At 56.4% G+C, this 68,828-nt stretch overlaps 2 protein-coding genes across 4 annotated transcripts; one reads left to right on the top strand and one right to left on the bottom strand.

Moving 5' to 3' along the window:
- Positions 1–8,915: 8,915 nt before the first annotated feature.
- LOC136557731 (uncharacterized) lies at positions 8,916–13,749 on the bottom strand. Its single transcript, XM_066551855.1, has one exon. It carries the CDS (start codon positions 10,845–10,847, stop codon positions 9,798–9,800), a length of 1,050 nt encoding a protein of 349 aa, XP_066407952.1. The 5' UTR covers positions 10,848–13,749; the 3' UTR covers positions 8,916–9,797.
- A 786-nt stretch (positions 13,750–14,535) lies between these two features.
- On the top strand, positions 14,536–61,611 carry LRFN5 (leucine rich repeat and fibronectin type III domain containing 5). 3 transcript variants are annotated; one of them, XM_066551963.1, is made up of 4 exons: positions 14,536–14,642; positions 50,487–51,894; positions 52,833–53,536; positions 61,207–61,611. In XM_066551963.1, the coding sequence occupies exons 2-4, from the start codon at positions 50,507–50,509 to the stop codon at positions 61,314–61,316; spliced, it is 2,202 nt and encodes a 733-aa protein (XP_066408060.1). In that variant the 5' UTR covers positions 14,536–14,642; positions 50,487–50,506; the 3' UTR covers positions 61,317–61,611. The 3 variants fall into 3 exon arrangements, with proteins under 3 accessions (XP_066408060.1, XP_066408058.1, XP_066408059.1); XM_066551961.1 differs by lacking the exon at positions 61,207–61,611 and having other exon boundaries at positions 52,833–53,774; XM_066551962.1 differs by lacking the exons at positions 14,536–14,642; positions 61,207–61,611 and adding an exon at positions 14,943–15,000 and having other exon boundaries at positions 52,833–53,774.
- The last annotated feature ends 7,217 nt before the right edge of the window (positions 61,612–68,828 follow it).

The following is a 68,828-nucleotide window of genomic DNA, read 5'->3' as shown; positions in this document are numbered from 1 at the left end:
ATTTTTAATAGAAATATGGTAGGTGAAGTCTCAGATGTGAAGTGCTCTGGTTTTCGAATGACTGTCTGTTTTCCTCCATTGGGTGTTGAGGTGAAGGATCATCTTCTCTGCCATAAATCTCCCTTGCTCATACCCTCAGTGCCTCGTGGCTGCAGCACCACCCCACCCTGTGAGAGATAAGTGACATAATTCCTGTCTTTGAGGGAAAACATGGCAGGCTTGGAGTCCCCCCAAGCAGCAGGTTTAAAAATAGCGTCACTAAGCTGCTTATGTAAAAGATAATTTGATAAAAAAATCCCCTATGAAATGGAGACTTCCCTTGGATTTCCATAGCAAAGCATCAGGAAGGAGCACACCTGATGCTGCACTGAGCTGTGGGAAATGCAGGCAAGCTAGACACATAGGAAGGATTACTCTGGCTACCCACGTGCTTCAGGCTGCTTTCAACTGCAAACAAGGATGAAACAATAAAATACCATAAATATAAAATATTTCAGGTATTTTTTACATTTTCTCCTCCATCTGCCTCTCAGAGGAAGAGTCCCTTCCTGCTAGGAGGTGTCAGAAATTACAGGAATGGGGAGCTTTGGGTGCAGCCTTGCCTGAAAACCTGCTGGGAGGAGCAGGGTGGGGCTCCAGTGCAGTTCCTGCAGCCTGGCCTGCAGGGTGGGGCTCCAGCTGCAGTTTATGCAGGCAGCACAGCCACAGCTGGGCTGGCACTGGGAGCAGCAGCAGCTGGAGCCTCTGGGGTCTGCAGGGAGAGGGGAAAGCCTGGGGGAGCTGGGCGGGTGCCTGCACTGGTGTTCCTGGCCCAGGCCACACCATCAGAGCCATGAGCACCATTGGCAGAGAAAGATGGCACAGGGCTGGAGCAGTGCCTGGACACATCCCTGTGGACAACAGCTAGAGCAGGACCTGGGCACATCCCTGTGGATAACAACTGAAGCAGGGCCTGGGCACATCCCTGGGGCACATCCCTGTGGATAACAGCTGGATCAGTTCCTGTGGCACATCCCTGTGGACAACAGCTGGAGCAGTGCCTGGGCACATCACAGGACACATCCCTGTGGCACATCCCTGTGGACAACAGCTGGAGCAGTGCCTGGGCACATCCCTGTGGCACCTCCCTGTGCCATATTGCACCAGCCCAGCACAGGCAGTCCTTGCCCTCCTCCTGGGCTGTGGGACAGGGCTGCTGTGGCTCTGCAGAGGTTTTCAAGGTAGTAGCAGGAATTATATATATAATACACCAGAGACAAGGAATATTGGCCAGGAGCTCATGCAGGAGAAGGCCCAGAATGGATGAACAGGCTGGGACTGGTGGGACCCGTGCCAGCCCCAAGGGGTGGCAGGACCATTCTGCTGGGACTGCCCAGGCCCCAGGTGCTGCAGATGGGGACCCCTTGCAGGGCCCCCTCACCTTCCAGAAAGCACCATTTGTCACATGCAATCACTATCTAAGTGTCTGGCTGAGGAGTGACATAATTAATGGCACACTGAGGAGCTGTGTGTCACCTGATAGATCACACACATGTGACACGTTGTCAGAGAAACCATTCCTCATTGCAAACCTGTCCTCTGCATTTTTGAGCCTCACAGCCCAGTTTACAAGCCCCAGTTCTGTCGGGTTTGGCTTGTTCAAGTATCCCCTTCAGGTTAAATGTATCTTTTTCCTGGGTTTTATGCATTTATTCAGTCTGTACTAAGTAGTGGTCATTATTTAGCACCGGATCACCTGGCAGTGAGCTCTGCCTGGAGTTTGGCTCTCTGGAGGTGCCTCATTTGTCTTGTGTTTGCCTTGAACATAAGTCATGAGCCACCAGGGCTGCTTGGAAACGCACCATTTTTCTGAAAGAAAAATCACTCTGCAAACCAAACACACAAACGAAGTGTAAATTGTATGGGGTTTTCATGGCCAGGCGTTGGTTGTGGGGGGAGTCACAAGGGTGGCTCCTGTGAGAAGCTGCCAGAAGCTCCCCCCTTTTCTGAAGGAAGCAGTGCCAGTGGCTCAGAGGGACTCCGTGGTGGCTCCTGCAGCTGACATCCACCCAGCCTCCTCAGCCCATCCTGCTGCTCCCCTCCCTGGGTGCTGTTATGGATAAGAAGCTTGACTAGGCCAATATTCAAGCAGCAATCAATTTATTAATTAATATGGTAAAGTATGAGCAATACAGTGCTGGGTACAGTGGGGGAAGTTTTCCCTCCAACTGCACACCAATAGTTGAGGGTTACAGGTATTTATAGGGGCATTCATCAGCTTTCTCAGCAGTTTCTATTCCAATTTTTACTTATCAGCAGTTTCTATTCCCAATTTTTATGTCACAATTCTACACACTATTGTGATTTAGTTTCTCAGGATGTATCTCAAAAGGAGTATCCCCAGTTTGTGCTGGTCCAGTTTCCGAAAGAAGAAAGACGAATCCCATCTGGTGGAGTCCAGCTCCCCAGATGTGGGTCCACCATTTAATTGCAGAGACTACAAATCTAACAACAGTGATGTCCAGCTTCCCTTTGGTTGAAACCATAAATCCTTGAGGTGGTGTTCATCTTCCTTTCTCAAGCTGTTTTTCTCTGCTTCCATAAATCGTGAGATAAGCATATTTCCTTTATATATATTCTAAAGCTATAGTTTCAAGGATACAAGCAATATTCTAAAATTATACTTCAAAAGGTTATTATTGCAGAAGTCTTTTAGGAGTAACTACAAGCAAAAAGCAACATCCTTAACACCTTAATTCCAATGCTCCTAAATCAACCAAGGTTAATTGCAAACAAAAGACAGGTTCAAAGGCCTTCTTCCATGCTTTACTTTCCTCAGTTATTATTAGAATTCACAGCTGTCCCATTGTTGGTCTCCACACACATCACAATCACAAATACACACATTGTCTGTATGTACCTGACACGAAACACGGCTTTGTATTTCACAGTGCTAATGGATGTATTCCCAAACTCATCACTGAACAGGGCAACAAGCAACTCTTAGGGAAGAAATGGCCATCTGCTGTGTGAAACAATGAGGGGAGAAAGTAAATAGGAGAGAAGAGAGAAGTACAACCTCAGGGCTGGATTTCTTTGTTGGTGTTAGGTTTTGGGAGAGTGGAATTGGAAAAAAATCCCTTAATTTAAATTTCATTCAATGTCAACCTTCTCACCATCAAAGAACAGTAACAATCATGGTGGGTTGTTTAAACAAACCACAAACTGCCCACAAACCTGCTCTGAGGAACTAATAGGGAGTCTGGGGTTCCAAGACACCGCTTGAGGAAAATAAAAAGCCAGACTGTAATGGTATTTGGAGTGCCATTTTCTTCAGAAATGTTGCCTTATTTGCTTCCACAAGATTCCCTTAGACATGTCTCCATCCTCATCATCTCAGCCATGGGACTGAACTGAAATCTCCCCACCCGTGAGAAGGCGCCGGTCGCTGAGTTTGACTTTGAGATTGAAATGCTGCCCCTGCTCAGATGCAAGCGGCAGGCCAGGGCACAGATTGGTTTTTGTAATGCAAACGAGATCCTCCCGAGCCCTCCACATGGAAGCCCTCCAGTCTTGTTACACAAGTCTTAAATTCATTATTAACAATGTAGCACTGCTAATTGTACAATTGTAATGTAGCATTTGGTAATTGCTCACTCTACAAACACTGTAAAGGCCTTAGAGAATGCATCTAATTATGGGCTTTTGACAGAAAGCAGGCTGGAAATCAGTCCAGGGCTGCAGCAGTGAGGGCTCGGCTTCCCCATCCTCACAGAGCACTGGCAGATGGAGTTACCCAGGACCTGAGAAACACAGGAAAAGCAGGAAAACATTCCTCTTTAGGGGCTGGACTTTAAAAAAAAGGAAAAGAACACCTGTGTGTGGAAGCTGCAGTGGGAAACTGAAGAGCAGAAGTGAAACAAGCATTTTTGTCGAGGACAGCAAGAGACTGGAGCAGCTTACCCAAGGGGCCAGTCGAGTTTTGCCTACTGAAGTTGTTTTTCTTCAGCCCAGCCAGGGTTCATTTCCAGAAGAATTTCAAGCAGCAGCAAACCCCATACCCAGGGGCTCCCAGTGTGTGCCCTGAGTCAGGCCAGACTGACAGGATGCAGCTCCCACTTCTCCTGAAGGGATGGAGCCCCAGGAGCCAGGACCCTGTCCCTGAGAGGGGATAATGGCACAGGAGCCAGGATCCTGTCCCTGAGAGGGGACAATGGCACAGGAGCTGAGGATCCTGTCCCTGAGAGGGGACAATGGCACAGGAGCTGAGGATCCTGTCCGTGAGAGGGGACAATGGCACAGGAGCTGAGGATCCTGTCCCTGAGAGGGGACAATGGCACAGGAGCCAGGATCCTGTCCTTGGGAGGGGACAATGGCACAGGAGCCAGGATCCTGTCCCTGAGAGGGGACAATGGCACAGGAGCCAGGATCCTGTCCCTGAGAGGGGACAATGGCACAGGAGCCAGGATCCTGTCCTTGGGAGGGGACAATGGCACAGGAGCCAGGATCCTGTCCCTGAGAGGGGACAATGGCACAGGAGCTGAGGATCCTGTCCCTGAGAGGGGACAATGGCACAGGAACTGAGGGTCCTGTCCTTGGGAGGGGACAATGGCACAGGAACTGAGGGTCCTGTCCCTGAGAGGGGACAATGGCACAGGAACTGAGGGTCCTGTCCTTGGGAGGGGACAATAGCACAGGAGCCAGGATGCTGTCCCTGAGAGGGGACAATGGCACAGGAGCTGAGGATCCTGTCCCTGAAGGGGACAATGGCACAGGAGCTGCAGAGAGCTCCTTGTGGCCACAGCAGTGAGGAGGTAATTAGCAGTGGGAGGGTAATTAGCAGTGGGAGGGTAATTAGCAGTGCCAGCTCCTGACCCAGGCGTTCTGATCTCCCTGACTCCTGTAAAGGAAGTTTTTAGTCAAGTACTGTGCCTTCAATTAGTGCTAATTACCGTGGAGTCGTGGCATCCCGAGATTTTAAACACAGTGAGGAAGTCGTGTGTGATTGGGGACCATCAGGCAACTGTCTGAGGGGTTTCCATGCAGCATATTCCTGACAAGATGCTTCATGCCAAACAGGTGACTTTCAATGGTGTTTAATCTGCACATAATAGTATTAAAATAAAGCAGGCTGGCAGACTGGGACACAACAGACAGCCCAAGTCCTCCTCTTGCAGCTCTCAAAAAGCAGAATCAAAGGGATGCCTGGAACCTTGTGAGTGTTCCTGTGACTCCTGATCAAATGTTTGGCTAACACAGCCATAGCCAGCAGCCTGGTGTGTGCTGGGAGAGCATCACTGGGTCAGAGTGAGAGGGGACAGAGGCAGGAGGTGGCCAGGAGAGCTGAGGGTCTGCAGGGCAGCCACTGCTCCCCGTCCCTGCAGCAGCATCTCCACATATCCCTGCAGGGAGGCTCAGCTGGGCCTGCTGGCTCTGGGAGCAGAGCACACCAAGCTGGGGGTAGAAAAGCCAGCTCACCCCAGCAGCCTTGCAGTGGGTCCCACAGCAGCGCCACGCTGAGCTTTCCCTGCCTCCTTTTGCCCTGCAGGGGATGCCCACACCATGGTGATTGAGGGGAGGAATGAGCACTCACCCCTGGGCTGGGGTCTCCTCTGCCCAGAGCTGTGGGATTCAGTCATGGCTCATGCATTATGGAATCTCATACGGCTTGAGGGGTGAATGGGTGAATTCATGGGAATCCCTTGGGCAGAGGGATTGAGCCCTTGCTGTTGTGCTTGGTTGTTGTATCTCCTAATGAGTTCATTAAAAAAGCCTAATTTACAGAGCACTTTGTCCTGTGAGAGACCCAAAGGAGGGTGGCTGTGACCGTGCTCACAGGGGTCCCAGGATGAGGGAAGAGACGAGGATCTGACTCCATGTTTCAGAAGGCTGATTATTATTTTATGATATATATTATATTAAAACTATACTAAAAGAATAGAAGAAAGGATTTCATCAGAAGGCCGGCTAAGAATAGAAAAAGAGAGAAGAATGATAACAAAGGTTTGTGGCTCGGACTCTCTGTCTGACCCAGCTGATTGTGATTGGCCATTAATTAGAAACAACCACATGAGCCCAATCCCAGCTGCACCTGTTGCATTCCACAGCAGCAGATAACCATTGGTTACATTTTGTTCCTGAGGCTTCTCAGCTTCTCAGGAGGAAAACTCCCAAGGAAAGGATTTCCCATAAAAGATGGGATTTAGGATCCTTAGGATTTTCCATAAAATATGTCTGTGACAGGTGGCAGCCCTCCTTTGGCTCCTCTGCCAGCTGTGAGGAGGGGTGGCTGTGCCAGGCAGGGCAGAGCAGGGGCTCAGGGGAGCAGGGGCTCTCTGTGCCACCGAGCCTGTTGGGACACTCAGGGTTTCCACCTGCTCAGAGACGTGTACCAGCAACACTGAGCCTACAAAAAGGAAAGGAGGGTGGGCACCAGGAGCAATGAAGTGGTTTTTAGCATCTTTGTGCCTCTAGAAGGGGTTAAATCCAAGCCTGACTCAGGACCTTGAACTTGGTTTGTGTTCTGAACATGTACAATTCCCTGGTAGTGAATGGCCAGACCAGAGAGAAGAGCAGGTCCTGGGCTGGAAACACCGTGTTGTGGTTCAGCTGAGGAATTCAGCACTTGGAAATTGCTCTGTCTCTGCCTTATTAGATTATATTGCTGCTCTTTCTTCCTCCTCTGTAGGGTTCTTTATTCAGAATTTGCTCAAATATTTTCCTTCAGAAGATTTAATATCTCAAAGTGCAAATATCCAAACCCCGTATCATTCTGTAATTTCATACTCTGTAGTTCTTTCATATGCATATCAATCATTTGCCATCCTTTTGAAGGATGCAGCTTGAGCATTGGTAGTGAAAGAGAACCCATTCAGCGTTGATTTTAATTGAACAAGCTCGGAAGCAGTGGGGATCCATGCCAGATGCCAGTTCTCTCTTTTTTGAAGAGTTATTACTAGAATTCTTTTGCTTCTGTGTCTCTATTTTTTTTTTCCAATTAGCAGCTTCTCAAAAATATTAGTTATCTTATTATTTCCCCAGTTCTGCTTGTTTGGGATGCTTATACATAATAATCACTAAATTCACTTTCTCCTCCCGTTCCAGTGGAATATTGTATTCCTTGTCTCTGCTGGAGCAACACTCCAGCCTGCATTCCAGAGCAATTTTTGAAGTGAAGATGAACTCATTTTTGGTGCAAGCTTTTCACTGTGGTTATGGCAGTGGTGAGCTCCTGCGTACTCTAAACTGCAACTATAGAGACTGTAAACATTATAAATTGAAGACTTCAAAGGCTGTAAATAAAAGTTTATTCTTTCTTCTGTGTACAAATGAGGTGTAGGGTAGCTCTTCATTCTCCCACCATGATGAGTTGAACATTAGCCCTCAGCTAATGCTGCTTGGATAGAAGAGAGGAGATGGAATATCCAGAAGAGTAATATTTTGAATTACTGGAGACACTTTTCCTTGCAAAATTTGGCTGAAGAAAAATACTTAAATCAGCAGCTGGTAGAACAACAGATTCCTGTCTATTCTGGAAAGGAGCTCTGCACATGGCTCTGACAGTGCTGGGGGAATCGGGGCAGGCTGCTGATGGAGACTTTGCTGTTTTCTACTGAGAAGTCATCTGAACAGAAAAGGAATAAATTGTGTAAGAAATAAATGTCAATAAAGAAGAACTTAAGAGATCGAGACCCAAAACTCCAGCGTGAAGAGAGTGCAGGTGTTAAGGGAGCATGCTATTGAAATCCCAGAATCAAGGAGGAGGAGACAGGCAATGCAGCACATCTTTGGGATTTGGCAGGCCAGGGCAGGGGCACTGAGCCCTGCTGGCACAGGGCTGGGTACCTGTGCTGCTTGTCAGGTGATGCCCATCCCATCTGCATGACACCAGCATTTCTGGCTGCTGAAATCATGGAACCACAGCATCATTTAGATTGGAAAAACCCCTCTGAGAGCATCGAGTCCACCCACCCTCCCAGTGCTTTCCAGCTGCCCAGCGATTGGAAGCTGCCCTCAGAGATGGGCAATCATTGTTCTTCCATCCAGCAGGCTGAATGTCACCTTCAGAAACCAACGTGGAGCTGTTTTCCCCCAGACCAGCTCATCAGAGCACAGCCCTGCTCACAGCCCTGGGTCCCTCCCTGCTCTACAGGCTGGCTTTGCCTTCCATGTCCAGCTGTGCTGGCCCCCTCAAAGCCACGAGAACTCAAAGCCACGAGTGTGTCTGTTTATAGAGGTGGAATGAGGGGCTGCCCACGGTGTCAGCAGCCCTCTCCTCATGTAAGCTCTGCCCCAGCTCCATCCCGCTCATCAGCACTGCCTGTCAGCCACAGTGGGCCCCTGGCAGTCCCCCACTGCTCTGACCCTGCCTGCCTTGGGAACCCCACGTCCCAGTGCCTGCAGGTGACAGCCACACCTGTCAGAAGGAAATGGCCTTTTGCAGGTAACAGGTTTTTTTGGGGACAGGCTACTTTTCTAATACATGACTGAGCTTAGTCTCTACTTTTATTCACAGCCCAGCAATATATCTGTTTCTTCCCATATTTCCTCCACCCGTTTCCAAATTGAACAAGCCATGCTCTGGGCGACCCCGTGTCACTGCCAGGCCACCATGGGGGTGAGAAAACCCATGGTGTGGGGCACAAAGCTGGCTGAAGAGAACCCTGAGCTGGTGTGCTGGCTCCAGGGTGGGCAGAGCCTGCCCACGGGGTGTGGGCTGAGGTGGACAAGGCTCCTTGCCAGCCCAGCAGACTTTTCCCAGTTGTGCCTCTGGACCTTCCCAGACCAAGCTGTGCCTGTGCAATGCGGAATTGAGGCAGGGGTGCCATCCCTGCAGGACACTTGGTGCTCATCTGTGCTCATCCACCACAGTTCAAGCACTTCTTAAATAAGCCAGGTACCAACAGCTAGAAGCCTTCAAATAATCATGCAAGAAATTAAAAAAAAAATCAGCACATTATTTTATTTCTCAAAAAACAAATCTGTTAAAAGGCTAAGTAAACAGACACTACAATTACTTTACTCATTACTTTAAATCTGTTTTTTGATTAAAAATGCAAAAAAAGAGTGCACTCCAGCTATTATCTCGGTTTGGTTCCATCAGATGAAGTGAGTCTGTTTGAGGCTAAGCCTGTCACCAGCCCGTGGTGGTTTTGGGTGTGGGGTCTGATTCACTGGCAGTGTGGGGCTGGCACACCAAGGCCAGGGCACCACCACCCACCAAGGCACCCCAGGAAGAATGCCACACCAGCTCACCTCAAATAAAACCAGAGGCAGTGCTGAGGGTCTGTGTGCCCTGGCCAGGTTCAGCACTGCCTGCCCTGAGCTTCCCCGGCTGTGAGGCTGAGAGCTGGGGCACCTCTGGCCTGGCAGCAAGGGGACAGAGGGCTCCGGGAGGAGCAGGATCGTTCCCTGCCGTTTTTGTACAATGCAACAGCTCCCCCATCTTACAGACTAAAGAACTCAAAATGGAAAAGCATCCCCATAGGAAAGGACGGCTGGGTTCACTCTGCACGCTTTCCCCGCTCTTCTGGAAGGAGAGGCTGGCAGTGCACTGGTACCTGAGGCGTGCTCGTCTCCAAGGTGCTCCAGGGAAGAGAAATGCACTTCACACAACGTGACATTTGACATTTCAGTGATTAGGGCAGCGAATTTCCTCCTTGTAAGGATGAACAAGCACTGCCGGCTGCAGACACTTTTGATGAGGTACCACGGTGTCTCTCAAGCAGTACCATGTACTGCCGCTTGCCTCGCTTCTCGCCGGGCTGTCGGGAGCGGCGGAGCGCGGCGCCGCTGCCCTGCAGTGCTGCTGCTCTCCTTTAGGGTGTACACGCGGCACGCGGTACCAGCGCTCCGAGCCTGGGCAAGGGCCGGGGAGAGCCGAGATCAGAGCCGAGATCAGTGCGGAGTGATGGAGAGGCGAGCTCAGAGCCGAGATCAGAGCGGAGTGATGGAGAGACGAGCTCAGAGCCGAGATCAGAGCCGAGATCAGAGCGGAGTGATGGAGAGACGAGCTCAGAGCCGAGATCAGAGCGGAGTGATGGAGAGACGAGATCAGAGCCGAGATCAGAGCCGAGATCAGAGCGGAGTGATGGAGAGACGAGATCAGAGCCGAGATCGGAGCGGAGTGATGGAGAGACGAGCTCAGAGCCGAGATCAGAGCGGAATGATGGAGAGCCGAGCTCAGAGCCGAGATCAGTGCGGAGTGATGGAGAGACGAGATCAGAGCCGAGATCAGAGCGGAGTGATGGAGAGACGAGCTCAGAGCCGAGATCAGAGCGGAGTGATGGAGAGACGAGCTCAGAGCCGAGATCAGTGCGGAGTGATGGAGAGACGAGATCAGAGCCGAGATCAGTGTGGAGTGATGGAGAGACGAGATCAGAGCCGAGATCAGAGCCGAGATCAGTGTGGAATGATGGAGAGCCGAGCTCAGAGCCGAGATCAGTGTGGAGTGATAGAGCCGTGCTCAGAGCTGGGCTCGGAGCCGGGCTCAGTGCACAGGGATGGAGAGCTGGGCTCAAAGCCGTGCTCAGTGCAGATGATGGAGCTGGGCTCAGAGCCGTGCTCAGCGCCGTGCTCAGTGCAGATGATGGAGCTGTGCTCAGAGCCGTGCTCAGAGCTGTGCTCAGAGCTGTGCTCAGAGCTGTGCTCAGTGCAGATGATGGAGCTGTGCTCAGAGCCGTGCTCAGAGCTGTGCTCAGAGCTGTGCTCAGTGCAGATGATGGAGCTGTGCTCAGAGCCGTGCTCAGAGCCGTGCTCAGAGCCGTGCTCAGTGCAGATGATGGAGCTGTGATCAGAGCTGGGCTCAGAGCTGGGCTCAGAGCTGTGCTCAGTGCAGATGATGGAGCTGGGCTCAGAGCCGTGCTCATAGCTGTGCTCAGAGCTGGGCTCAGAGCTGTGCTCAGTGCAGATGATGGAGCTGGGCTCAAAGCCGTGCTCAGTGCAGATGGTGGAGCTGTGCTCAGAGCCGTGCTCAGAGCTGTGCTCAGAGCTGGGCTCAGAGCTGTGCTCAGTGCAGATGATGGAGCTGGGCTCAGAGCCGTGCTCAGAGCTGTGCTCAGCGCTGGGCTCAGTGCACGGTGATGGAGCCGGGCTCAGTGCTCAGGGATAACAGTGACGTTATCCTCGAGCAGCTCCTGGCACGGTTCCTGGCACAGCTCCTGGCACAGCTGCCACCACCGCTGCCACGGGCACCCTGCCCCTCACCCTGCCCCTCCGGTGCCCCAGGTCCGGCAGCAGCTCCCAGGGACGCTGCTGGCTCTGGGCACAGCTCAGAGCACTGCTCGGGGCTGTGGCCTGGGGCTGGGGAGCAGCTCTGAGGGGATGAGGGAGGGCAGCCCCCTGTGGCACCGGGGTGCTGCAGACACCTTGTCGCCAGCAGCTGCAGCACGTTGGCACTGTGCCTGAGGCCCCAGATCCCTCCTTCCGGAGGTGACTGAGGGTTAGAAAGTGCATAAAAGAACTCTCTGTGTTATTTAAACAAAGCACTTTCCTCCAGGTCTCATTATTTCAGCAAGGAAAAAAAAAAAAGGAAATGATGAAATAATTTTAAAATGATACCTGTGAGGGAAAAAGATTTCAGGTTAAGGAGTTACCAGCTCTGCCAGTAAAAAAGCATTTTAACACTAGTTGGAGAGAGCAAGACAGAATCCCCAGCTTGTTCAGAAGGGTAATAGGGGAGGTGACTGAGCCCCAGCAGGGTGAGGGTGCCCAAGGCAGGGTGAATCCTGGCCAGAGCTGGGTGGGAGCTCACCTGAGTAATCCTGAGCGTCCCCAGTGCCAGGGCCATGCAGGACAGTGCTGTCCATGAGGTACACTGCCAGGCACGGGGAATAAGGATGCCAGGACACAGAGCTGGCCCTCCCCAGGACACTGAGGTTTGTCCCAGAACAGCCTGTCCCCTTGTCCCTGGGCATTGGAAGGAATGTTCAGGCACAGACACCCCCCCAGAGTCACTGAGGCAGCCAAGAGCACCCCAGGAGAGAGCCCAGGGGAGGCCCCAGCAGAGGGAAGAACAAGAGGGAGGGGAACAGTTTCAGGGTGAGACCTGCACGGCACAGCAGCCACACGCTGTCACTTAGGTCTGGGTCCAGGATCAGACAAGCGGGCTCTCCATCCCAGCCAGGAGCGAGCAAAGCTCCCCACACACCCACAGCTCCCACACTCCTGGATACCCCAGGAGGTGCCGTTCTCCCTCTGGGTACATTAACTAGGTGCTGGTGTCATCTCAGTCTCATGTCCAGGAGGGATTTCAGGCCAGAGAGCACAGGACATTGCTTTAGCTGCAAGGATGTGGAGCTCCTCCTGGGCTGGTACCAGTTCAGAGTGGTCCTGAACCAGCCCTCACAGTGTGTTTGTGCTGGATGGTGCAAACCAGTGCACCCCCAGTACACACCAGGCTCTGGGCACATGCTTCCACTGAGTTTCCACCGAGCTTCTCCATGTTCCTATGGCCAGGGAAGCTGCACCCCGGTGTTTGCCTCCTCTGCCAACACCAGCCACACTGCTGGCATCACTGGCATGCCAGCCCCCCTGCTTCTGGGGCAGCAGAGAACTGACAGAGCAGCAAATGCTCGAACCTGAAGCCCAAGAAGCTGGTGGATGCCAGCCAAGACCACGGATGTTTTACCAGGGAGCATCTTCTTGTCTCTCTCCTCTCTCCACAGGGGAGCACACTGTGAACGCCAAATCAGGGCTGAGCACGACAGTGCCTCCAGCTCCAAAGGAGATCAGTGCTAGGACTGAGTGTGGGGCAGAGACCGCCCCAGCAAAGCCAGCTGACATGAGTTCATTGAGGGAGAGAAGATTTAGACTCATTTCCTCCTGCCAGCCTCTCTCCCCTGTAACAGCTCGAACGAGCTCTGTGGAACAGCAGCTGGTACTTGGAGATAAACACTAACAGAGGCTCAGCCTGGCTGCCCAGCCCTGGACAGCTTCGGAGGCTGCCAGGAGGACAGAGGATGATGCAGCTCTGGCAGCTGTGTTCCTTGTGAGACCAGGGTCACGGGCTGCTGTGGAGACCACTTCCAAGTTCTCAGGTCACACGGACAGCCCTGAGCCCAGGAATACCGATGTGCTCCCTCTTCTCACCCTTACCGATGCCGGACGCTGCATCCCAAGGCACAAAAAACTTTGGCACGGTATCAGCAGAGGCATGAGGACTGCCACGGCTCCTTCCCGTTCCTGGAACGGGGCTCCCACCACGGGCATCCCCAGGCAGAAGATGTGTCCCGGCAGCATTGCTCCCGCTGCCTCCGAGCGTGCCGAGCACTCCGTGGCTCTTCTCCCGCACCCTTGGCGGCGGTGGCGGCTGCAGAGAGTCCCGGGGCAGCCCCGGAGGAGCCGGCAATGCCTCCCGTGCCAGGGGAAGGGTGTCGGGGGAGACGGGGCCGTTGCCCAGTGGTGGCAGGGCAGTGCCTGCACATCCCTCCACGTGTGGGGTCACTGGCCGCTGACGAGGTTTGTTAATTAGCTCCTCTTCCAGGCTCTGCAGGCAGCGCTCCTCTTCTTCGGGTCCTGCAACATCCCCGGCGTTTTCCCACAAAAAAGCACTAGGAAAGGGTGTCAGTGTTCCATAGCACGAAATGCACTCCTCCCTGTTAGAGATCCAGGAGGCAGGTAACGATACCGCAATCCCCAAAAGCGCTCCGATTTACTGCCCCCACAGATGACCCAGCGTTTCCTTCTCCTGCCAGGATCATCCCTCCTAGAAGTGCGGTGTTGCAGTCCGTGTCCGGGGACCGGCGGGGCACGGGCAGGATGCGGGCACTGCGTGCCCCGAGGGTGGAGCGGAGCGGAGCGGAGCTGCCGCCGCGCTCCCACCCCGCGGGACGGTTCCGCCGGTGCATCCACCGCACCGATCGCCGGCTCAAACTCCGCGCCCCGCCCGCAGCCGCGCCGCCCCCGCCCGCTCCGGCCCCGGGGTCCCGGGCGGCGGCTGGGGCAGGGCTGTGGCCCCGGGAGGGCTGCGGGGTGCCCCAGGGGCCGCGGCCGCTCCCGGCGCCCGTCGCCGCAGCCCGGCCCCGGCGTGGCGGGGCAGGCGTAGGCGTGTCCGTCTCCGCGCCGGTGCCCGCGCCTGGTCCCGCCCGGCGGCGCGCAGCCCCGAGCCCGGCGCGGCGGGGGGCGGCCCGGCCGCACGTCTGCGCGGCGGCGGCGGTCGGGCGGGCGGGCGGCTGCGGCTCAGCCGTGCGTGCGGCGGGGCGGGGAGGGCCCGGCTGCTCCAGCCCGCCCCGGCGCGGCGCGGCGCGGGGGAGGCGGCGGCTGCTCCATGCGGCAGCGAGCGGCGCGGCTGCCCGCGGCCGGGGCCGGGGCCGGGGCCGGGCGGAGGCCGGCGGCGCGGAGGATGGGCGCAGCTGCCGCCGCCGCGGAGGGCCGAGCCGCGGGCGCCGCGCTCCCCGCTCTGCCCCGCCGCAGCGCCCGCCGCCGCGGCTGCTCCGCCTGAGCGCGCCCGGCGCGGAGCGGCGCGGAGCCGCATGGCCCTGCCGCCGGCCGCCCCGCGCTAGCGGCACCCGCACCCGGGAGGCGCCGGCCCGGCGGCGGGGCTGCCCGCGCCTCGGCCGCGTCCGTCTGTCCATCCGTCCGTCCGTCCAGCGCAGCGCCCGGCGCGCAGGATCCCGCAGCGGGGTGCGGAGCGGCAGCGCTTGGCGAGGATTAACCTGGCGCAGGTACGCGACAAGGTCAGCGCCGGCGGGAGCAGAGCGGGGCGGGCTGCCCCGGTGCGGGGCGATGCGGGCGGGCTGATGCGGGCGGGTTGTCCCGCGCCTCCCGCCCCCGCCGCGCGTGTGTGCATGTGCCGCCGCCCGCCCCAGCCGCCGCGTGGGGCCGTCCCCGGGCCGCCGTGCCCGTCCCGGCCGCGGGCAGCTCCGCCGCGGAGCCGCGGTAGGATGCGGGGGGTGAGCGCCGGCTCGGGGCGGAGCGGCGGGCAGCCCGCCTGCCGCCAGCGCCCGCAGCCCGCCGGGGCCCGGCCGCGGCCGCACCCGCAGGGGACGCGCTCCGGCCGCCGCCCGTCCCCGGAGGCACCAGGTAACGCGAGGGGAGTCGCGCCCGGCACATCTGCATTGCACCGCGGTACCGGCCCAGGGGACGGGGCGGGAGGCGGGGGGGAGGGTGAGGGGCGGCCCGGCCGGTGCCGAACGTCCCGGTCAGGACGACCCCAGGGCGCGGCGGGGGCGCCGGGACGACGCCCTTCCCGGGAGGGCGGCGGCCGCGGGAAGCGCGGAGCGGCGGGGCGGGTGCCCCGCGGACGGGCCGGGCCGGGCCGGGCCTGGCCGCGCTGCCGCCGCTGCCCGCGGGACGGCGCCGGCGGCCGCCCGTGCTGGGCTGGGCTGGGCTGGGGATGCTGCGGGGCCGGAGATGCTGCCAGGCTGCGATGCTGCGGGGCCGCCCGTGCCGCGGCCGCCGCCCCCTCCGCGCCGCGCTGCCGCTGCCGCCGCCGCCCGGTTACCGGCACCGCTGGCGCTGCGGCGCTGCCCGAGCGGGCGGAGGCGCCGCTGTTCGCGGAGCCATCCCGGGGCGCTCTCGAGGGGTGCGGGGCTCTGCCGGCGGGCGCCGGAACCCCGCGGCTCCCCCGCCCCAGTCCTCCCGCCCCGTCCCACCGCCCCTGGCCGCCACACGCGCCCCGCTCTCCCCGTGGCTCTGTCCCCAGGGCCGCCGCGGTCCCCTGCGTCCCGGGATGCGGCTGCGCCCCACTCTTCTCCGTCCCCTCCGCCCCCTCCGTGGCGAACGCCGCCGTGTGCGGGAGAAGGAATGTAGGACAGAATGGCCCTTCCCCGCCGGAAGGTTCCCGTTGGGGAGATGGCAGAGCAGCGGCGGAGAAGCCGGCGGAGCCTCGCAGCCATGTTGGTGTCGGAGCATCAGCCCTCGCGGCTCCGGGAGCCCGGCTGCCGTGCGGGAACCGGCATGTCTGAGCCAGGTGCACTGGCCTCTTCCCGGGCTGCTCCTTCCCAGCATGGACCGGGGAACACCGGCTCTGCGGCTCCTCTGCATCCTGGGACAGCACCTCTTCCCTTCCTCCCTTCCAGTCTGTTGCATCTCCGGGGCACTCATTATGTTTGTGTGTGTGGAACGGAGGCATGTGTTGGTTCCAGCTGTGGTCATGAACTCGGCCTCAGCAGTCCTGCAGACCAGGGATGGGACAGCAGGCGCCCCCAGCCAAGCCCAGCCCCGTGTGGCCTTTGGCTGAGTGCCGTGGAACTGGCCAGGCTGGGTGTCCCTGCCCTTGGCCATCGCGCTGTCGTGCTGGTGATCCTCCCCACCCACGCTTCCATTTCGCATGTTCCTGAGTGACACGTGGCGTCAGCTCGTTCCTTCTGAGCATCCTCGGGCGAGCCTGCGTGTGCAGGGCTGCTCAGGCCGGCACAGCCAGCCAGCCCGCTGGCGAGGCGAGGTGGATCCATGCTGGAATTGAAGCCTCTTTGGTTCCAGCTGTGCCTCTGCAGATGGAGGGTCTGGGCTGGCCCTGGCAGCAGCGATCCCGGCCGTGGCTGTGTCCAGGAGCATGGGGCAGTGCTGCCCAGATGGACTGTGTGTGCTGGCTCTGGTCTGTCCTGGTGTGCAGGATTGCATCCCAGCTGCCTGGAGCTGGGTGCTCGGGGCTGTGTGTGCTGCCGAGGGCTCCAGGTGGGCACCCTGGTCCTGTGTACAGCCACCCCTTGGAGCTGGCCTGTGGGCTCTGTGGTATTCCAGAGTCAGTCCTGGCAGGGAGAGGTGTGCCAGGCCTGGCAATTCCACTGCTGATCTGGGAGTCAGGTTTGGTTTTGCACAAGCAGCCGTAGCAGAAACTGAGTGTTCTCAGTGCCCAACACCTTCCCAATCCACGCTGCTAAATATATACTGTACTCAAGGGATTATGCATTTGTTTAAATGCATAATAAATGTGTTTAAATGCGTAAGGCTGGATCATAATGCACACCAGAGCTTGCCAGTTTGGCCTCCAGTTACAATCCTCTCTAAGATACATCTCCTGGCATATTACCTCATCTTTCTGCTTTCAGAAAGAGCAGTTCTTGGTTTTATCATGGCAGGGCAGTCAGTGGAAGCAAATCCTGGATAAGTCAGGTACCCAGTGCAAGTTAAAGCTGAACTAGTTCTCCTGTTCAGCAGACACTTCCAGGTGCAGGAGGAGACTTGAGACTGACCCATTCCACCAAAGACATGTGGCTGCAGAAGTGGCCTCCAGATTGTCCTATCCCAGTGAGAGCCGGTGGGCTGAGTGCTCGTGTCATCCTTACAGCCAAGAGAGGCTGCACTCACTGCAGCTCTGCTCAGGATGGTGCCCCAGGGGCTTGGTTTGAATTTTTCATGCAGGTCTGTTGTCTGGAGAGGCTCCTGTTGGCCACTGAAGGTGTGAGTGGGGCCAGGGGGAGGAGGCTGAGAGGTGCCTCCCAGCCCAGGATCTGGGCTGGCTGGGAATGTGGGGAACCCAAGAAGAGATGTGGCTGAGCAGCATGGCAAGGAAAAAACAGATCTTCCTCGATTTTCTGAGAAAGATTGGAGGGGATGGGAAGGCGGGTGCATCGGGAAGGATGGCTGTGGCACACTGGGTAGGTGGAGCATCCCCAGGTGCCTGGAGGGCCTGTCCCTCCTCTGGGGCACGTGGGGGTAGTTCAGAGGCTGGAGAGCTAATGGCTTTGCACTGCTGATCGATCCTGCCTGTGCTTTCAGATGTGGTGAGGCTGGGTTTTATGGAGCAATCTTTGCATATTCCCTGCACAAGCAGCTGGGCCGAGCGCCGCTCTAATGGCCTCGCTATTAGCGGGCTCAGAACCCGAGCCAGACTGAAAAGGCTGTGTAAGTGCTGCTCAAGCGTTTTGGGCCAGGCATATTCCATGCATTAGGGAAGATTTGTACTCTTTGGACCAGACATCACTGACTGTTGTCTATTTATACGCATCTAAATATATCCTCTGCAGTCTTCAGACTTTTCTAGCTAGTAGTAAAATTACTTTTCAATATCATGCTATTAAACCATGCTTGCTGACACCATCTGATGAAGTTTGTGCTAGGAGAGGCTTATGTGCGTGTATTTGTTTTAAATAAAAACTATTCTTGAGGTAGTTACCTAAAATGCTTTGGAAACAAAAGCTTGTTGTCTGTGTGGCTGGGTAGCAGGGAGAAATGTGGTCAAACAGGAGCAGTGCTTGGAGACATGCTCAAGCCTGGGAAACCAAATCCAAACGTTATCCAAAATATAAGGTTTTGTTGCTGAAGAGTGAACCATTCTTTCTAGAAAGTTTGTATCAAATAATCATGCACTTTGCAGCAAAATAGAAACATTTGCTACAAATTAGTCAGATATACCTTCTGGTACTCCAGAGTTTGCGATGCCATTCTGAAAACAAAATGACAAATCTGGAAGCAAGGTAGGTTATGGAATTCCTCTGCAGTGCCCAGATCCAGGCTGTGGAGGGTTGGAGGGTGTTCCCTCGGAGCCCTGCTGCAGGCCTGGGTCTGTGTCCTGGGTGCAGATCTCTGGAGCTGCTGTGGGTCTCAGTGGGGCTCCCGGGGAGGGTGCAGACCCCGGCTGTGTCCCCAGTAGCCCATGGGCTTGCTGGCTGGGTGCTGGTGACAGGCGTGGCTGGCTGATGCCTGCAGCCTGACATGGAACAGTGATGGCCATCGTTTTGTTTTCTGTGGCAGCTCTTGCTGTCGGTTCTCTGAGAGCTAATAGGCTGCAGAGGAAGGGAAAGGGGTTGGTATTCACAGGGGAGCAGGTGAGATGAGGAGAGGGGACAGGCCTCTTGCAGAGGGCCCTGGCCCTGAGCCCCTGGAACCAAAGACAAGTTCTGGTCCCCCAGGCACCCCAGGTCCCTTGGCTGGGCCTCTGGGCTGCACGAGCCAGAGGTCTGTGGTGTGGTGACATGCTGTGGTGCCAGGAGCCATGTCCTGCCCTGTGGGTGAGGGTGTCTGAGGGCTCCCTGCCTGTGTGCCCCATCCTGCCTGTCTCACTGGCCACTGAGGCACAGGCTGGGCACACCATGAATGCTGCCTGAGGTGTCTGAGGGCTCCCTGCCCGCGTGCCCCATCTCACCTGGCCACTGAGGCACAGGCTGGGCACACCATGCCCTGAGCTGGGCAGCAGCTTCTGTGTTTCCATGGGATAAATGGCTGTACAAGTCCTATTTGTTTCGAGCAGGCTGGATGATGCAGAAGGTGGTTTGTCAAGCTGAGGCCATGATGGGAGCCTTGGTGGGTACCTCTAATTGTGTAGGACGTGGCCTCAGAGTATTTGAGCCAGTTCCCAATGCTGCAGAGCTCATGTCCAATGCTGTGGTTTTGAGTTTGCTCTTGTAGATGAAGCTTCTCCCCAGGAACTGTCTCCTGGCAAAACATTTCCATGAAAACATATGATTAGGTAGCTTTGCTTTAAAGTGGAATATCTTTTTTCCCTTGAAGTTTTTATTTAGGCTTCTCTGTCAAGATCGTGTTGGAATTCTTTTGGATTGCAGACAGATAAAACTCTTCAGTTTTTGTTGCCTCAGCATTGTTTCATTGCCAGAGAGCTGCTATTCCCTGCGTATTTATTTCCAATTATTTATGCTTCCTGGTCTCTGTAGTTGGCCATGGGGGATGGAGAAGCAGGAGCCCACCAGGGTGAGCTGTGACAGCTCTGTGAGTCCTGCAGCAGGACTCAGCAGCTGTGGGACAGCAGGTGTACAAGGAAAGCACAAACAAAGAGGAAAAGGCACGGTGGAGAAAGCCACACTGAGAGGAATCCCCAGGATGTGTTCTTAGTCCCCTAGTGCTGCTGATCCTGGGACTGGGATGGGATTGCCTTAGCACCACTGGGGAGTCACGCAGAGACGTTCTGCTGCACATGGGTGAGGTGCTAGTTCTCTGTGCTTAAGCCAGGCTTCAGAGTTTGCCTGGGATGGGAAATGCCCAGCACAGGCAGGCAGGTGCTGTGGGCACAGGCAGGCAGGTATCACTGGCCCAGCAGGCAGGTGCCATGGGCACAGGCAGGAAACACTGGCACAGGCAGGAATCACTGGCACAGGCAGGAACACTGGCACAGGCAGGAATCACTGGCACAGGCAGGTGCTGTGGGCACAGGCAGGAATCACTGGCACAGGCAGGAATCACTGGCACAGGCAGGAAACACTGGCACAGGCAGGAATCACTGGCACAGGCAGGAACACTGGCACAGGCAGGTGCCATGGGCACAGGCAGGTGCCATGGGCACAGGCAGGAATCACTGGCACAGGCAGGAATCACTGGCACAGGCAGGTGCCATGGGCACAGGCAGGAATCACTGGCACAGGCAGGAATCCCTGGCACAGGCAGGTGCCATGGGCACAGGCAGGAATCACTGGCACTGCAGGGGCTCTGGGAGCTGTGTCGTTGCCGTTTTCTCCAACGTGCTGTGCAAGCCCTGATGTAAGGCTCCTGATAGGGCCCGTGGGAGCGGGTCTGAGTAAGGCGAGCGGGATTTGTCGCCCTGTCAGCCGTGAGTCAGTGCTGCTGCTGCCGGTACGTGGTGTTTCACACACAGGAGCTCTGCTGCCGGCTGCGCTGCGTGAGCCGCTGCTGCTGCTGCTGCTGCCAGAGCCGTGCGCTGCCGTGGGCAGGCTGGGCAGGCTGGGTGTCACTGTGCTGTGGGCAGGCTGGGTGTCACTGTGCTGTGGGCACCATTGGTGTCACTGTGCCGTGGGCAGGCTGGGTGTCACTGTGCTGTGGGCACCATTGGTGTCACTGTGCCGTGGGCAGGCTGGGTGTCACTGTGCTGTGGGCTGGTTTGGTGTCACTGTGCCGTGGGCAGGCTGGGTGTCACTGTGCCGTGGGCAGGCTGGGCAGGCTGGGTGTCACTGTGCCGTGGGCAGGCTGGGTGTCACTGTGCTGTGGGCTGGTTTGGTGTCACTGTGCCGTGGGCAGGCTGGGTGTCACTGTGCCGTGGGCAGGCTGGGCAGGCTGGGTGTCACTGTGCCGTGGGCAGGCTGGGTGTCACTGTGCTGTGGGCAGGTTTGGTGTCACTGTGCTGTGGGCACCATTGGTGTCACTGTGCTGTGGGCAGGTTTGGTGTCACTGTGCTGTGGGCTGGTTTGGTGTCACTGTGCCGTGGGCAGGCTGGGCAGGCTGGGTGTCACTGTGCTGTGGGCACCTTTGGTGTCACTGTGCCATGGGCAGGCTGGGTGTCACTGTGCTGTGGGCAGGCTGGGTGTCACTGTGCCGGGGGCAGCTTTGGTGTCACTGTGCCGGGGGCAGCTTTGGTGTCACTGTGCCGTGGGCACCTTGGGTGTCACTGTGCTGTGGGCAGCTTTGGTGTCACTGTGCCATGGGCAGGCTGGGTGTCACTGTGCTGTGGGCACCATTGGTGTCACTGTGCTGTGGGCAGGCTGGGTGTCACTGTGCTGTGAGCACCATTGGTGTCACTGTGCTGTGGGCAGGCTGGGTGTCACTGTGCTGTGGGCACCATTGGTGTCACAGGCACAGGCAGGGAGGGCTCTGCACACCGACAGTACCATGGGCAGGAGAGCACCATGGCCCTGAATGCCACACCTGAGCCTGGGCGAGCTGAGCATCTTTCAGCTATGGTGTAAAGAACCAGGATAACAGCACCAGCCCCAGTCTAGGCTCCAGTGCTGCTATGGTGTAAAGAACCAGGATAACAGCACCAGCCCCAGTCTAGGCTCCAGTGCTGCTATGGTGTAAAGAACCAGGATAACAGCACCAGCCCCAGTCTAGGCTCCAGTGCTGCTATGGTGTAAAGAACCAGGATAAGAGCACCAGCCCCAGTCTAGGCTCCAGTGCTGCCCAGCCGCAGGGCGTCCCAGCAGGCCCTGTGCAGGGGTCCTTGGCATGGCTGTGCTGGGTTGGAGATGTGCTGCAAGTGCCTCCAGGTGACCCCCTGTCCTCATAGTGTGGGTCTGGTAATGTTCAGGCCCCATATGCTGTGCTGAGGACCAGGGATGGGGATGAATATGGAGACAATCGGCCACCCTGGTGACATGTGGCCTCACAGGCTCAGCCAGCAGAGCACCTGCATGGGGACTCTTTTGTGGGCTAGTTGTCCCTTGCTGCCCTGGCATGTTGGGCCACTGAACACAGATGTGTCCTTGTCCCCAAGCACATGGCAAGGATTGCATTTAAGTGTGCAGCCCCCCTTCTAGTACTCCACGTTCCTTGCACAGACCCCCCTGCTCATCTGCAGGTGGATCCTCCAGGTGTCCCACATGCACCCCCCTCTCTGCATTCCCCCTTTGGGGAGCAGTGAGGATCCCTCCATCAGGGTCTGAGTCCTGATGTGGCTGAAATGAGAGGTTGCCTCCCGAGGGCTGGCATTCCTGTTGTGTTCATTATTGCCCTGAGCTGGACACACCAAGCATGTGTTGTTTAAGAAGCCTTCTGCAAACGTGCAGCTTCTGTGGATTGAAGCAATCCCCTGTCCTTGCCTGCCCTAGAAGGGAAACATGATAAATGCTGTGGAAAAAGGCATGGTAGGTCAGGGTGGGTGGTGGCAGCTGCTGTTACTGCCAGATGAGGACTCTGTAATTTCTAAGGGAACAGGTGAGGACAGTGGTGTTTAAATGAGCATTGTGCTGTGTGTCCAGGTGGGTGCCAGCAGAGCTGCCCAGGTGAGTGCCCTGTGATTGTGGCACTGGGTGCTCCAGCAGCTCTGTTCAGCCCTGCCATGCTCCACCAGCTCTGCCAGGGCCTCCTGTGGTGTCACCAACAGGCACAAAGGGCTCACTGAGTGAGCTTCATTTCTTCTAAGGAGCATTAAAGAAGCCAATCAATGTACAGAGAGTGTGACTGCACTTAAATTCCATCCGGAAAGTTATAACAGTAAATAAAGAACAGTAACGAGGAGTGGAATTGTGTGGCCAGAAGGATGCGAGACTTGGAATGCTGGGGAGAGGCTGGACTTGCTCCTTGCCTTCTGGAATTTGGGTTTAGATGTTAATAAGATATCCAAATGGTTCCCCAGTGGTCAGTAATGCGTCCCTGGTTTGTACTGGGGATGTGAGGAGACGGGAAGGCTAAAGGAGGAGAGTGAAGGACAGCAGTATTACAGCTACCCCACACGGGTCAGAGGAATCAGTGCTACTCCAGGGGCACCACACGGTGATGCCAGGCACAGAAAATCTAACCCAAGCATCTGGGGAGCAGCACACACGTCTGGCAATCTGGGTGTCCCTGTAGGGACAGCGTAGAGCATGCGGGTCCCAGCTGCACTCCGTGCCCCATGCTCGGTGCCCTCCATGCTGCTGGTGTGGCCAGCAGTGCTGTGTCTCTGTGCCCTCCCCTGTGGCTGGCATGTGTCCGTGCCCTGTTCCATCCTTGCCCTGTGTCTCTGTGCCCTCCCCTGTGGCTGGCATGTGTCCGTGCCCTGTTCCATCCTTGCCCTGCCCTGTGTCTCTGTGCCCTCCCCTGTGGCCAGCATGTGTCTGTGCCCTGTTCCATCCTTGCCCTCAGCATGGCCAGCAGTGCCAGCTGGAGCAGCAGGGATGGTGGTTCTGGTGCTGGAGTGGATTTTGTACAGCAGAGGCTTGGTCCTGAGCAGGGGTGTGTGTCCATGAGGCCTCATGGAGCAGATACCTGTCTCCTGCAGAGTGTAGTTACCCTCTGCCAAGGCTTTTGAAGTGTGCTGACTGTCACAGATATGGTTTTGGTTTACATCTGCAGCAGTAAGTTGTGTGAGGCAGCAGAAGGGGATTTCTAGGGTGGGAGGATGGACGAGGAGGAGCCCCATGCCCTCCGTGTGTGTCAGGGCACTCAGGTGGCACTGTGTGGGCAAGGCCCGGTGAGTTGAGTGTGGATGGGGGCTGGAGGCACTGGGGGGGCTGCAGTGCTCCCTGCCCACGATGCTGTGCCTGGAAGGGGCACTGGCAGGGGTCACCCTGCACCCTGCACACTGGGGTGGGCAGCAGGGCTGGGGGCTGGAAGGACAGGGTCTGACTGCCAGCTACTGGTACTGCTGCTGGTGGTGCTGGTGGCAGCTGCACAGCCTCAGGAGCAGTGCTGGGTGTGGGGAGAGCAGAGTGCTGGCTCAGCTCCCTTCCCAGCTCAGCCCAGAGCCGACTGCTGGCATATGACACTCGTTATCTCTCCAGCTCAGAAACGCAGTGCTCAGGGCATCCTGATGGATTTGTGACACTTCCCATGGGACTCTGTGCTCATAAACCAATTAAAGGATTACATCCTTGTAATGTGGAGAGTATTCTTTGTTTATTAAGTAATGCAGGTGTAATTCAATTACTGACAGGCTGACCTGCTGATGTCAGATGTGGATGCCAGGCAGGTTGGCCTCAAGCTCTGCCCCCCCAGATGGGAGCAGCAGGAGCTGAGGGGAGCAGCTGCCCCTGCGCCCAACAGGAGCCATGGGAGTTTTTGATGGCTTTTGCTGATGTGTTTCCGTTACAGAGTCACAGAGTCCTAGAATTGTTTAGGTTAGAAGGGACCTTATGGCTCATTCTACCCCCTGCCATTCCATCCCCTTCCACCATCCCAGGCTGCTCCAAGGCCACTCCAGCCTGGCCTGGGGCACTGCCAGGGATCCAGGGGCAGCCACAGCTGCTCTGGGAACCTGTGCCAGGGCCTGCCCACCCTCATAGGGAGGAAGTTCTTCCGTAAAAATGAAATGGTTTATTATGATAAGGTGGTTTCAGGCTGGGCTGAGTGTTTACTGTTTGTCGTGGCTCAGGAAGCCCTGTGTCACCAAACGGTGTCCAAGGCACAGCCTGTGTCCCCGTGCCTCCCTCTGGGTGGCTGTGGGTAGCTGCAGTGCCCTGCCTGGCCCCAGCTCAGGCTCTGCCATGTGCTGCTCCCTGTTCCTGCAGCAGCCTGGGCTGCACGAGTGCCTTGGGCTGCAGGGGTGAAGTGTCTGCTCCTCTGGTGAGGCCCTCAGTGATGAGGGTCCTGTCCCCATGGAGATCCCTCTGCTCCTCTGGTGAGGTCCTGTCCCCAGGGAGATCCCTCTGCTCCTTTGGTGAGGCCCTCAGTGCTGAGGGTCCTGTCCCCAGGGAGATCCCTCTGCCCTGGGCCCTGTGAGGCCCTCAGTGCTGAGGGTCCTGTCCCCAGGGAGATCCCTCTGCTCCTCTGGTGAGGCCCTCAGTGCTGAGGGTCCTGTCCCCAGGGAGATCCCTCTGCTCCTCTGGTGAGGTCCTGTCCCCAGGGAGATCCCTCTGCTCCTTTGGTGAGGCCCTCAGTGCTGAGGGTCCTGTCCCCAGGGAGATCCCTCTGCCCTGGGCCCTGTGAGGCCCTCAGTGCTGAGGGTCCTGTCCCCAGGGAGATCCCTCTGCTCCTCTGGTGAGGCCCTCAGTGCTGAGGGTCCTGTCCCCAGGGAGATCCCTCTGCTCTGCTCCTCTGGTGAGGCCCTCAGTGCTGAGGGTCCTGTCCCCATGGAGATCCCTCTGCCCTGGGCCCTGTGAGGCCCTCAGTGCTGAGGGTCCTGTCCCCAGGGAGATCCCTCTGCTCTGCTCCTCTGGTGAGGTCCTCAGTGCTGAGGGTCCTGTCCCCAGGGAGATCCCTCTGCTCCTCTGGTGAGGTCCTGTCCCCAGGGAGATCCCTCTGCTCTGCTCCTCTGGTGAGGTCCTCAGTGCTGAGGGCCCTGTCCCCAGGGAGATCCCTCTGCTCTGGGCCCTGGGACAGCCCAGGGCAGGCAGAGGGCTCCAGGTGTTTTTCCCCCTGGAAAGACGAGGTCAGGGCTGGTGGGTGACTTGTGCTGCCTTGGCACAGGCTGGGCACCTGTCTGCCAGGAGAGATGGGCAGGAACAGAAGTGTAACACACCCTGTACAGCAGTGCAGGAGTGACTCTGGAGTAGAACAGGACCGATTCTGCAGATTTGGAGAATAAATTAAAGTTCATATCTCAGTAAGGGGTGGTTTGCTCCTTGGTAAGAGACAGTGGAACTCGGACAGCACGGCACCAGTGTGTGGCTGGGAACAACCGGGTGCAAGAGGTGTTTCCAGACTACCAGACCTTTCCAGAAAGATCAGTATGTTTCAGTGTCCTGAATAATAAATGCTGGTCAGAAGCCTGCTCTGGTTTTCTATGCAATCTTAGGACAGAATTGCACTTAGTTTGCAGCACATATCAAGCAAAACTTTAAGTGTCGAATGCAAATATAATGTGGAAAAGGAGGTCTGCACATGTGTGAGCTAATAAAGGCACAATAGCAGCTGATGTAGCCTGGCACTGCTGGAGGAACACAAGCACCTGACAGCAGAATTATCTCTGAGGACCGCAGACTGACTTGTAAACTGTGGAATAAATTGCTCTTATTTTGTAGCATTTATGTGCTCAGCTGCACTTCACAGGGTTTTGCCTGTCTGGCAATTCCTGTTTGTCAGGTGGAAACCCTGGGCTGCTGGGGTCTGGCAGCCAGTGAGCTCTGAGCTGGGCAGAGGGCACAGCCTGGCAGAGAACTCCTTCCCTGACAGAAATGCCAGGTAGAGGGGCCAGGAGGGTGACCTTGGCGGCAGGGCAGAGAGGCTGAGGGTGCTGCAGAGGGGGAGCTGCAGTGGAGGCCCCAGCCCTGAGCAGAGGGTTCTTGCCCTCTTGGGCAGTGGCACTGAGGCGGCACAGGCTGCCTGCAGCACGGTGCTGCTCCTGGGGCTGCCCCTGCCTGTCTGTGACACTGTGAGACCTCTCAGGTGCTGCTTCTGTCACTGCAGCTCCAGCAGCTCCTTCCAATCCTTCCAAAATGACAGGATGTGGATTGCTGTTCTTGGTGGACAGCAGTGGCAGCTCAGGATCTCCGTGCCCAGTGCCAGGCTGGCAGCTCTGTGTGCCCAGTGCCAGGCTGGCAGCTCCCTGTGCCCAGTGCCAGGCTGGCAGCTCTCCTGCCACGCTCAGGCTGACAGTGATCCTCTCTCCTGACGTGTTTCCTGTTCCTGTCCTGGTGCCAGGACAGTGCCAGGCTGCTCCCTGTGCCCTGCTCTGCTCCCAGGGATGGCATGCCAGCCCCAGGGGTTTGTGCTCTGGCACAGCTGGGTTGTGTGGCTGGGGGAGGCAGTTTTGGTCCTTCAGAGCATCAGTTTGTGTTGATGCACAGACCCTGTTTCCTGCTGGGTTTAAGTGCAGGTTTGGCACCTCTGGGCAGGCAGGAGCAGCAGTCCCTGCCATGCTCCCTGCTCCTGAGGTCAGCATCACAGAGCAGGATGGAGTCCATGGGTTGGAGAGATGGGAGGGGACAGATTACTGCTCAGTGAAGGGGAAGGAGGCACCAGGGGATGTCCAGTCCCAGCACATGAACACAGTGATGGAAACACCACCTGCCCACGTCTCTGCTGACTTGGAGCTGGTGCAGACCCGTGCAGGTGTTGGCTTCCTCTGCACGGTTTGGGGTGACCTGTGCTCCTGGGGCTGGGCAGGGCTGAGGGGCAGGTTCAGCAGGAGCTGGGCCTGTGCTGATGGATGGGGCAGGCTCCCAGCAAACGGGGAGGAGGAGGAGGAGGAGGAGGAGGAGGAGGCACCCGTGCAGTGGTGCTGGGGCTGTGGGCAGGAGAAGGAGGGCTGTAGTGCTGGGTGGGCACAGTGCTGGGGACAATGTGCTCCTGTGTCCCTGTCCTGCCCATGCTGGTCATGGAATGAGTCCTGCAGCAAACTCCAGTTTGTCAGACTGATGCCAAGATGATTTTTTGCCTTTTCTTTTCTATACCTTTTCTATGACTTTTATGTACCCTCAGTATTCTTAGCATGCATGCTTGTAATTCCTTAAGTCTGATAACTTAGCATAGTCCTGGTGATCTGTTAAGCCAGGAGACCCAACATCCTAAAGGCCTCCTGGTAAACCCTACGCTATCTTGGGAAACCAAGGTCCCCTCTAGAAGATATGCTGTGAATTGGAGATCTGGCCCATCCAGGGGGGAATTCCACAGATGGGGGAATGTCAGGCCATTCATCCAGGCCTCCCACTGGGCATCCTTGTTAGATATGCTCATTTGTAAGGTCTGTAAATGGCACGTGTGACCCATGGTGTGCGTGCATTGTGGTGCGTTCCACCTTGGTGCAGTGGTGCACCAGTAGGGGTCCTCATTAAAAAACTGAGGTGAAAACCCCTTATCCCTTAACCGGATGTGGCTCTCAAATATTTAAAACCAGGGAGAGGCATCAGGACCTCCTTGCTGGTGTCAGTGCCCGTGTCACACAGAGGGTTTGTCACACTCTGTCAGTGTGTCCCCAGGGTCATCACAGGGCACAGAGCTGGTGGCTGGAGCCTCTGCTCTGGCTGTGGGCTGGGCTGCTGTCTGTCAGCCTTGGTCATGGGGACACCAGCCTTCCAAACAGGATCACTTGGCTGTGCAAAAACTCTGTCTCAGTGTAACTCCAGCTGTGCCCTGGTGGTGCATGCTGGAGTGCCCAGGTGTGGTAAGGAGATTGCAGAAGTGGCTCTGACACTGGGGAGTGCTTACAAGAGGACAGCTGAGTCTCACTCAGGTGGTGTGGAGAACAGGCTGCCTGGGAGTGAGGAGATCCTGCTGCAGGAGATCCTTCTCTAGGAGACCCTGCTCTGGGGGATCTGGGCATTGGTTTGTTTCCCTCTGTGTGAGTTTAACTGATGGCACTTTCCCTAATTACCATGGGTGAGGTAGTGGGGCTTGTCCTGTCCCTTCCCAGTGGTGTGAGCTGTCCTGTGCAGTGGACAGGCTGTGTACAGAGCTGCTGCACAGGAACCCAGTGTCCCCACGTCCTCCCTCAGTGCCAGAGCCAGCAGAGGAGCTGTTCTTGTGACTGGCACTGCCCCAGTCTGTGACCGTGTTCACAGGGGTCTCAGGGTGGGGGAAGAGATGAGGATCTGACTCCATGTTTCACAAGGCTGATTTATTATTTTATGATATATATTACATTAAAACTATACTAAAAGAGTAGAAGAAAGGATTTCATCAGAAGGCTGGCTAAGAATAGAATAGCAAGGAATGATAACAAAGGCTTGTGTCTAGGCTCTCTGTCTGACCCATCTGGGCTGTGATTGGTCATTAATTAGAAACAACCACATGAGCCCAATCCCAGCTGCACCTGTTGCATTCCACAGCAGCAGATAACCATTGGTTACATTTTGTTCCTGAGGCCTCTCAGCTTCTCAGGAGGAAAAATCCTAAGGAAAGGATTTTCCATAAAAGATGTCTGCGACACCAGTGCCCTGGAGTTGGAGGTGTTGCTTCCTTCCTCTCCCCCAGCCCAGAGCAGGATCCCATGCCTTAGGACCTCTCTCCTGAGGCTCTGTGTCTCCTGGGCACTGCTCCTGGCAGCTCCCCTGTGCTGGCTCTGACACAGCCTCCTGGGGTCTGTGTTCCTCCCAGCAGCTCCTGGGGGGTCTTGCTGGGGTTTTGGCAAACGTGGACCCGATGGTGATGCTTCCTCTGGTCACTGTCACTCTGAGAGTGGCAGCCTCATGCCAGGATGTTTTACTTGGGCAAATTTGCCCCCAGCAGCCTGATCAAGGGGAAGGTGTCTCTGCCCATGTCAGGAGGTGGAACAGGAGGGTCTCCAAGGTCCCTCCCAACTCACACCATTCTGGGATTCTGTGCTCTCCCAGAAGATCCACAGTCCTGTTCACGGGAGCTGTGTAAGGTCACTGTGCCCACAGAACCAGCAGTGCTGGAGCTGCTGACTGATGAAAGGGCTTGGAAATGAGCCAATGCTGTGAGCAGGATTGGAAGTGCTGCCCAGGGCATCATTCTGCTCTGCTCTGTCCCCTTGCTGGGACACTGAAGTAATTGAGTTTTCTCCAGCTCCCCCACCTCATTCTTAATTACAACAGTGAACAAGAGGGCCAGACAGCAAAAGAGATAGGCAAGGGAGAGCTTAGATAGCAAAGCTGAGAATGAAAAATAAGTTATGGATTCCTTAAAGTAAGATTTTTTTTTTCCAGTGAAAGATTTTATTATTAAAAGAGATTCAATTGGCATTGGATCTCTGCAACAGAAATTAAGTGCATGCAAAAGAATTTGTGTATCTCAGGAATCTCCAGTACAGCAGGAAGGGCATGATGCCTTTGCTTTTCTCTACTTTCTTTAATATAAGAAAACTTGAATTAAAAAATGGTGAAAAACTTCAAAAAACCAATCAGCAACAGCACAAATATTGAAATGTTGGCAGATGGCTGTGGTACTTGTCTGGCACTGGGATCTGCTCGGATGTCCCCTCACTCTGTGCCAGGACCTGCCCCTGTCCCCTCTGCTGTCACCTGTCCCCCTCCCTGGGGCCACTGGATCCGTGTTTCAGCTCAAGGCTCTGGGTGCTTCCTGAGCTGTGACCAAGGGGCAGCAAATCACCGGGGCATTGTGGAGGCAAGCTTCTCTGCTGGAACACGGCACGGTTTGGCATGCAAAGTGCCCTTCTCAGAGCTTTCCCATCTGGTGCCTTCTCCCTGTCCTTGGGCAGGTTTTGGCGTGGCCTGCCCGGCTGGGCTCCGTGGGTCCCTGGGGCGTGAGGGGCTGGGCCAGGCACCCCCAGCCTGCCTGGTTCCCTTTGGCACTGCACACACTGCTGAGCCCCTCAGCCTGGGGATTTGGGCTCTCCAGAAATAATTCTGAGGAGGAAGATGGATGGATTCTTGATCTGTTCAGAGTGAAACAGAAGTTAAAAAACTCTCAGTGGTGTTCTCTCCATCATCTCTGTGTTTGCCTCTCACTTTCTCTCATCTCCCTGTGCAAACCCAAGGAGTGTTGAGCAGCAGGAGTGCCTGGGATGGTGTTTGGGTTTTCTCTGTGCCCTCTCTCCCCTGTTCCCCTGTTCTGTTCCTTCCTGCCAGCTCAGCTGGGGCCAGGGGCTGGGCTGGGACAGGGACAGGTCACACAGACACGTTCCTGTGCCACGGAGCTGGGAGAGGGGTGTGGGAATCTGAAATGCAGGGAACTCCCAGAACTTTGTGCCTGTGAGCCAAAGCTGAGAATTAACCCCAGGATTTGGTCTGAGCCCTTGGGAAAGGCTCCCAAACTGAAGTGGCAGAAGTGAGAATGTGGATTTATAGTTTAAAGCAGAGACACACTGAGCTAAGCAAAGGACAGTTTAGAGTTCTAGAATTTAAGATAAAAAATAAAAGGAGTTCCAGAGGCAAACAAGGAGTTTAGAATGCAGCACTGTGGGTTTGTGTGCCATAACATGATTGGCTAAGACAGCTCACACTATAGCAAGGGTCCATAAGACAAAAAAATATTTAAGAATCGTGTCAAAAACATAAATATCCTTGTTGGCAGTGTTTTTTGGTCAATAACTCATTAAAAAGTCCTGTAACTGAGGGTCTTGTGACCTTCTGAGCCATGCAGTGAAGATGTGAGCTGAACTCACCCTTCCTGCCTGTGTAGAAGATAAGAAAATAAACCAAAAATAAACCACATCATCAAAACCAGCTCAGAGGTCCTGTCTCTAACCCACTCAAAACTCCCCACAAGTGAATTATCACAGATGAGGAGCAGTGATGTATTTTTAAAGAGGACATTGTTTGGAGGGCAAAGTGTCTCTCTCTCTCTGCTTTGATTTCTGGGCATAATTTGAAGTTAACTCAATTAGCTGCAGTAAAGTCATGCTGATTTACTCGAGGTAAGAGTTTGAGGTTCCTTGTTTTGTTTCTACAAGCATTTCCCTGCACAATGCTGCTCTGCCTCCTCTTGTGAGAGGGAAACTGTGTAATTCTCCTGATATTAATTAAGATAAGAGACAATTATGGCAAAATGTATTAAAAGGGAAATAAATAAGTGTAAAACATGCCCAAACTGCAGATGACAGTCCCTGGCCTGGCAGCCCAGCAGGGGCCTCTGTGGGAGCAGCTGTGGGGCTGAGGGGGGGTCTGGCTGTGGTGCCACTTGGATCCACCTGGGCTTGGTTTTCCTTCGCAAATGGTGCTGTTTGGGGAAGGCTCACACAGGAGGCCATGCAGGGAGCAGCTGTGCTGGGGGCACCATGAGCTGGAGTGGGGCTGTGCATGCCCAAGTGGGGCACCCCGTGGGCTCCATCTCCTCGAGTGCTGGGGGTGAGGAGATGCTGTGTGCCTGTGCTGTGTGCTGGAGCTGTGTGTGCTGTGTGTGCCAGAGCTGTGTGTGCTGTGTGCCAGAGCTGTGTGTGCCAGAGCTGTGTGTGCTGTGTGTGCTGTGTGTGCTGGGTGCCAGAGCTGTGTGTGCTGGGTGCCAGAGCTGTGTGTGCTGTGTGTGCTGTGTATGTCAGAGTTGTGTGTGCTGGGTGCCAGAGCTGTGTGTGCTGTGTGTGCCAGAGCTGTGTGTGCTGTGTGTGCTGTGTGTGCTGTGCGTGCTGTGTGTGCTGTGTGTGCCAGAGCTATGTGTGCCAGAGCTGTGTGTGCTGTGTGTGCTGTGTGTGCCAGAGCTGTGTGTGCCAGAGCTGTGTGTGCTGTGTGTGCTGTGTGTGTGTGTGTGCCAGAGCTGTGTGTGCTGTGTGTGCTGTGTGTGCTGTGTGTGTGTGTGTGCCAGAGCTGTGTGTGCTGTGTGTGCTGTGTGTGCTGTGTGTGCTGTGTGTGCCAGAGCTATGTGTGCCAGAGCTGTGTGTGCTGTGTGCCAGAGCTGTGTGTGCTGTGTGTGCTGTGTGTGCTGTGTGTGCTGTGTGTGCTGTGTGTGCCAGAGCTGTGTGTGCTGTGTGTGCTGTGTGTGTGTGTGTGCCAGAGCTGTGTGTGCTGTGTGTGCTGTGTGTGTGTGTGTGCCAGAGCTGTGTGTGCTGTGTGCCAGAGCTGTGTGTGCTGTGTGCCAGAGCTGTGTGTGCTGTGTGTGCCAGAGCTGTGTGTGCTGTGTGTGCTGTGTGTGCTGTGTGTGCCAGAGCTGTGTGTGCTGTGTGTGCTGTGTGTGCTGTGTGTGCTGTGTATGCCAGAGCTGTGTGTGCCAGAGCTGTGTGTGCTGTGTATGCCAGAGCTGTGTGTGCCAGAGCTGTGTGTGCTGTGTGTGCTGGAGCTGTGTGTGCTGTGTGTGCTGTGTGTGCTGTGTGTGCCAGAGCTGTGTGTGCCAGAGCTGTGTGTGCTGTGTGTGCTGTGTGTGCTGTGTGTGCCAGAGCTGTGTGTGCTGTGTGTGCTGTGTGTGTGCCAGAGCTGTGTGTGCTGTGTGTGCTGTGTGTGTGTGTGTGCCAGAGCTGTGTGTGCTGTGTGCCAGAGCTGTGTGTGCTGTGTGTGCCAGAGCTGTGTGTGCTGTGTGTGCTGTGTGTGCTGTGTGTGCCAGAGCTGTGTGTGCTGTGTGTGCTGTGTGTGCTGTGTGCCAGAGCTGTGTGTGCCAGAGCTGTGTGTGCTGTGTGTGCTGTGTGTGCTGTGTGTGCCAGAGCTGTGTGTGCTGTGTGTGCTGTGTATGCCAGAGCTGTGTGTGCCAGAGCTGTGTGTGCTGTGTGTGCTGGAGCTGTGTGTGCTGTGTGTGCCAGAGCTGTGTGTGCTGGAGCTGTGTGTGCTGTGTGTGCTGTGTGTGCTGTGTGCCAGAGCTGAGTGCTGTGTGCTGTGTGCCAATTCTGAGTGCTGGAGCTGTGTGCTGGAGCTGTGTCCTGTGGGCTGGAGCTCTGTGCTGATCCTGTGTGCTGTCTCTGGAGCTGTGTGCTGATCCCATGTGCTGACCCTGTGTGCTGATGCTGTGCCAGTGCTGCCCCTGATGCTCAGAGCAGGGCTCCTGCTGCTGCCTTGCCATGCTGGTGCTGGGCAGGGCAGCCCAAGGGCAGAGGGAAGGTGCTGACCCTGCAGGCTCCATCCCAAGCTCCATCCCAAGCTCCATTCTTGACCAGAAGGGCTGGAGGAGGCGGTGCTGGAGCTGGCAGTGCCCAGGGGGAGCTGCAGTGCTCAGCTCCCTTTGCTGAAGGGTGGAGGATTCTGGGGTCCCACATGGGCACACTGCAGGCTGCTGGCCAGTCCCAGCCAGTGCTGCCTGCACCTGCTGGGTGGGACTCAGAGCTGCCTCTTGGCTGGTTCAGAGCACAGCTCTGCTCCTGTGAGCCATGGGGAGGGGGTTTGGAAGTGTCCATATGGGGAAAGGTGACCAGGATCTCCCAAGATCTCTGCCTTCTCCACGCCACGGCAGGAATGCCAGATGAAGGCTCCTCCAGCAGGGTTGCAGGCATGTAACACGATGGGCAGAGCCTGGCGTGGCCCTGAGCAGCTCCTGCACAGCTGGCCACAGCTGGATCGTGGTGTGAACACTGGCTGCAGGTGTGCAGCCCCTGTGAGGCATTGCTGCAGGACCAGCCCCAGCTGTGCAGCTGGATTTTTTGGGGTGTGGGTGGCCATCTGTTGGCATCCGATTCTTGAGTTCTGTGGAATTCTTGCCATGGCAGCACGATTGATCAAATTTTGAAGCAGCAATTAAAATCTAAATTTCTTTGCCAAAGCCTTAAGTATGTCTCTTATCTGAAATGCTCAGACTCTTTGCTGAGTGAAGAACATTAGGACCAAGAGACCCATTAAATTTTCTGGCACAGACGAAGGAGATAAATCCTGCAAACTGATGGGATCGCATGTGGCAGATCTGATGGTGTCTGCTTCATGCACTGAGATGTAGAGGAGGAAAATTACCTTTCAGAATAATTTCTCAGGGCTAGAAGTTTTGAAAGTGGCTGTCTTTTCTTTTCCCAGAAATCTGTGTAAAGTGGTTTTGATCTTGTGCAGCTGAAGGGAAACCTGTTGTATTTGCTTATGTCACTTTTTCTGTTCTACAAGGTGTTGGGAGCAGAGGAGAGGACACAGTGCCACTGTGTCAGCCCTGGCCTGAGCAGTTCCCACCATCTCTGGTCAGCTGTTCACAGGCTTTTCACAACTGTCATTCTGATGTGGGTGAGGTCACCAACAGTCCTGGTTCAGCTTCTCCCCCACTAATCCATGGTCTGGATGTCCTCCACCAGTCTGGGAGCTGTGGTTCATTGATGGGAGTAGCTCAGCTCTGAGCTGTGCTCTCTAGCCAGAGCTTCCATCCCAACAACTGCAAACACCAGAGCCAGCAGTGCCCCAGTGGCCCTGGCTGCAGGCCTTAGTAATGTGAGGTGACAGGGGGTGGAGAAGTGGCTAATTAACAGATGAAATAATGAGGCACTTGCTCGTTTGTGTCCTGGTGGCACCTTGTTCAAAGCTGTGGGTAGGGAGCACCTGCTGGGAGCCAGCAGCACTGGGCAGGGGGGCTGCAAGGATCTGCAGGGAGGGCTGCATGGGGCTGAGTTTCTGCTGCAGCTGCCCTTTGACCACCCTCTCACAGCCCACATCCTGCCAGACCACTGAATTCCACAGCCATTGGAGCTGCAGGAGCTTCCCAAGAGCCTCGAGTCCTGTCCCCAGCCCAGAGCTCTGAGTGCCACCTCCAGGAATTCCTGGGACACCTCCAGGGATGGGCACTCCCTGGGCCCCCTGTCAGTGACTGACAACCCTTTCCACGAAGAAATTCTTCCTATGCCCACGGGCTTTCATCCTTTGCTCCACTGCCCAAAAATGCATTTGCACACTGAGGGTCTTTTTTCTGCCTAAATATCTGTCTTCTGAGATTGGTGGGAGTTTTGTAACTAATGTGCATCCTTGGGTCAGGTACCAGGAGCAGGAGGAGAGTTACACCCGAGATACAAACACAAGCCTGTTACAGGGCTGCCCCTCACAAGGCAAAGCAGGAAATACTTTGGGGTGATACAAAAGTTTTCTGTGATTATTTCTGTTTGCTATTTGCAAAGGAGTAGTGAAATGCAAACTCATGGCAGCTGTTTTCTACTGCTGCAGGAGCTAAGAAAAAGGTTAAAAAGTGACAGTTTAAGTAAGGCAGTTTAAAAGTGGCAGAGCTGGATAACTGGTACCCAGGAGTATTAAAATAATTGGCCGAGGAGCTCCCTGAGACAGTAATGGTTTATTTTTAACAAATCCTGAAATGCTGAAGATGAACCAGAGGCATGGGAAAAGGCTAATGAAAATTGATAGAAAAATTAAATATGATTTGGTCTAGGGGGAATTGTGCCATCTGCTGCTCCTGGGCTGGATCCCTCTGCCACTCCCCTCCCTCACTGTTTCCACCACTGGCTCTTCCTGCTGACCTGGACAATAAAGCAGGGACATCTCCTGTCCTTCCTGTGCTGCTGGGTGTTGCTGGGACAGCATGGCCGTGCTCAGCCTCTCTCCCAGCCTGTCCTGGCACAATCGGTGGCTGATGCCATCAGGGGCTGTGTGGCAGATGCTGCTCCTGGAGCCTGGTTCCATGGCAGTCCCACAGCCCCTGGTGTCCCCAGCCTGGGGGTGCCAGCTGGACAGCTCTAGGATGTGACCGTGTGATGGGTGCTGACCTGTTGTCATCCTGTTGCAAAGGTTCCATAGTGAGAAAGGTTTCTCAGTGATTTCTCACAGGCAGCTCCTCACAGTACTGACTCCTTCTTCTTCACAGCACGCCAACAAACTCCAAAATCTCTTCACCCACCTAACCCACTCTTTTGTAGCACTCGTCTTCTTACTGGACACAGCTGTGGCCTATTAAGGGCAGGTCTGTTCCTAATCTTTGGTGATTAGTACAGCTGCAACTCCTCAGGTGTGACACTACCTTCTGCACTATCTTTATTTTCTTATATTCTATTCCTCCACACTGACCCAGCAAATGACCAGTCCTGTCCCTGAGCGTGGGGACACCAGAGCCAGGTGGGTGTTCCTGATCCTGACTCACCAACGCCCATTCCAGGGCTGTGCATTTGACAGGATTCTGAGGTTCTCCTGTCTCCATCCCACCCAGCACAGCTTTCCCTACACGTTTCCTTGTGCATGGAGGCCTCATTCCATCTCCAGCTGTGCCTGAGCCTGTCCTGTCCTTGGCCAGGATCCCTGGGGCAGTGCCTGGGCTTCACTTCACCTTCCTTTACTCCTGTCCTCCCCTGACTCTGCTGCTGATCCCGGTTTGCTGTCTGTCCTGCTGCCAGGCTCTGTAACATTTCCTGCAGCTTATCATTACTTTCTTCTGTTCTTATTCCCTATATCAGGAAACCATAAATATGTATTTTAGAGCCGTCAGTTTTTTCGAGCGTGTGGAGTGCTGCCTCCTGAAAAATCCCAGCAGCAGATTTTGAGCCAAAGGGAAGATTGCAAAAATAGTTTCTCCCTTATGGCACATTGAAAGTTTCCCTTTTAGGCGAAATTGCCCAATCCTGACAGATGTATCTGAAGTTTTAAAAAATATGAGTCCCAGTATTTCACTTAAACTGTCATTCTTGGTAAAGGAAAATATTCCTTTTGGTATGGCCATTGATTTCCTTTGGATCTAAATGGGGACTGAGGTCTGTTGGGTTCCTGCTGCAGCTCTGTGGTCAGTGAGCTCCGTACAGGTGCTGAGCAGTGGTGCAGGCTGGCTCTGTGCTCAGGCTCTGCCCTGAGCTGCAATGACAGCTGCAGGGGCTGCCCAGAGCCTGTCCCCTGCCTGTGCTGGGCTCAGGCTCTGCCCTGAGCTGCAGTGGCAGCTGCAGGGGCTGCCCAGAGCCTGTCCCCTGCCTGTGCTGGGCTCAGGCTCTGCCCTGAGCCTGTCCCCTGCCTGTGCTGGGCTCTGAGCCCCTTCAGCACGGACATGCAGAACGTGCATGCAGAGAGAAGGGGCTCTGCTCCTCTTTGGTGGGGACTGACCCCTGCTTCTGCCACAGCCTCCAGCTGAGAGGAGGCAGCCACTGCTCCTGCCTCACCCCCAGTGTCCCCAGAGTGCCACAGAGCAGGGCCCTGGGGTAGGGCACGTGCTGCTCCTCCTGCCTCGCTGTACCACCAGCCCGTGGGGACAGGCTGGGGACAGGGGCTGCCACTGCCCTGGCCCTGCTCCTGCTGCTCTGGGTGCTGGACACAGCCTGTGGGTGATGGTGGAAGGGCTTGGAATGTACTCTGGGTTGGGTGAGAGCCTCTGGAGGGGCTCACCTGTGGGGCAATGTCACCTCACGTCACCCTTGGGGAGCTCCCTGCTGGGTGCTCTGGTCACTCCTTGGGGAGCTCTCTGCTGGGTGCTCTGGTCACTCCTTGGGGAGCTCCCTGCTGGGTGCTCTGGTCACTCCTTGGGGAGCTCCCTGCTGGGACACAGTGCTCTGGTCACTCCTTGGGGAGCTCCCTGCTGGGACACAGTGCTCTGGTCACCCTTGGGGAGCTCCCTGCTGGGTGCTCTGGTCACCCTTGGGGAGCTCCCTGCTGGGTGCTCTGGTCACTCCTTGGGGAGCTCCCTCCTGGGGCACAGTGCTCTGGTCACTCCTTAGGGAGCTCCCTGCTGGGTGCTCTGGTCACTCCTTGGGGAGCTCCCTGCTGGATGCTCTGGTCACTCCTTGGGGAGCTCCCTGCTGGGTGCTCTGGTCACTCCTTGGGGAGCTCCCTGCTGGGTGCTCTGGTCACCCTTGGGGAGCTCCCTGCTGGGTGCTCTGGTCACTCCTTGGGGAGCTCCCTGCTGGGGCACAGTGCTCTGGTCACTCTTGGGGAGCTCCCTGCTGGGACACAGGGTGCTCTGGCACCATGCTGTGGGACACTGGGGGCTGCAGCAGCAGCAGCAGCTTTGGGGTGCCTGGTTTCTGCTGGGCTCCCTCTCTGGGCTGGTCTCAGCTTTAGCCTTGGTCTTCTAAGTGTTCCACAGCATGCCAGGGGCCACACAGCCAGTGCCTGTCCTGCCAGGCTGGATTGCCTGGCTTTCCAGACGACATAACTCGGTGGATTAATTAGATAGTGAAGTGCTAATAGCGATTGAAAAGAGATGTGCTTGCTGTGTGCCCCGAGTTTGGATTTATTACTACTACTTTCTGTATGGCCTATTAATTTTTGATGACTTTAGATAAATTGCATTCAGCCCGAAATAAATTAAAATAAGTGCATATAAATCATGTTCTATTCTTGGTTTCTGCAAAACAAATTTCCATTTCATCTCTTGTTGTCCTTCCTTTATTACATGTATCCTGCCGGCGCGTGTCACCCGTTATTGTGATGGAAATGTTTTATCTCCTTGAGATTCCTGGGGTTTGCCTTTGAAGTGTCAGGGCTGCTGTAGACATGGCACATCTTAGATCATCTCAGTAGCTAATTTGGCCACATCTGTTTGATTTACCAGTTAACCAGCCAGACCTAAATACTAAATAGGTGTTCTTCCATGAGAGCGATCTACAGTTTGTACCCAGCACTCCTTGACATTAAATTAAACTTTAGAACTCAAAATCCAGCTTGTTTTATGACTCACATCCTCAAGTGATGTTCAGGCAAGTGTAGAGACAACCCTAATAAACGCCTGGTTTTAGATAGTGTTTAATTTACTATATGTTTATGTAAGGGTACAGTGACTAAGAACAGAATTGGCTCAGTTAATGCTGTGACGATTGCAGGATATCATTACGCAGATAATCAATGTCCATCTGGAGTAAATCATTGTTAGTTTACTTTTTATTTAATTTGGTGGGCCATGCAGAAGCAAGGCCATGGAAGAAATAAGTTATTTTTACAGCACTTGATAAAACCTGTGGACTGTTGAGGCTCGGAAATCTGCTTATGGTTAATCCCCATTTTCTCTGCTGTGTTGTGCTGCAGTGTCACCCTTCACAGTGCTGGCTCCTCCGCTTCTGATTGCCCCCACTTAAACCGTGTGTGTTTGGTGGGCATGCTGGGTTTGCCCACAGTGCCCTGGCCAGTGCCTGGCTCCCCCTTCATCCTCATCCCTCTCCCAGTGCCCACTGAGGAATGAGAGTGTTGCTGCTTTAAAAGGGTGGCATTTGTAGGCAGAGGAAACCTTACGAACAATTTTATTCACAGACTCACAGAATCCCAGAATGGTTTGTTTGGGAAGGGGCCCTTAAAGTCCATCTTGTTCCATACCTCTGGCATGGGCAAGGACACTTTCCACTCCACTAGCTTGCTCCAAGTCCTGCCCAATCCTGCCTTGAACACTTCTGGGGATGAGGCATCAATTACCTAATTTTTCCATTTTTATGTATTTATCACAGCAATAAGTTAGAAACAGCCAGTGCGGGGTATGCTGTGCTGCTGTGGGGAGGTGTCAGGATGCAGAGTCCCAGGGAGTTGTGTACCCACCTGTGTGTCCTGGGGCCTGTGTGCTCACCATTTCTGGAGTCCCTCTCCTGTGCCCCCCTGGCTCCCCTCAGCCCCTCTGGTGTGGTCAGCACTGGAGGGAAGGGATGGCATCCCAGGGACAGGAACAGAGTGGAGAGGTGGCAGTGGGTGAGGCTCAGCACCACTGAGCCTCACGGTGACCCTCGAGCTGTCACTGCTCCGTGAGCATGGAAGGTCACAGCCAGGAGAGAAAGAGCAGGGACAGTGTGCAGGGACAGTGTGCAGGGACAGTGTGCAGGTGAGAGTGAGCAGAGACAGTGAGCAGGGACAGTGTGCAGGGACAGTGTGCAGGGACAGTGTGCAGGTGAGAGTGTGCAGGGACAGTGTGCAGGGACAGTGTGCAGAGACAGTGTGCAGAGACAGTGAGCAGGGACAGTGTGCAGGGACAGTGTGCAGGTGAGAGTGAGCAGGGACAGTGAGCAGGGACAGTGTACAGGGTCAGTGTGCAGGGACAGTGTGCAGGTGAGAGTGAGCAGGGACAGTGTGCAGGGACAGTGTGCAGGTGAGAGTGTGCAGGGACAGTGTGCAGGGACAGTGTGCAGGTGAGAGTGAGCAGGGACAGTGAGCAGGGACAGTGTACAGGGTCAGTGTGCAGGGACAGTGAGCAGGTGAGAGTGAGCAGGGACAGTGTGCAGGGACAGTGTGCAGGGACAGTGTGCAGGTGAGAGTGTGCAGGGACAGTGTGCAGAGACTGTGCAGGGACAGTGTGCAGGTGAGAGTGTGCAGGGACAGTGTGCAGGGACAGTGAGCAGGGACAGTGAGCAGGGACAGTGTGCAGGTGAGAGTGTGCAGGGACAGTGTGCAGAGACTGTGCAGGGACAGTGTGCAGGTGAGAGTGTGCAGAGACAGTGTGCAGGGACAGTGTGCAGGGACAGTGTGCAGGTGAGAGTGAGCAGGGACAGTGAGCAGGGACAGTGAGCAGGGACAGTGAGCAGGTGAGAGCAGCCTGTGCCAGGACAGGAGTGGCTGTGAGGCTGGCATGACTGGCACAGCTGGCACAGCTGGCGCTGCTGGTGTCCTGCAGCAGTTAGCAGCAGTCTGGGTGTGCGCCCTGAGCTTGGTGCACCCTCTGCTCATGGGAGGACATGGCTGGTGCCCTGCCACCCATGTGCCCTGGGAGCTCTGCCAGGGCAGCCTGCAGAGTGCCAGGGACTGCACTGGGGTGGTGCTGACCCTGAGGAGCCTCTTCCCCCACCCCAGTGCTCTCCACATGTCCGTCTGAGCAAGAGCTGTGGCTGGAGGGTGTGGGTTGGGTTGCAGGGCCACCATGGCTACCTCACCTTCCCATAGCACCTGGGAATGCATGGCTGTGGAACAGAGGGATAGAGGCGAGAAAATCCCTTCACAGCCCTTCCCTTGTGTTGTGTTTCGATGTTGCAAAAGCAGTTTTTAAAATGCCACAATACCCCAATTCAATACAAATGTTTTGGTAAGTTAAAAGCTACCTTGTTTAAACAATTATTCATGTAGGCCTGCTCCTGTTTGGAAGCTGCATGGCTGATGCTGATGTTGGTGCCAGTGCTTGGCATATTTGTGTAATATTTGGTACAGGAACTCCTCAGGAGCTGGAAAGCTTTGTACAGAATCATGGAATGGTTTGGGTGGAGAGACCTTGAGTGCCCTGGTGTTCTGGCCTTAAACCACAATGTGTATGTACCACAACACCTGAGATGCTCTTCAGGAACATCCCCCTGTGCAGAGCTCTGGCCCTGACTCCTGCACTGCACGGGGGCTCTGGGTGCAGGGTGCTGGGTTCAGGGGATGGTGTTGGAAGCTCTTGGATGGCCCTGGCAGCGCTGGCTGGGGTTTGGGAGGGGGCTGCAGCCGGGCTGGGAGCTCTTGGGTGCAGGCAGTGGGGCTGTGCTGCTTTCCCTGTGCTGCATACCACTGCAGGGATGATTCCTGGGGGCTGGAGGAAAGGAAGAGGATGGAATTCCTGATTCAGTGCTGGGCTCAGTGCTGGATTCAGTGTTGGGTTCAGTGCTGGGTTCAGTGCTGGGTTCAGTGCTGGGTTCAGGGCCTGGTTCAGTGCTGGGCTCAGTGCTGGGCTCAGTGCTGGGCTCAGGGCCTGGTTCAGTGCTGAGTTCAGGGCCTGGTTCAGTGCTGGGCTCAGTGCTGGGTTCAATGCTGGGTTCAGTGCTGGGTTCAGTGCTGGGTTCAGGGCCTGGTTCAGTGCTGGGTTCAGTGCTGGGTTCAGGGCCTGGTTCAGTGCTGGGTTCAGGGCCTGGTTCAGTGCTGGGTTCAGTGCTGGGCTCAGTGCTGGGTTCAGGGCCTGGTTCAGTGCTGGGCTCAGTGCTGGGTTCAGTGCTGGGCTCAGTGCTGGGCTCAGGGCCTGGTTCAGTGCTGGGCTCAGTGCTGGGCTCAGTGCTGGGCTCAGGGCCTGGTTCAGTGCTGGGCTCAGTGCTGGGTTCAGGGCCTGGTTCAGTGCTGGGCTCAGTGCTGGGTTCAGTGCTGGGCTCAGGGCCTGGTTCAGTGCTGGGCTCAGTGCTGGGCTCAGTGCTGGGTTCAGTGCTGGGCTCAGTGCTGGGCTCAGTGCTGGGTTCAGGGCCTGGTTCAGTGCTGGGTTCAGTGCTGGGTTCAGGGCCTGGTTCAGTGCTGGGTTCAGTGCTGGGCTCAGTGCTGGGCTCAGGGCCTGGTTCAGTGCTGGGCTCAGTGCTGGGCTCAGTGCTGGGTTCAGGGCCTGGCTCAGTGCCGGGCTCAGTGCTGGGCTCAGTGCTGGGTTCAGTGCTGGGCTCAGGGCCCTGTCCCCATCCCTGGAGCAGCAGCAGCAGGTGCCCCCATCCTGGGTGTTTCCTCACGCACAGCTATTAATACCTCACCGAGCTGCAGTCGTGCTCTGCTCTGCTGCTTGACTCATCCCCTGGATCACTCTGGGCTCTGTCTGAGGTACCAGAGCCTTGGTGAGCTGCCTGCACTGCAGCCCTGCAGTGAGGGAGCCCCTGTGCTCTGGTCCCTCACCCTTTGCCCCTTTGCCCTGGGGCATGGCATGCCAGGAGCCCTCAGGTGTGGCTGTGAGGCTGTGCCAGCAGCAGGTGGGCAGGAGCAGTGCTGAGGGTGCAGGGGCAGTGCTGAGGGTGCAGGGGCAGTGCTGAGGGTGCAGGAGCAGTGCTGGAAGGTGCAGGAGCAGTGCTGGAAGGTGCAGGAGCAGTGCTGAGGGTGCTGGAGCAGTGCTGAGGGTGCAGGGGCAGTGCTGAGGGTGCAGGGGCAGTGCTGAGGGTGCTGGAGCAGTGCTGAGGGTGCAGGGGCAGCGCTGAGGGTGCAGGAGCAGTGCTGAGGGTGCAGGGGCAGTGCTGGAAGGTGCAGGAGCAGTGCTGAGGGTGCTGGAGCAGTGCTGAGGGTGCAGGGGCAGTGCTGGAAGGTGCAGGAGCAGTGCTGAGGGTGCAGGAGCAGTGCTGAGGGTGCAGGGGCAGTGCTGAGGGTGCAGGAGCAGTGCTGAGGGTGCAGGGGCAGCGCTGAGGGTGCAGGGGCAGTGCTGGAAGGTGCAGGAGCAGTGCTGAGGATGCAGGAGCAGTGCTGAGGGTGCAGGAGCAGTGCTGAGGGTGCAGGGGCAGTGCTGAGGGTGCAGGAGCAGTGCTGGAAGGTGCAGGGGCAGTGCTGGAAGGTGCAGGAGCAGTGCTGAGGATGCAGGAGCAGTGCTGAGGGTGCTGGAGCAGTGCTGAGGGTGCAGGAGCAGTGCTGAGGGTGCAGGAGCAGTGCTGAGGGTGCTGGAGCAGTGCTGGAGGGTGCTGGAGCAGCGCTGAGGGTGCTGGAGGACACTGGCAGGGTGCTGGAGGTGCTCCCCACCCTGTCTGCCACTGTCAGTGCTCACAGGCAGCAGTGCTGGCAGTGCTGTGTGCTCAGAGCAGCTCCCTGGGACACCTGTGGGGCACGGCAGGGAGCAGAATGAGGAGGGAGAAGATTGAAATCCCTGGGAATGCCATGTCTGCAGCCCTGGCTGTGCTGAGCCCAGGGTCCCTGTGCCAGGGTCACCGTCCCAGGGTCACTGTGCCAGGGTCACTGTGGCAGGGGTCACTGTCCTAGGGGTCCCTATGCCAGGGTCCCTGTGCCAAGGTCCCTATGCCAGGGTCACTGTGCCAGCAGCCAGCAGTGCTGGAGGCAGGGCCAGGCCCAGGCTGGTGCTGGCACTCTCTGCCCTGAGTGCAGCCATCCTGCCCCTGCCCATCCCTCCTGGGAAGGCTCCAGCATCCCTGTGAAGAGGCAGGACACGGAGTGCTGTGTCAGCAGCAGTGAAGGGACAATGCCCAGAATGTGCTCATGTCCCTGCTGGAAACACTCTGGCTGTGACATGTGCACTGCTGCAGGAACCCTGTGGGGCTTTTACCTCTCTGAGCACTTGGCATTGTTAGTGCTGTCTGCTGCAGACAATGTGGAGCAATTCTAAAATAAAGTGCTTTAAAAAAAGGATATTTTATTTTTCTCCTTGATTTCTGAACTTTATGGCCATGTTTTTAAGCTGTGTATTGCAAGGGCAAGTGCTGAAGCTGTTGTGTAGAAGACAGGGGAAACCCAGCACAAATCCAGAGATGGAGCTTTTGAGGAAGCAGCATACATTATGTCAGGAGAGGCATTGCCCCTGTATGAGCTGGCAGCGCTGCCCCTGGCCTTCACTTTGGGCCCCTTGCTCCTGCCTCTGAGATCCCCGGGGTCTGGGGGGTTTGTGGCTGTTGGAAGCCCTTTAACTGGGACCAGGGTACAGGATTCCCCAGTCTCATGGCTCCCCGTGGGGATTCACCTCTCCAGTCCTATAGCAAGGGTCAAACGTGGTGGCCTTGTGGTGCTGGCTGGGGCTCCTGGCTGGTGCTCCTGGCCAGCTCAGCACTGGGTGGCTAGCACAGCCCCCAAAGCAAACCTCTGGGTGAATTTCTGTGATTCAAATGGGTGTTTTTTTTTCTCAGGAACTTTGTTTCCAATTCATCAAAGCCTCCGACCTGTTTACAAACCACTGACCTTGGTGAAACTGAAGCTCCTTGCTCTCCATTTCACTGGTCCCAGCAGCTGCAATGCCACAGATCCCAGAATCTCCTTTTACATTCCACATTCTGGCATGGCTGGGGGTGCCTGTGGTGGCTGGTGCTGTGATTTCCCTTCCTCCATCCCCAGCAGATGAACATCATCACCTTCCAGACTACTTTTTCCTCCATCACGAAACTGAATTTGCAGAGACTCTGAGAATCCTGGGTGGATTCCTTCCCACCCATCCTTCTGGAGGGGTGGGGAGGGCAGCCAGGAGCTCTGCAGTGGCCTCAGCAGTGACAGATGATGTCTGAGGCAGGCCCTGAGCTGGCAGCGGCTCAGCAGCTCCCAGAGTGCACGCTGGGCATCCCTGGCATGCTGGCCATGCAAGCAGGAATTGGATGTTGTTTGCTAATTAATGGCTGTCTTATGGATTCTTCTGCTCCCATGTGTTGTGTGATCCACGATGTGTAAATGACCCTTTGGAGCACTGGCAGATGCTGCACTTCATGTCCCAAAGAGGAGGAGGCAAAGCTCCCAGCATGCAGCACCTTGGGCACAAGGAGCCATCACATGATGTGGCATTTCAGTCCTGGATTCCTTGGATCCATTCCAGGCAGGAATTTCCAATTCATTAGCACTTCCCCTGACCTCTGGGTGCTGCTAGAACAGGTGGGCAGCTGTCCCCACAGCCTGCAGCTGACTGGGTGCCAGGCTGTGCCTGCTGCTCACTCTGGCAGTGCTGCTGGGGGCTCAGAACAGCTGTGCCCACCGGGCTGGGCTTACTCTGCCCATTCCCAGCACCTGTCACAGGGTTGTGGTGGCACTCTGCCCTCAGGAGGTGCTGGCCAGAGGGTCTGTGTGTGCCCAGGATGTACCAGGGGCTGTTGGGGCGTCCCCCAGGAGCGGGTGGCTCCTCTGGAAGCGATGGAGATCCTCTAGTGGGTCTCACAGAGCCTTGTGTGATGCTGGAGCTGGAGAGTGACCCTACACCCTGCCCGTGTGTGGGCTTGGTCCCAGGCCAGCTCAGGGCTCCTCCTCTGTGCAGGGATGGCTGTTCTGCAGCTGCCAGGACTGGGGCTGGCATGAGCCTGGCATCCGTGGAGAGGGAGCTGGGCTGGATGGAATGGAATGGGGTTTGTGTTCCATGGATGGGCTGGAATGGAATGGGATGGAATGGGGTCTGTGTTCCATGGATGGGCTGGAATGGAATGGGGGTCTGTGTTCCAGAGCTGGAATGGAATGGAATAGGGTCTGTGTTCCATGGATGGGCTGGAATGGAATGGAATGGAATGGAATGGAATGGAATGGAATGGAATGGAATGGAATGGAATGGAATGGAACGGAATGGAGGTCTGTGTTCCATGGATGGGCTGGATGGAATGGGATGGGGTTTGTGTTCCATGGATGGGCTGGAATGGAATGGAATGGAATGGGGTCTGTGTTCCATGGATGGGCTGGAATGGAATGGGGGTCTGTGTTCCAGAGCTGGAATGGAATGGAATAGGGTCTGTGTTCCATGGATGGGCTGGAATGGAATGGAATGGAATGGAATGGAATGGAATGGAATGGAACGGAATGGAATGGAGGTCTGTGTTCCATGGATGGGATGGAACTGAATGGAATGGAATGGAATGGAATGGAATGGAATGGAATGGGGGTCTGTGTTCCATGGATGGACTGGAATGGAATGGACTGGAATGGAATGGAATGGAATGGAATGGAATGGAATGGAGGTCTGTGTTCCAGGGCTGGGCTGTGGGTGGTGTGAAGGCGAGGAGACCTGTGGGACACACTTGGCAGGGGAAGGACCATGGGAGTGTCACCCAGTGTGTGGGGATGTCCCACCTGAGAGTGGCCAGGGGAAGGTGGACAGGGGTGGCAGTGCTGGAGGGGTCCCTGCCTCCATGACCCTGGCCCTGCCCAACACTGTCAGGCCTGCTCCATACCTGAGAAATGGGGGAGGAAAAGCCTTCCTCTGCTCAGAGACAGGAGCAGAGTCTGGGGACTCCAGTCTGTCCCCTCCAGCTGATGGGGGAACAGTGGGGGGCTCCCAGCCCCTGCAGTGTGCTGGGGCTCACAGGTTCCTGGTGGGGGAACAGTGGGGGGCTCCCAGCCCCTGCAGTGTGCTGGGGCTCACAGGTTCCTGGTGGGGGAACAGTGGGGGGCTCCCAGCCCCTGCAGTGTGCTGGGGCTCACAGGTTCCTGGTGGGGGAACAGTGGGGGGCTCCCAGCCCCTGCAGTGTGCTGGGGCTCACAGGTTCCTGGTGGGGGAACAGTGGGGGGCTCCCAGCCCCTGTAGTGTGCTGGGGCTCACAGGTTCCTGGTGGGGGAACAGTGGGGGCTCACAGGTTCCTGGTGGGGGAACAGTGGGGGGCTCCCAGCTCCCACAGTGTGCTGGTGCTCACAGGTTCCTGGTGGGGGAACAGTGGGGGCTCACAGGTTCCTGGTGGGGGAACAGTGGGGGGCTCCCAGCCCCTGTAGTGTGCTGGGGCTCACAGGTTCCTGGCTCTTTGGAGACACAGGTCCCACTCTGTGTGGCCATGCAGCCCACAGCAACTCCAACTTAAGTTTCATAGACAGATGAGTAACTCAAAATGATCAAATGTAGCAACAGAATGGACGTAAAGAGCAGTATATGTGAGAGGCTTTTTTTGTGAATCACAGATGTCACATGAAGAGCTTCACTACCCTTGTCCTGTTGCAGGAGTAAATGAGCAGTGCCCACCTTCCCAGGAAGCTGGCATTTGTTTTATGTATGAAGGCAGTTTCCTTTCTGTTCTGTTATCTTTCAAGCAAGTAATGAGAATCACATATTGCTTTAATTAGTCAAAAAGGTGTTTTCTGCAATGAGCTCTCAGCCATGTCAGCGCTGCTATCTCTATAAAATTATCTGTGTGGGGGATGAGGTGTGCTGGGAGAGGAGGGCACACCTGTCCAGGCTGACTTTCAGCAGGTGTGGTTTTTGATGGCTGTCCTCCTAAGCCACCAGCTCCTGCAGTTGGTGTCTAGAATGTCTCAGTGGTGGGGCACTGAGCACTCTGGCAGGAAATGCTCTGTGGTTTTCAGCAAGGAGGTGAAACGTTTCCCTGCAGCAAGGGATGATGCCCACGGGGAGGATGGGCTGTCCCCATCCCTGCTCAGCTTGGGGCACCAGCTGCCTCATGCAGATCCAGGTGTGGCTTTGCTGTTTCCATCAGCTGAGGCATCCAGATGCCAAATCCTCACTGGTCCTCGTTGCAGTCAGGGCTGGTGGGTGCTCAGCACTCTGATCACCAGCACCTCTCCATCAGCAGCCCAGGCTCTGGGGGCTCAGTCCCTCCTCCTGGTTCAGTGTCACTGGCAGGTGTACGTGGGGTGCACTCACCTCCCTGCCCAGGTCTCTAGGAGGGTCACAGGAGAGGACTGTCCCTCAACCCAGGTCATGGGGCACAGTGCTGGCAGCTGGCCTTGCCAGGGGGCTGCTCGTGCCCCATTTACTGCAGCCCTTTGAGCCTGATGTTCACTGATGGCATTGCATCCAGCCCTTGCCATATGCTGGGCATTTGACCTGAGGATATTGGCAGAGACAATATCCAAAACTCTCTTAGCATCCAAAAAACCCACCTCTGCTAGGTAACTTTGTGGTAACCTTGTCATCCCAGCTGTTGTTTAAGTCATTTCACCTTGTAATGGTATTTCCAAACTCATGAACTCGCTGATTTGGGTTCAAGCCTGTGTTAGTCTTGGGTAGCTGTAGCAGTGGACTTGGCTGGATCCAGGCACACGAGTTTAATCATAGCCATGAATCTCAACTGGCAGCCTTAGGTCAGCAAATTTAATGAGCATGGTGTCCCCAGCCAAGGCTGTGCAGGGACCCCGTGGCTGTGCTGCAGGTGCCCTGAGCTGCTGAGCCTGCTCCCATTCCCATCTAGTCCTTACCAGATGTACATTAAAGGAGCAAAGTCCACCTGGACAGGACAGGTGACAGTCCCTGGCCATGAAGTGCAGCTGCTGGTTTGGGAGGTGGCTGGTGGGTGACACCAGTGGGGTCTGGGGGCTGCAGCATGCAGTGTCCTTCAATGCTTGGCATTGCCATTCTCCTCCAGGTCCTTGTCACCTGCAGGGCCACCCTGATTTGCAGTGCTGTCATGAAAGTGAGTGCACGGAGCATACCTGAATGCTGCCATGGCACTTTGCTTTCTGCTGCAAGTCATGGCAGCAAGAATGGTGCTGGTTGTGCTGGTTTGGGAGCAGCTCCCAGCACTGCCCACAGCAGCACACTCTGCTTTGGACCACAGCAGCAGGCTTTTGTTTTTCCAATGGGAACTCAAAAGCTGCAGTAGTCCTGAATACTTGCAGTCCCCAGAAGTATCAGGAAAAAGTACATTGATTGTGCTGAAGAGCAGGTTTAGGGCTGGTATTTTCACTAATCATTTTGTTGCCTATGCTTGCACAGCACCACAGATTTGGTTTGGTTTAAGAATGGGCTGGATAACAGGAGCAATAGTTGTTGTTCTGACGTTAAATGTCTTTAAATATCAATGACGATTCAAGGGCTCCGGTTCTGGCTAGCTGTGAAACTGTGTTTCAGCTGAGCTTCATTAATGCATCTCTGGGGTGGTAATGGGTCTGAGTAATCTGATCTGAGCACGTATAACTGTGCCAGTCCCAAAGGGAGCTGAATGCTTCAGTCTCAGCGTGGAGCCCCTCTGAGCCCTGCTCACAATGGCTCAACTCCCTCAGACACGTGGTGGGTGCTTCTCCAGGGCCCCTGCTCCCACCTGCTCCAGGGAGGAGCACCCTGAGCCTCCCACCCATGCTGGGAGCCTTTGGCACAGTCCCTGGTGGGTGACCTCGCTGAGCTGCGTGGGCACTGCTGCTGGCAGCCCTCCTCCCACTTGCCACGAGGAGCAGGCCTGGCAGTGTGAGCAATAAAGCTGATTGAACCGCTGGGCTTTCCAGGGGGAGCCGGAAAGCTGTGATCAGCTAAAATTAGCCCAAGATCCATTTTTATTTAGATCTCTGTTGTGGGGGCTTTTCTTGGTTTTTTTGTTTTGTTTTGTTTTTTTGGGGTGTTTTTTTTTTGTTTCATTTTGTTTTATTTGCATTTTTGGGGTTTGAATGACATAAAATCAGCTCCTTCTGAGTTTATTCTGAAAATAGCATTAAGAGCTTAAATGTTCAGTGGAGATGGCTGTAAACCCATTGAGCTGCTGTGATTTCAAGGCCTCTGAGAGTTTCAGCTTAGCAAGTGAAGCACACATGAGCCACTCCTCATTTTCTGTACCTGGACATTTGTCATTATGGCCAGCCTGAGAGGGCAGGGGCTCTGCTGGGATGTGGAGCTGCACTGGGCAGCAGGATGGGCTCTAGCAGGAGGGGCCCGAGGGATGGCTTCCCAATGGCTTTGTCATTTGTATGAGTGTTGATGTGTATCCATGGAGCTGCAAACATCCCTGACTCTCAGCTGCACTCCTGGCAGGCATTCTTGTGTTGGGATGGAGAAGGACCAGGTAACACAGGGAGGGTGGCTCGCTGCCACCTGAACTTCAGTTCCATGGTTTAACCTCAGACTGTCTGTCTTGGCTCTTTTATTATGCCTGTCTTATCTCACAGAGACTAACCGTTGTCTGCTCTCCCTTGCAGGCTCTTGAATCTGTTCTACAATGGAAAAACTGCTTTTGTTTCTGCTGTTCATTGGCGTAGCGGTGCGAGCTCAGATCTGCCCCAAGCGCTGCGTCTGTCAGATCTTGTCTCCCAACCTCGCCACCCTGTGTGCCAAGAAAGGGCTCTTGTTTGTTCCTCCCAACATTGACAGGAGGACCGTGGAGCTGCGGCTGGCAGACAACTTTGTTACAAACATTAAAAGGAAAGACTTTGCCAACATGACCAGCCTGGTGGACCTGACGCTGTCCCGGAATACAATCAGTTTTATCACACCTCACGCGTTTGCCGACCTGCGCAATTTGCGGGCTCTGCATTTGAACAGCAACCGATTGACTAAGATCACTAATGACATGTTCAGTGGGCTCTCCAATCTCCACCACTTGATACTGAACAACAATCAGCTGACTTTAATTTCTTCCACAGCTTTTGATGATGTTTTAGCTCTCGAGGAATTGGATTTGTCTTACAACAATCTGGAAACCATCCCTTGGGATGCCGTGGAGAAAATGGTCAGTTTGCACACTCTCAGTCTTGACCACAACATGATTGACCATATTCCTAAGGGGACCTTCTCCCACCTCCACAAGATGACCAGGCTGGACGTCACGTCCAACAAACTGCAGAAGCTGCCGCCTGACCCGCTCTTCCAGCGCGCTCAGGTGCTGGCAACCTCAGGAATTATCAGCCCCTCGACGTTTGCGCTGAGCTTTGGTGGGAACCCCTTGCATTGCAACTGTGAGCTCTTGTGGCTGAGGCGCCTTTCCAGGGAGGATGACCTGGAGACCTGTGCCTCTCCCACGCTGCTGTCGGGCCGGTACTTCTGGTCCATCCCCGAGGAGGAGTTCCTGTGCGAGCCCCCGCTCATCACGCGGCACACCCACGAGCTGCGGGTGCTGGAGGGGCAGCGGGCGGCCCTGCGCTGTAAGGCCCGCGGTGACCCCGAGCCAGCCATCCACTGGATCTCGCCCGAGGGCAAGCTGATCTCCAACGCCACCAGGTCCACGGTGTACGACAACGGGACGCTCGACATCCTCATCACCACGGTGAAGGACACGGGCTCCTTCACCTGCATCGCTTCCAACCCCGCGGGGGAGGCCACGCAGACCGTGGACCTGCACATCATCAAACTGCCCCACCTGCTGAACAGCACAAACCACATCCACGAGCCTGACCCGGGCTCCTCGGATATCTCCACATCCACCAAGTCGGGCTCCAACGCCAGCAGTAGTAACGGGGATACTAAAGTCAGCCAGGATAAGAAGGTGGTCGTTGCGGAAGCGACGTCCTCCACAGCTCTGCTGAAATTCAATTTTCAGAGGAATATACCTGGGATACGTATGTTTCAAATCCAGTACAATGGTACTTACGATGACTCCCTTGTTTACAGGTAAGGCAGCCCCAGCCTGCCCCCGTGGGACCGTGCTGGGTGCGTGGTGCTGCCGTGTGGCCCTGGCCTGGGCACCCCTCTGCTGCGGTTCCTGTACCATGCCGTGCCAGCTGAGCAGAGCCCAGCCCCGGCAGCTCGTGGTGGGAGCCTCAGGAAGGACTCGTGCCATTTCTACTCACAAGCGGGAAAATTACTTAGAACAGTGTTATTTTTAGGTAATCCAAGTGGACCTCTAATCCTCTGAACTGATCTGAGAAAGGTTGTGAAGGTAGATGGATTAAATGGTGCCTAATGTGCTCAGCTTTGTGGAAGCACAGGGAGGACAGTGTCTGTGAGCATGTTCCTCACAGCACTTTCTGGTGATGCCCATGCAGGGGAAGTGCAGGGGGGCTCTGTGCTGCCAGGTGTAGCTGTTGCACCCTTCAGCACTGGCTTTGCTTGGTCATTTCTTCTGCAAAGAGGGTAGATGTAGATCAGGTAACTGAAAAAAATTCTTCCCTGTGAGGACAGTGAGACCCTGGCACAGGTTCCTCAGAGAAGTTGTGGGTGCCTCATCCATGGAAGTGTCCAAGGCCAGGCTGGACAGAGCTTAGAGCAACCTTGTCTGGTGGAAGGTGTCCCTGCCCATGGCAGGAGGGTGAACTAGATGGTCTTTAAATGTCACTTCCAACCCAGGCCATTCTGTGGTCCTGTGGTTCCACGTTTTTGATGTGGTGGTTCTAATGGGGGGCTCTGCCATGCTGAGCCGTGCCAGGGGCCTTGGCAGTGACTGCTGCTACATGGAAAGCGGGGCAGGAGCTGCAGGGGGATGGAGATGAGCCCCACGGGGACAGTGGACAAGCCGTGGTGGTGCCCAGCACAGCCTGGGCTGCCCCACAGGGTGGGAAAGTGCCGCTGTGTCCGCCAGGTTCGTTCACACTGGTTTCCTTCTCCCCCAGAATGATACCTCCCACGAGCAAAACCTTTCTGGTCAACAACCTGGCCGCGGGGACGATGTACGACCTGTGCGTCCTGGCCATCTACGACGACGGGATCACCTCGCTGACGGCCACCAGGGTGGTGGGCTGCACGCAGTTCACCACCGAGCAGGATTATGTGCGCTGCCACTTCATGCAGTCCCAGTTCCTGGGCGGGACCATGATTATCATCATCGGCGGGATCATTGTGGCGTCCGTGCTCGTGTTCATCATCATCCTCATGATCCGCTACAAGGTGTGTAACAACAACGGGCAGCAGAAGGCCACCAAGGTCAGCAACGTGTACTCGCAGACCAACGGGGCTCAGATCCAGGGCTGCGGCGGGGCGCTGTCTCAGTCCATGTCCAAGCAGGCTCTCGGGCACGAGGAGGGCGTCCAGTGCTGCAAGGCTGCGGCCGACGGCGCCGCGCAGTCACCGGACACCGGCTCCGGCCAGGACTCGGCCACCACTACCTCGGCGTTGCCTCCCGCCTGGACTCCCAGCGCTGCCCCGCCGCAGAAGCAGAAGCGCAAGTCGGGGCCCAAGCCCGGCAGCGAGGCGCAGGGCGAGGCGGGCGGCGGCGCCGAGCCCCAGAACTGCAACAGGAACAACTCCACGGCCCTGACGCTGGCCGGGCGCGGCCCCGACGCGGCCCCCACGTACAAAAGAGCACAATCCAAGCCAAGTAAGTTCCTGACGCTGCCGGCCGAGGCCAGCCGCGCCAAGCGGCGGCGCTCGCTGGGCGGAGAGCTGCTGGAGCCCTGCGGCCCCGCCGGCCTGCGCTCCAAGCGCAGCATGTCCATGAACGGGATGCTGCTCCAGGCAGACTGCGCCCAGAGCGGAACAGCAGCACCTTTCTCCAGTTCTGAGTGGATATTGGAAAGCACTGTGTGACCTGCTTTTTTTTTTCTTTTTTCTTTTTTTTTTTTTTTTTTAATTTTTATTTTAACTAAAACCACCAAACGTTGTGTGAAACTCCCTTTCCCAGGGAATTGGATTTGGATGTCCACTGCTGTCTCGCTGATTAATGGCTTGTTCATGCGGGGTTCTGTATAAGCCACCCAGTGCACACGGGGGTTTATTTAGTTTTCGTTTGGTTTTATTTAATATCAAAACCGAAGGCAACATTCAGAGATAAAAAAAAAAAAAAAAAAGGAAAAAAAAAATTAAGGGGCGAAAAAAAGCACGAAACAGCACCAGTGCCTTCCCTGCTCTAGGACTGGCTTCCTGGTTCTGCGGTAGCAGAAAACAAAAGAGAGAGTTTTCACAGAAAAAGCCTTTTATAAAGGAAATGCAATTTCCTCCAAGCTAACAAATAACCACTTCTGGATCAATCAGTAAAATGATATTTTTTAAACCGGTCAGACTGTATATTTCTTTTCCGTGACAATGGTGTTGCCTTTGTTTTTAGGCAGATGCTGTACAGGAGCAACAACGCTGTGTTGTTATGTTGTGTAAAATAAAATATTCACTCGGTACGCCAGCCAGCCTCGCGGTGACTGCCCTGCCAGGGCCGGGCCTTGGTGCTGCTGCAGAGCTCCTGCCGTGGGGCACCAGGAGGCACCAGGAGGCACCAGGGCACGGGGCCCTTCCTCTGTGCTGGCTCTGGCTGGCTGGGGCTGGCACTGATGGAGCTTTGGGAGCTCGCAGTGGCTCTCCCTGAGAGGAGCCTGAGCTGGGATCCCACAGCCTGAGCTGGGATCCCACATTGGCTCTCCCTGAGAGGAGCCTGAGCTGGGATCCCACAGCCTGAGCTGGGATCCCACATTGGCTCTCTCTGAGAAGTGCCTGCCCCATGTCCCAGGGCACCCAGACGTGGTGCAGGCAGCGCCCTGTCCTGCAGCCCTGGGCAGGGAGCGGGGCTGGGGCGCCTCGGGGTGCTGGGCACAGCTGAGCAGGGCTGTGAGCAGGGCCAGCAGGTGAGCAGGCAGGTGGGCAGGTGGGCAGGCAGGTGACCAGGTGGGCAGACAGGTGGGCAGGTGGACAGCCAGGTGGGCAGACAGGTAGGCAGGTGGGGAAGCAGGTGGGCATGGTGGGCAGACAGGTGGGCAGGCAGGGCTGCAGCCAGCAGGGTCATGGTCCTTATCACCTCAGCTGGTCAGGTGTTGGTGGTCATCTCCTGCTGTCCTAGACTCCTGGGCCATATTTCCTCAGAACTTTATGGTTTGGTCCAGTTCTTTTCAGTCCCTGAGTGCATTGAGGGGCTGGATGATGATGGTCTCACCTTTGAGCTGCTCCTAATTGCTGTGCCTGTGGGATGGAGTGATTTTGGGCCACTCTGCAGGGACAGAACCCCACAGCAGCAGGGGACAACAGGTGCAGATTCTGTTGTGTTGATGGCAGCTGCTCTGCTCACTGTAAAGGGAAGCCTGCAGTTAATATTAATTAAACTCATATGGTCATCATATTCAAATTAGAGACAGCTTAACTCTGAATATTTGAGCATTGTGCATTCTCAGATGCCAAATAACAGGTTCATGATGGGCTTTGTGGCCATAAAAGTGAGAGAATAGTTAAATTTTATACCCTGTATGCTTGTTCTTGGGGGCACAGTAACTCAGGCCGGTGCCTGAGGCCAGCCTGGCTCCAGCCAGGGCAGCAGCTGGCCCCAGGGCAGTTGTGGGGGCACATCTCAGAGTGGGGCACAGCCCCTGGCACCCCATCTGTGTCCCCAGGACTCTGCAGTGAAGAGCTGATGCTCTTGGCCAGTGTGGGCTGCTCTGAGTGATTTTATTGCCTGTCAGAGAAGAACAAAGTCAGTGAGGCTGGTGTCAAGGACCTAAAAGGAAGAGGCTGCTTCTTTTTTAGGAACCCTTTTTGCTTCCCTCAGGAAATGCAGAGACCAAATAGGAAAGAAAGCCTCAAAATGAGAAAGCCTGCTTCCTGCTGGAAAAAGTTTAAAAAAAATACAATAAATCCCTCCTTGGATTGCTCTGGCAGCCCATGAGCACTGCACGAACAGAGGGGAGCTGTCAAACACGTGCTGTGGGGGACAGGGGTGGCCTGTCCAGGGTCTGGCACTCTGATGCCAAGGGCTTTGCCCAGTGTGGGTCAAACATGAAGGTCTGAGCCCCAGTGAGGGGCTGTGCTGGCAGAGGCACCTTCCCCCCGCCCTGGGGTACAGGGAGGGTGTCAGAGGTTTGCTGTGGAGTGCCTGGGTCTAATCATGCATTTTAAAAACATCCAATGAAAATGCTTTTATATGTTGTCTAAAACTGGACCTAAATCTGTGTGATGTTTTGTGAAAGTGCTAAAATACTAATGGTGTCCTGTGGTTTAAGGAAGTTTATTTTTATATTTGTAACTTTTCACTCAAAGGAATAATTTTCTAAGCACTGCAGCTGATGTTCTGTCCACGGTGCCTCTGTGTCAAGCAGTGTGCAGGGACCTTATGGCCCTGTTTGGTTCATTTCTGCTGACAGTGCAGGAAAGGGGATCTGGGCAGCCAGGGGTTCCTCTCGTGCCAGCTTCTCTCCCTGGCTGACAGGATCATTCATCCCTTGGGAGGGCCCTGGGCATGGAATCACCTGTTCCCACTGGAATAACTGTGCAGTGGGACATTGGTTTTATTCAGGGTTCATTCAAAGTCTGGGAATCCTCATGGAGGAGGGAATTCTCTGTCCTTTCTGTTCTGCAAAAACCACGGGTTGCCAGCTGTGAGACAGAAAAGTGCTGAGATGCCCCTGGATCAGAACAACACCAGGTTATTTCCCCCAGGCTGCAATGACTCCTCAGCACAGGTGATGGAATGGGTGTCATGGGGATGTGGCCCCAGCACCACCCCAGCCATGGAGGGCACTGCAGGGGCTGAGCCCAGGGTGCCTCCCTGCCCAGCTGGGCTCTGTGTGCTGCTGCTCAGGTACAGATTGTCTGGATTATAGCCATGAGAGGGTCTGTTCACGGGAGAAACTGCTGCAGGAAGTTCTGAGCTCTGCCTGCAGTGGCCAGGCCCTCTGTGGAGATGGCTGTGCTGGGGGAGATGGGCTCTGCTGGGCTGGGCAGAGCTGGGCTGGGCTGTGCTGGGCAGAGCTGGGTGTTGTGCTGTGTCTCTGTGCCTGGGCTGCCCTCCTGCTGTGTCCAGCTGTGTCCTTACCCTGTGTCCATGGTGCTGCTGCCCTGCTGCCAGTGTGCCCCTGTTTGTGCAGCGTGTCCCCATGCCAGCCCTGCCCTGTGCCCACTGGCTCAGTGGGCAGGGAACTGCACAGCCCTGCTGTGTGCCCTGTGCGTGGAGAGGGAGCTGCACAGCCCTGCCCTGTGCCCTGTGCATGGAGAGGGAGCTGCACAGCCCTGCTGTGTGCCCTGTGCATGGAGAGGGAGCTGCACAGCCCTGCTGTGTGCCCTGTGCATGGAGAGGGAGCTGCACAGCCCTGCTGTGTGCCCTGTGCATGGAGAGGGAGCTGCACAGCCCTGCTGTGTGCCCTGTGCATGGAGAGGGAGCTGCACAGCCCTGCCCTGTGCCCTGTGCATGGAGAGGGAGCTGCACAGCTGTGTGCCTTGTGCATGGAGAGGGAGCTGCACAGCCCTGCTGTGTGCCCTGTGCATGGAGAGGGAGCTGCACAGCCCTGCCCTGTGCATGGAGAGGGAGCTGCACAGCCCTGCTGTGTGCCCTGTGCATGGGCAGGGAGCTGCACAGCTGTGTGCCCTGTGCATGGAGAGGGAGCTGCACAGCCCTGCTGTGTGCCCTGTGCATGGAGAGGGAGCTGCACAGCCCTGCTGTGTGCCCTGTGCATGGAGAGGGAGCTGCACAGCCCTGCTGTGTGCCCTGTGCATGGAGAGGGAGCTGCACAGCCCTGCTGTGTGCCCTGTGCATGGGCAGGGAGCTGCACAGCCCTGCTGTGTGCCCTGTGCATGGGCAGGGAGCTGCACAGCTGTGTGCCCTGTGCATGGAGAGGGAGCTGCACAGCCCTGCTGTGTGCCCTGTGCATGGAGAGGGAGCTGTACAGCCCTGCCCTGTGCCCTGTGCATGGAGAGGGAGCTGCACAGCCCTGCCCTGTGCCCTGTGCATGGAGAGGGAGCTGCACAGCCCTGCTGTGTGCCCTGTGCATGGAGAGGGAGCTGCACAGCCCTGCTGTGTGCCCTGTGCATGGAGAGGGAGCTGCACAGCCCTGCCCTGTGCCCTGTGCATGGGCAGGGAGCTGCACAGCTCTGCTGTGTGCCCTGTGCATGGGCAGGGAGCAGCACAGCCCTGCCCTGTGCCCTGTGCATGGAGAGGGAGCTGCACAGCCCTGCTGTGTGCCCTGTGCATGGAGAGGGAGCTGCACAGCCCTGCTGTGTGCCCTGTGCATGGAGAGGGAGCTGCACAGCCCTGCCCTGTGCCCTGTGCATGGGCAGGGAGCTGCACAGCCCTGCTGTGTGCCCTGTGCATGGAGAGGGAGCTGCACAGCCCTGCTGTGTGCCCTGTGCATGGGCAGGGAGCTGCACAGCCCTGCTGTGTGCCCTGTGCATGGAGAGGGAGCTGCACAGCCCTGCCCTGTGCCCTGTGCATGGGCAGGGAGCTGCACAGCCCTGCTGTGTGCCCTGTGCATGGGCAGGGAGCTGCACAGCCCTGCTGTGTGCCCTGTGCATGGAGAGGGAGCTGCACAGCCCTGCCCTGTGCCCTGTGCATGGAGAGGGAGCTGCACAGCCCTGCTGTGTGCCCTGTGCATGGAGAGGGAGCTGCACAGCCCTGCTGTGTGTCCTGTGCATGGAGAGGGAGCTGCACAGCCCTGCCCTGTGCCCTGTGCATGGAGAGGGAGCGGCACAGCCCTGCCCTGTGCCCTGTGCATGGGCAGGGAGCGGCACAGCCCTGCCCTGTGCCCTGTGCATGGGAAGAGGGCACATAGCTCCTGGCACCCCCTGTTTCGTGTGCGTGGGGAGGGGACACAGCTCCTGGCAGCCCCTACCTGGCTGGGAAGGGCCTGGCATGGCTGGGGTGCGCTGCCCCAAGAGCCCCAGAGCTCCTGGCATGAGCTGCTCCCACCCCAGCTGGCAGCATGGCTGGAGCCTTGGTGCCACCAGCACAGAGTGCTCCTGCCTGCTGTGCCACATGTCACAGGGACCATCAGAGCCCTGCTGGGCATTGCTCTGGGAACATCCCAGACCAGCAGAGTGGCACAGAGCTGTGGTGGGTGGGCAGGCCTGGGCAGCTGTGTGTGCCCTTGTGCCATGGCAGAGTGTGCCCGAAGCCACAGCGGGCACCAGCACAGAGAGGAGCACGCTGCTGCCTTGGGAACAGCTTCAGACCAGGATAAAGGCTACAGCTGGCACCAGGGTCACCTCTCTGCCCAGCAGGCACGGGAGCAGAGCCTCAGCCACGCTGGAGCTTTGGGGCACTGGAGCCTGAGAGTGCCACTCACACGTGGGCACAGCTGTCTGCCAGCCCTGTGCTCACTCACAGCGTTCCCCTCCCTGCTCCACGGTGCTGCTGCCCCTCAGGGTGCCCCATCACTGCCCAAAAGCTGCACCAGCAGCAGCCACCCACTTGCACGGTGCCTTCTCCTGGCAGTGATGCTAACGTTGGTCAGAGTTCTGGTTTAACAGCACCAAACTGGCCGGTCCTTAGGGTCCTGCTCACAAATAACGTGGTTCTGCTTTTCCCCTTTTCAAACGTGTCCCTGTGTGCTGGGCCTGGGGCACAGCCTGGGCTGCCAGACCCCGCCGTGCTGGATTGCTGTGTCACCTCAGGTGGCTCCAGAGCTGCACTTTAGCAGTGGCTGGGTCAGGAATCTGAGGGGTGAACCTGGGCTGCTGTGCCTGGTTGGTGTGGGCTGGTTCTGCTCCTGCACTGCCAGGCTGCTGCTCTGGAGGCACCTGCAGAGCTGTGTGAAAGCTGTGCCACCTCCTCTGCAGGGGAAATTCCCACTGCTGGGAGTGGGGGAGAGGAAAACCAGCCAGGGTTTGCCCCAGCCTCCTCACGGGCACACAGGGACCCCACCTGGAATGTGGCCAGTCTGTACTATGGGAGCTTGTTGTCTTATAAATCACAACAGTTCCATTATCATTATATGTTGTCTTGTATATTAAGAGTTCCATTATCATTATGGTGCAAGGGTTCCATATCCTCAGAGTCTTGCACCTCCTCAATGTTTGTCATAGGCAGCTCCTCTGAGCACTGCCTGTTCCTGGACCTTGCAGCAGCCCTCTGACTGCAGTTCCCACCAATCCACTCTTTTATACCACTTGTTCCTATTGACTACAGGTGTTGCCTGTTATCATCCAGCCTGCTCCTAATCTTTAGTAATAGGGTCCAGCTGCAACTCCTTGGGGGGTAAGATTACATTCTGCTTTACCCATCCTGTGCCCCCCGGCAGGGGCTGTAACCCACAGCACCCAAAGAGGAGTTGAGGTGGTGCCTGGTTGGTGTTGGCACGCGGCAGTGGCACGCCTGCACTGCCCCAGGTAAGTGGGGCTGTGCTGGGTGCCAGGAGCAGTGGCACCAGGCGAGGAGGTGGAGCAGCTGCCCCATGGGCTGTCCCCGTGCCCTGTGCAGGACAGTGACACGTGGCACACCCTGCTTGCAGTGACCTTTCCTGGTGCACACACTCCTCAGGAAGGTGGGTGCTGTGTCTGTGCCCCCCTGCTGCTCTGCTCTGCTGTCCCCAGCTCTGTGACCCCTGGCAGCGTGCAGAGCTGGGGTCCCTGCCGTGGGCAAAGGCTTGGCCTGTGCAAGGGCAGCAGCAAATCTAGAGAATGGAGAACTCTCTGGTTCTGGAACAATGAGCTCTGCTGGTTCTGGGGGTTGTCTTGTTGGATTTCCCCTGAAGCAGCAGCAGCAGCAGCAGCGCTGTGCTGCACTCCCTGATGGTGACAAGACTTGTGGCAGAGGTGTTGGTGGGGACATTGGGTACTGTTAGCCCTGTTTCTTGTCATCCCAGTCCCCTGTGTCAGCCCAGTCCCCTGTCACCCCTGTCTAATCCCAGTCCCCTGTTATCCCAGTCCCCTGTTATCCCAGTCTCAGCCCTGTCCCCTGTCAGCTGCCATCCTCTGCTGTCCCAGCCTCTGCAGGACACATGGCACCAGGTCAGTGGGTGCCAGGGCTGAGGGCAGGGTCTGCTGCTGCTTCCTGCCCAGGCTGGCTCTGTGGCAGCTCCTGGTGGGTGCTGTGCCCAGGCTGGCTCTGTGGCTGCTCCTGGTGGGTGCTGTGCCCAGGCTGGCCCCAGGGCAGCTCCTGGTGGGTGCTGTGCCCAGGCTGGCCCCAGGGCAGCTCCTGGTGGGTGCTGTGCCCAGGCTGGCCCCATGGCTGCTCCTGGTGGGTGCTGTGCCCAGAATGGCCCAGGGCAGCTCCTGCTGTGGTCCCACATCAGTGCCACCTCGGCCATGGAAGGGCAGCTGCTGCTCCACGTGCCCTCACTGTGTGTGTTCTGTCTCTCTGTGCAGAAGCCGGGGCCTCTCTGCAGGACACCAGCCCCTGTGCCCTCCCTGAACACGCTGCCCCAGACGCTGCTCCTCGGCAGAAATCGCTCCGGTTCCACCTGTCCCAGGACTGACCTCTGGCTCACCCTCCGGAACCTTTACTTGAAGCTGCAGCCCAGGCCCTCCAGGTCGGCTGCCTCGAGAAACTGTCTTCCCCCTCACAGGTTTCCCAGCTCCATCTGCCACTTGAAGTCTGAAATTCCTGTTTTTTCTGGTGTCCAAGTTTTTTATAACTAAAAATGATGATGAAGAATCTGGTGGCAGCAGCTGCGGTCCCGGTCATGTTCCATGTCACCAGTGGTGAGGTCACGAGCTGTAAACATGGTAGCTTCAATCACCTGAACAAATAAATGTTTTACTACAATGGCATGGGCATGGTGCTTGATCCAGGGGGTTGTGCCCGGCAGGTTGGGTGATCCAGAGAGACCCCATGGTGCTAGGGTCTGTGCCCATGGAGGAACCCCGTGGTGCTGGGGTCTGTGCCCACAGGGACCCCATGGTGCCTGGGGTCTGTGCCCGGGGTCTGTGCCCATGCAGGAACCCCATGGTGCCCGGGGTCTGTGCCCGGGGTCTGTGCCCGGGGTCTGTGCCCATGCAGGAACCCCATGGTGCCCGGGGTCTGTGCCCAGGGTCTGTGCCCATGCAGGAACCCCATGATGCCCGGGGTCTGTGCCCAGGGTCTGTGCCCATGCAGGAACCCCATGGTGCCCGGGGTCTGTGCCCAGGGTCTGTGCCCACAGGGACCCCATGGTGCCCAGAGTCTGTGCCCATGCAGGAACACCATGGTGCCCAGGGCCTGTGCCCACATGAACCCCATGGTGCCCAGGGTCTGTGCCCATGGTCTGTGCCCACAGGGACCCCATGGTGCCCGGGGTCTGTGCCCAGGGTCGGTGCCCACAGGGACCCCATGGTGCCCAGGCTCCAGGTGCTCATCTGAGCTGTGTGAGGTTGGGCTGGCACTGCAGGAGCCAGGGTGGGCCATTCCTGTGTCTCTGAGCAGTGAGCTGTGCCTGGCTGTGCCCAGCTCACAGCCCAGGGTGCCACTGGCCCGGGGTGCCCAGCTGAGTCAGGCAGCCGTGCCACCAGGGAGCTGCCTGCCTTTGCCCCTCAGTGCTGGGCACTGACAGGGGCTTGGGCAGAGGGAGCCCCGTGTGCCCTTGAGGGGCAGCCCTGGGGCTTTCCACAGAGCCCCCTCCCTGTGCCAGGAGGGCAGCCTGGGCTGTAGTGGGTGACAGCACTGCAGGCTGCTCCAGCACCGTGCCAGGAGTGCCATGGGGCTGCACAGCACAGGGTGCCAGCAGTGCCATGGGGCTGCAGAGCACTGAGCACAGGGTGCCAGCAGTGCCATGGGGCAGCAGAGCACAGGGTGCCAGCAGTGCCATGGGGCAACAGAGCACAGGGTGCCAGGGGCACTGCAGGCTGCTCCAGCACCGTGCCAGCAGTGCCATGGGGCTGCACAGCACAGGGTGCCAGCAGTGCCATGGGGCTGCAGAGCACTGAGCACAGGGTGCCAGCAGTGCCATGGGGCAGCAGAGCACAGGGTGCCAGCAGTGCCATGGGGCTGCACAGCACAGAGCACAGGGTGCCAGCAGTGCCATGGGGCAGCAGAGCACAGGGTGCCATGGGGCACTGCAGGCTGCTCCAGCACCGTGCCAGGAGTGCCATGGGGCAGCAGAGCACAGGGTGCCAGCAGTGCCATGGGGCTGCACAGCACAGGGTACCAGCAGTGCCATGGGGCAGCAGAGCACAGAGCACAGGGTACCAGCAGTGCCATGGGGCAGGCACAGCACAGAGCACAGGGTGCCAGCAGTGCCATGGGGCAGCAGAGCACAGAGCACAGGGTACCAGCAGTGCCATGGGGCAGGCACAGCACAGAGCACAGGGTGCCAGCAGTGCCATGGGGCTGCAGAGCACAGAGCACAGGGTACCAGCAGTGCCATGGGGCAGGCACAGCACAGAGCACAGGGTGCCAGCAGTGCCATGGGGCTGCAGAGCACAGAGCACAGGGTACCAGCAGTGCCATGGGGCAGCAGAGCACAGAGCACAGGGTACCAGCAGTGCCATGGGGCTACAGAGCACAGAGCACAGGGTGCCAGCAGTGCCATGGGGCAGCAGAGCACAGAGCACAGGGTGCCAGCAGTGCCATGGGGCTGCACAGCACAGAGCACAGGGTGCCAGCAGTGCCATGGGGCAGCAGAGCACAGGGTGCCAGGAGTGCCATGGGGCTGCAGAGCACTGAGCACAGGGTGCCAGCAGTGCCATGGGGCAGGCACAGCACAGAGCACAGGGTGCCAGGAGTGCCATGGGGCAGCAGAGCACAGGGTGCCAGGGGCTCTGGAGCAGTGTCAGCCCTAACAGGACAGCCTGGGTTGGGGGGACAGCTGGGGACTGGCCTGGGACTCCCATGCTGCCCCAGTCCCTCCATCCACACAGCCTCTCCTTGCTTCTCTAACAAGACCAAAGGGGTTTTTGGGATTTTTTTTCTTTTCTCCCTTGTCAGCATTCCATCTGGCTCACAGATCTAATTAGAGCTTTCTCAGAACAGTGAATCAGCCAGCCTTAGCATGACTTCAGGAAAGCAGATCCCAGCTCTGGTGTGTGTGTCCTGTCACCAGGACTGGCTGCCCAGATGGGCTCTCCTGGTGGAGATGGGCCTGTGGAGGCTGGTCCCACTGCTGGCCCCTGTCCTGCTGGACTCAGCTGGCTCAGTGACCTGCCTGGGGCTTGTCTGTAGCAGCAGAGACATCAACACCTGCCCAGGACACAGCAATCCATGGAGGAGAGGCGGAGCTGAGCCAGGAGCCTCACCCATCAGCCTCAGCCCTCCTCTGGTTCCTCCTCTGATGCTGCAGAGACAGGATTCACCCCAGGACATTGGCAAGGGGACCCAAGGCTTGTGCCTGTGTGGGAAATCCAGGGCCAGAGTGGCCCCACAGACCCTGGGCAGATGCTCCATGTTCATCCAGTGCTCAATGCCATGCTGAGGGGCACTGCAAGGGGAAGAGCCAAGGCTTTGGTCAGGACTGGGTCATCTCTGTTTTCCTCAGGAAGCCTGAGCAGTGATGTGCTGGCACTGCACACAGCCTGGGTTTGCTGTGGATTATGGTAACAGCAGGCACTGCTCTTCCCTCTCCTTGTGTGCAGTGCAAATGGGGTTTAAATTCTGTCAGAGGCTGAGCCCCAGATGAACTGCCCTTCAATGAAATGTTCAGTGGATGCTGAGTCCAGGAGCCATCCCCCCTCTCTCTGCAGCCTGCAGTGACTCCCCCAGCGCGGTTCAGGACCTTCCTTGGAGCAAGCAGGCGGCCCTGGGTCTGCAAAGCAGCTGGGCAGAGCACACCTGGCCCAGCTGTGTGAGGCACAGGACAGCAGAGCTGCTGCTTTCCTCTGGCACCCTGCTCAGCTGTGCACTGCCCGAGCCCTCTGACACCAACGTGCCCCAGGTTCCAGCAGCACAGGCCCATCCATGCCTGGAATCTCACCCCACATGACCATCATGTCATCCCCTCGTTCAGCAGCTCTGTGCTCAGAGCACAGCTGCTTTCCCCTTGCTGATTCCTCTCTGCATCCTTTTAATTAACTGTCAGGGTAAGTTCCACTTGTCCCTTTGATGTTAACTGGAAATTCAGCTTTCATGGGGCAAAATGCACTGCAGTTGTGAGTCAGGTTTGGGAAAAACCCTTGGAATGTGTGCAGTGGAGTGTGCTTGCTTGTATGGTGCCCTGAGGGATCCTCTTGTTGGGCAAGAAGTGGGGGCTGCTCTGCCCAGGATGGCATTTCATCCATGAAGGGTTTAGAGGAACAGCAACAAGCAAAAGTGACCTAATATGAGATCCAGAACTTGGAAACTCACTGAAGAATCAGGCAAACCATCTCAGCTGCTAAATCTGAAGGGAATCCTGGCTCAGAAACAGCCCCTCCCTGTCTCCAGCGGGTCTGCACAGGGTCCCGGGCCAGCAGGGACACGGGTGGGCTCCTGGCCAGGCTGGGATGCTCCAGGGGCTTCCTCACAAGTGGCTCCATGGCCCTGACCCAGCTCAGGGGCCACTGACCCAGCTCTGCTGCTCTCCACAGGGACAGAGGGGATTATTGTGTGCAGGAGAGATGGGGGCAGGATGGTTGGGATGGAGAGCAGAGATCTCTGCAGCCAGGTTGTGGAACTTGGGGTTTATTGCAAAGGGCCTGGGTGCAGGGCCCTGCTGGAGCTGCCAGGCACAGCTCAGAGCAGGCCTGAGAGAAGAGAGGGGGAGAGAGAGAGAAGGCAAGAGCGTGGTAAAGAGGAGGAGAGAGTAAAAGAGAGGATAAGAGGGTGAGGTTCCTGTTCCAATACCATAAATCTTCTTCTGTGCTGAATATTCTCATTCTCACTCACCAATCCAGTACAAGATACAAATCCTACAGCATTTACATACAGCCTGTAAGAATCATTACATTCCCATCCTGTGTTACATTTTAAACCCTAAAAACTCCTCTTTGGGCCCTTCTGCCAAGCTGCAGGGTCTGCTCTGACCCTTGGGCCTGTCTGCAAGCAGAGGGTGTTGTTCCATCAAAAGGGGATCACCTTCAGCAGCCACACCATTGTTTTCCAGTTGTTCAGTAACTGAGGGATCTCAGAGCTTGCTTTCATTTCAATCTCACTTATAGTTTCCATATTCTCAACATCTTTTGCCAGGCAATCATATCTATAAGGCTTTCCTGTTTCATCTTCCCCAACAATTATGGGAATTGCTTCTCCTCACAGGTGACCCAGGGCCAGGAAAGGTGTCAGTGGGCACTGGGGATGGTGGCCAGGGCCCAGGGGAGGCTGGTGGGAGGCAGGGCAGGACATCCCATCCCATCCCATCCCATCCCATCCCATCCCATCCCATCCCATCCCATCCCATCCCATCCCATTATCCCATCCCATTATCCCATCCCATTATCCCATCCCAGGAGCACAGACAGCCTGGCACTCTGCTCACAGGGTCTGTGGGTGACCAGAGGATGCTGGTGGGATGAGTCATAACTCAGGGCTCCCTCAGTGGGAAGAGCCTGGACATTCAAGCCCAGCAGCATCCTCACTGCAGATGTGCTTGGCTCCTGCACTCCTGCAAGGCACCACAGACAGCTAATGGGAATTTTCAGATTAAACCTTGTTTTCACAGAAATACACAGATTTATCATGGTTTAGTTCTGGTTTTCTTGGTTCTGTTTTCTTCTTTTTTAAGTAGGGGAAAAGTAATTGAAGAAAAATTTTCTGTTCAGAGACAAACGACACCCCAGAGCAGATTGAGGAGCATCACTCGAAGAAGTAGGAGCTGAAGATGAGGTTGGATTTGCAGTGGAGGTGTAAATCTCCTTCTCCTTATCTGATGCACACAACACTCAAAATTAGCAGACACTGCTGACAACTTCCTTGGTCTTTTTCTTTTCTTTTTTTTTTTTTTGGTTGGTTGGGGATTTTTTGTTTGCTTTTAATCTCGTGGAAAGGTTATGAAGCCATGGAAGCACTTCCAGGCAGCACATCCCAGTGGTTCAGGGTGTCTGGGTCCTGGGGCAGCACAGAGCTGCTCCTCTGGTGTGCTGCCAGCTGGGCAGGGCCTGTGGCCATGTGGGAGCTGTGTTTGCTGCTGCCAGGACTGCCAGAGGCATTTCCATAGAAATCTGACAGGCAGAGGTGGCAGCCAAGGCCAAGCTCATTGCAGGGCACTAAAGGGGCACTCAGAGGTGGCACAGATGCTCAGCTGGGCACATCCTGCTCAGTGGGCAACAGCACACTCTGGGAGAAGGGGCACTGCCCTTCCTGGGGCACAAGGGAGCTGGAGAGCCCCTGGAGAGCCCTGCTGGGAGCAGAGTCACAGTGTGAGCCAGGCTGGGCTGGGGGCTCTGCCCTGTGCCATCCCTGGGGCTGGAGAGCCCCTGGAGAGCCCTGCTGGGAGCAGAGTCACTGTGTGAGCCAGGCTGGGCTGGGCTGGGGGCTCTGCCCTGTGCCATTCCTGGGGCTGGAGAGCCCCTGGAGAGCCCTGCTGGGAGCAGAGTCATTGTGTGAGCCAGGCTGGGCTGGGGGCTCTGCCCTGTGCCATCCCTGGGGCTGGAGAGCCCCTGGAGAGCCCCTGGAGAGCCCTGCTGGGAGCAGAGTCACTGTGTGAGCCAGGCTGGGCTGGGGGCTCTGCCCTGTGCCATCCCTGGGGCTGCCCAGGATGGGCACAGAGGCAAGGGGGGACCCCAGGTGTCCCCTGGCACAGACACGTGAGGAATCTTGAGGCCAGCTGGGGAAAGTGTTGGATGGTGGGTCACCCTTTAAGGGGTCACGGGTTCCTGTAGTTTTTCCCATAAATTCTCTGTGTACACAGGACTGGAGCAGGGCTGGTTGGGTGTTGGCACACGCCATGGGATGACTCTGACAGTTTCCTAAAAGAGACTTTCCCTGGCTACCAGGCTGGAAAAGCTGGGTGGGATAAGGAGGATGGCACCACAGGCTGTGTGTGCCTGGTGGCACAGCAATCCTGTGGTGGTGTTCACAGGGGTCTGAGGATGAGGGAAGAGACGAGGATCTGACTCCATGTTTCAGAAGGCTGATTTATTATTTTATGATATATATTACATTAAAACTATACTAAAAGAATAGAAGAAAGGATTTAATCAGAAAGCCAGCTAAGAATAGAAGAAGAAGGAATGAATAACAAAGGCTTGTGGCTGGGCCTCTGTGTCCGAGCTGGGCTGTGATTGGCCATTAATTAGAAACAACCACATCTGCCAATCCCAGCTGCACCTGTTGCATTCCACAGCAGCAGATAACCATTGGTTACATTTTGTTCCTGAGGCCTCTCAGCTTCTCAGGAGGAAAAATCCCAAGGAAAGGATTTTCCATAAAAGATGTCTGTGACACAATCCCTTTTCCCAGTTACACTGGAAACAGCCCAGCCCTGCAGAGTGATTTCAGGCTGCAATATGCACCACCACACCTGAGCTCATGCTGCTGAGGGGCAGTGACTGCACTGCACTGCTCAGAAACACTCATTCATTCTGAGTGGCCTCATCTCATCTTCATTATTTAGGAGTGTTCATCCCTGAAAAATGTTCTGACTCTTAAAGTCCTACAACCCTGCTGAAATTTGAAATGGATGGAATCTAATCTGTATCTGGGCTGATGTCCTGCCACTGTCTCAGAGGGACAGTGTGGCTAATTCACTGTTGGGCTGGAACCTTCCCTGAACATTAGGGAGATGAACAGTTTTCTGTGCCTCAGCATTTTGTGCCAGGGCTGCTGAAGAGGCAGGGGAGAAGAAGGACTCTGGTCCTGCTCCCTGTGCAGCTGCTGCCCAAGGGGCTCAGGCTGGGTGCTGGGAGCAGCCTCCCCTGGGCAGGGAGGGCAGTGTGGGGCTCCATGGAGGCTGGGAGCCAAGGGGGAGCCAAGGGGGCAAAGCCCTGAGTGACCTGGAATGGCCCTGCTCTGAGGAGGGACCAGGGCAGGGATCCCTGGGCTCCCCCAGGCAGGCCATGTTCCTGGGATTGAGCATGGAGCAGGGCAATTCATGTTCCTGGGACTGAGCATGGGGCAGGCCATGTCCGTGGAATTGAGCATGGAGCAGGGCAGGCCATGTTCC

This window comes from Molothrus aeneus, chromosome 6 (assembly GCF_037042795.1).
Source record: "Molothrus aeneus isolate 106 chromosome 6, BPBGC_Maene_1.0, whole genome shotgun sequence".
Taxonomy (NCBI): domain Eukaryota; kingdom Metazoa; phylum Chordata; class Aves; order Passeriformes; family Icteridae; genus Molothrus; species Molothrus aeneus.
Note: the sequence above shows the minus strand (reverse complement) of the source record. Positions and strands in the feature narration are given on the sequence as shown.

Coding starts and splice junctions, on each gene's coding strand:
- LRFN5 (XM_066551961.1), top strand. CDS start 50,507: ATGGAAAAACTGCTTTTGTTTCTGCTGTTCATTGGCGTAGCGGTGCGA. Junction 51,895..52,832: donor GATGACTCCCTTGTTTACAG/GTAAGGCAGCCC, acceptor CTTCTCCCCCAG/AATGATACCTCCCACGAGCA.
- LOC136557731 (XM_066551855.1), bottom strand. CDS start 10,847: ATGAGCACGGCTCTGAGCCCAGCTCCATCATCTGCACTGAGCACAGCT.